This window comes from Nicotiana tomentosiformis, chromosome 4 (assembly GCF_000390325.3).
Source record: "Nicotiana tomentosiformis chromosome 4, ASM39032v3, whole genome shotgun sequence".
NCBI lineage: Eukaryota > Viridiplantae > Streptophyta > Magnoliopsida > Solanales > Solanaceae > Nicotiana > Nicotiana tomentosiformis.
In genome coordinates this window covers 125,462,494-125,515,115 of record NC_090815.1, presented here as the reverse complement: position 1 = coordinate 125,515,115, position 52,622 = coordinate 125,462,494, and the positions used below count along the sequence as shown (strand labels likewise).

The 52,622-nt window shown below is 35.5% G+C and overlaps 4 protein-coding genes and 1 non-coding gene across 11 annotated transcripts; 2 read left to right on the top strand and 3 right to left on the bottom strand.

Annotated features, from left to right (window-relative positions):
- Window positions 1-1,414: 1,414 nt before the first annotated feature.
- On the bottom strand, window positions 1,415-6,813 carry LOC104091066 (NEDD8-conjugating enzyme Ubc12). 2 transcript variants are annotated; one of them, XM_033654755.2, is made up of 7 exons: window positions 6,675-6,810; window positions 5,807-5,846; window positions 5,502-5,615; window positions 2,633-2,741; window positions 2,335-2,413; window positions 1,946-2,062; window positions 1,415-1,860 (listed from the first exon to the last, which is right to left on the bottom strand). In XM_033654755.2, exons 3-7 carry the CDS (start codon window positions 5,608-5,610, stop codon window positions 1,723-1,725), a joined length of 552 nt encoding a protein of 183 aa, XP_033510646.1. In that variant the 5' UTR covers window positions 5,611-5,615; window positions 5,807-5,846; window positions 6,675-6,810; the 3' UTR covers window positions 1,415-1,722. The 2 variants fall into 2 exon arrangements, with proteins under 2 accessions (XP_033510646.1, XP_009594615.1); XM_009596320.4 differs by lacking the exon at window positions 5,807-5,846 and having other exon boundaries at window positions 6,675-6,813.
- A 9,162-nt stretch (window positions 6,814-15,975) lies between these two features.
- LOC104091068 (geranylgeranyl pyrophosphate synthase, chloroplastic-like) lies at window positions 15,976-17,437 on the top strand. Its single transcript, XM_009596321.4, has one exon. The coding sequence runs from the start codon at window positions 16,138-16,140 to the stop codon at window positions 17,236-17,238; it is 1,101 nt and encodes a 366-aa protein (XP_009594616.1). The 5' UTR covers window positions 15,976-16,137; the 3' UTR covers window positions 17,239-17,437.
- An 800-nt stretch (window positions 17,438-18,237) lies between these two features.
- On the bottom strand, window positions 18,238-18,309 carry TRNAD-GUC (transfer RNA aspartic acid (anticodon GUC)). The gene has a single exon. It is a non-coding gene; the product is annotated as a tRNA-Asp (tRNA).
- A 547-nt stretch (window positions 18,310-18,856) lies between these two features.
- LOC104091069 (methyltransferase-like protein 2) lies at window positions 18,857-25,203 on the bottom strand. 6 transcript variants are annotated; one of them, XR_004505661.2, is made up of 11 exons: window positions 24,761-25,201; window positions 24,405-24,633; window positions 24,003-24,142; window positions 23,767-23,800; window positions 23,457-23,532; window positions 22,923-23,100; window positions 22,705-22,794; window positions 22,532-22,631; window positions 22,148-22,361; window positions 21,879-21,997; window positions 18,857-19,317 (listed from the first exon to the last, which is right to left on the bottom strand). XR_004505661.2 is itself a non-coding variant. In XM_009596326.4 (9 exons), the coding sequence occupies exons 1-9, from the start codon at window positions 25,028-25,030 to the stop codon at window positions 19,277-19,279; spliced, it is 1,158 nt and encodes a 385-aa protein (XP_009594621.1). In that variant the 5' UTR covers window positions 25,031-25,201; the 3' UTR covers window positions 18,857-19,276. The 6 variants fall into 6 exon arrangements, 2 of the variants coding, with proteins under 2 accessions (XP_009594621.1, XP_009594622.1); XR_004505662.2 differs by lacking the exon at window positions 21,879-21,997 and having other exon boundaries at window positions 22,923-23,004; window positions 24,761-25,203; XR_011415627.1 differs by lacking the exon at window positions 21,879-21,997 and having other exon boundaries at window positions 18,857-19,362.
- Window positions 25,204-41,322: 16,119 nt separating this feature from the next.
- On the top strand, window positions 41,323-46,706 carry LOC104091070 (uncharacterized). Its single transcript, XM_070200220.1, has 6 exons — window positions 41,323-41,479; window positions 42,804-42,944; window positions 43,737-43,963; window positions 44,069-44,272; window positions 44,908-45,217; window positions 46,069-46,706. Exons 3-6 carry the CDS (start codon window positions 43,907-43,909, stop codon window positions 46,332-46,334), a joined length of 837 nt encoding a protein of 278 aa, XP_070056321.1. The 5' UTR covers window positions 41,323-41,479; window positions 42,804-42,944; window positions 43,737-43,906; the 3' UTR covers window positions 46,335-46,706.
- The last annotated feature ends 5,916 nt before the right edge of the window (window positions 46,707-52,622 follow it).

Below are 52,622 nucleotides of genomic sequence, written 5' to 3'. Positions count from 1 at the left end.
ATTTTTTTTTCAAGTGAAAATAGTATTTTAAAATTAGAGTTGTGTTTGAACATGAATATAATTTTGGGTTGTTTTTGACTTTTTTTGAGTTATCTAAGTGAAAATTTTGAAAAATAACTTTTTAGAATTTTTTAAATTTTCAACAAAATTCAAAATTTATCTTCAAGTGAAAAATAAAAACTTTATAATCAAACATTGATTTAGAAAAAAAATAAAAAATAATTTATAAAAAAATTCTTATGTCCAAACGGGCTCTAATATAAGGAGCAATATTATCTCATTTGCTTTAAAAGGTTGATTTGGGAGTATTCACTGTGTTCTTTAATAATTTTTTTTAAAAAAAGGGGGCGAGGATTCAGATCAGGTGATTAGAGAGAGAAGCAATAGGTACAAAACACTCTGATTTTACTGAAATCTCTGTCTCAAGAATCAAAACCCTACTTAAGCATCATGTATTTGTGTTGTATTATGTACTAAAGTAATAGTAAAAATTTTGGACGAACATATAGTACTCCTTTGTGATTATGGGGGACAATTATTTTTCTTTTTTAACTTTTATAAAAACTTTATTGATGGTAAAAAAGCAATTTTGCAACAGAGATGTCTCCTCGGTTATTGAAGCAGTCAATAAGCCAATAAATAACTGCCACATCAGTAATTGTAGTCCCCACTCCCAGTTGCTCAGCTCAATTATTAGCTGATCAGATCAGTCAATCGTTACATCGGACTCAAAATTTATTTTTATCCCTTCTATTTCGAATTGAAAAGACTAAAAAAGGCTCATATTAAAACAGTAGGACATTACATTTGATCCATATTCTCCGTCTCTGACTCAAATATTATAAACAAATTTAACTTATTTATTCGATTAATATTTGAAGACCAATAAAACGGAAAGAAATATTTCCTAGGTAGCAAAGCTACTTTAGTGGATCGTCTCTGTAAAAAATTACATTAATATCTTAAACATTCACTAAAAACACCATCTTAGTCGAAAGGCCGAAAAAGGTATTCTTCGGGGTCTAATTTCCAGAGTTTAATAGAAGTAAAACCTAAGATTAGCCTGCCTTGGCCATGTTATGTCATTATTCTCGGATAATTTTAGCAATTACACATTTGGCCGGTCAGTCAAAAATAATTAAATTCACTAGCCAAATATATAAAAATATACACTGGTTATACATATATTACATATTAATATACAAAATATATATATTTTACCAACTATTATTTTTTGAAACATCTATATAATATAATTTGCCTATTTTGACATCAAACCCATGATAAAACAAGACTAGTAGACTACCTACAGCACAAAACACACAGCCCTAGTAATAACTCAAGAAATCTAATAAAAAAAACTGTTTTCCTTTTTTTGGGATCATGTCTACCTTGGAAAAAGCAGCTGAACTGATAAGACAATTATCATGCTTGAATCTCCCATAGAATAAAAATTTCAGATTGTACACAAGTTAATCCAAAACATAGGTCTACACCATTGGTCTTACGCAATAAACTTGTCCAAAAACAAATTGCATAAGTTTACACTTAGCATACAGAAATTTTTCTGGTCCTGAGTTACATATATTTTAAGACATTTGAACCCATTCTGTTGCAGAAAGACCACCTGAAATGATTTTGCACCCAAACTTTACAGAATCCCAGAGTTCTCAAACTTCCAGCATTCAGCTTCTTCAATCAATTGATTCAGAAGTAAAGATGTTACATGCAGCGAGGAAAGAACGTTTGCCCAACATAGCCTCCATGCATTGCCCTTCTAACGTTGGACTCGAACAACTTTGGGTTGTCTCTTAATACAGCAGCTGCATCATGATTGAGGGGATCCTCGTGATTCGGCTCCTGCAGAATATCACAAGTTCTAACTGCTAAATACTTTAAATGAGTGACAAGTGAAGTATCTTTACATCGATATTAAGAAAAATACCGTGAACAGATGATATAAGCCATAGATAATGGTGTTAATGTTCAGCACAGGTTTCCAGTCTTCTCGAAGAATGTTGAGACACACATTTCCTTCTAAGTCAATATTAGGGTGGTAAACCTGCAAAAAAAAAAAAATGTATTACGGTGCTAACGATAAACTGTCCAAGTCTCCAACACATTCTAGTAAGAAAATAAACAAGATAAGTATAGGGATCTTTACACTAATAGCCGGATATTCCATTGTTTATTTTTTCTAGACATATACATTGATTATACACAATCATACACATATAATGCATATATTATACCTCCACCGACTATTTTTAGTTTAAGTAGTTGGGTGGGCGGCCATTTGGGTTAATTCTCTTCATAAGTATAACCAATACCCACCTTTGTCTTGCACTTAACCTTTGGGGCTTCATGAGGATACATTGGAGAAATACTGAAAGAGAAGGTAAATGTGCCACCCCTGTAGACAGGCAACAAAGAACAAATAATCAATAACATCACCACATAAAGCTAATTAAATTCACCAACGTGCCCTGTTAATAAGAAAGCAGAAAGGCGTGAAGAAAGTTGAACTAGCAAGACAGTAATTACTTCTTAAAAGTAAGAAACTTGAAGAACGAATGGTCTACAAATAGTTGCACATCTTTTTGATAGGTAAGTTTGTAACAAAATTACTTACATATAATATCCTTCATCAGGCCGAATGGTGACTTCAAAGTTCATGAGGTCGTCTTTTCCATTGGGAAATGATATGCTACATGTTTTGGGTAGATTTAGCTCACTTATATCTACAAGATAAAAAGGGTTACTCATCATAATCTGAGATGAACGATAGAAGATAGCAGAAAGTACGAGCTAGAGAAAATAAATGCATAGAAGAAGTTAGGACAAAGAGATACATCATACAAGTAGTTAAAAAATTCCTTTCAGACAGCTGCTAGCAAGTGAGATTTTTCAAGAAATTCTCCAATTCCTAAGAGGATTCATTCAGAGAAACGAAATAGAAGCAAATAAATTATCGTGCTATAGTCTCACATCAAGCAACAAAATCTCTCTCTTTGTCTCTCCCCCACCCCTCTATGCTTGAGTGCACGTGTAATAGTTGTAGCACACAGAAGACAGCAGTATGATTGAGCACTCGGATATACAAAAGGTTGAAAATCATCACCTGTCTCCAAGGCTGCACCAGGAGAAACAAAGCAGTAGAAGAATGACAAAAAATGGCTTTAACAGTTTAACCTCTGCAGTAATATATGGGAAATTTCTAGATAACCATGATCGAAAGGGATCCTTGGTGTAACCGGTAAAGTTGCTGCCATGTGACCAGGAGGTTACGGGTTCAAACCATGGAAACAACCTCTTGCAGAAATGCAGGGTAAGGTTGTATACAATAGACCCTTGTAGTCCGGCCCTTCTCCCGACCCCGCGCATAGCGGGAGCTTAGTGCACCGGGCTGCCCTTTTTTTTTAATCTGGATAACCATGATCAATGTACGTGATATTAAGACGGCATCTTAAAATTTTGCAGTGTGTTTAGCTGCTAAAGAGTGAGAAGAGAGAAGAAACTATGCCTATTCACTTGACAATTTCTAAAAGAAAACTTTGAGGTGGGCAACACGATATCTTTGTAGACTTAATTCAACTTCTCAAAGATTTTATACCTACTTCAGATTTTCAAAATTTTATATTTATTTCAAATCAAAATATGGAAAAACAGGGAAAGCAATTTTTTTGCAAAAAACGAGGGATCAGCTTATGTGGAAGGTGTTACTTGTGCAAGGTAAATGGCGAGACAGTGATTTAACTTCTATTACATTGCAAATTTGTATGGTGAATTTGGTGTATGTTTCTTAACTTGTATGGGATTCAATGGGCGATGCCAGCACATGTGAAACAAATGCTAAGCAGCTGGCAAAGTCAGAGGACGAATAAAGTGAGGAAGAAGAATTGGAGGTCCTTTCCTTTATGTATAGTCTGGAATGTTTGGTTCAAAGGGAACAGAAGATGTTCTGAGGAGAAGGAAGAGAACATTGTGTAGCTGAAGAATAGAAGCATTCTAAGTTTAGAAATTTGCTGATTTTTCTAATAATGATCTTGATGTAATGCTGGAGTTTCTGGAGTCCTCCTATCTAGCTCTGTTGTACTTTGTCTCTGTACCAGCTTGGTACTGAAATTATATCAATAATACCTTTACTTATCAAAAAAAAAAAAAGGAAGAAAAAACGGCGAAGGCACAGGCACATCCACCCCCATCTTTATTACTGTCCAGTTCTTCTATTTGTACCAATCCTCCTCGACCTCCAACCTTTTGCCTGTTTGATCAGGGAGGTACCTCATGAATGTGGTAAGAGGGTGTGACACAGTGGATTTGATTCTAAAAGTTTGGCAAGTAATAGGATGGGCCTGTAATATTGTTGCCATTTTACACGGTCTTGAATTAAGATGGAGAAGAACAGCATGAGGCATAGTGGGAAGAGGATCAATGGAGAAAACACGAGGACGACAGATCCAATCCCACTTGAACAAAAAATCAAGCAAAATCAACTGAAGACGTAAGAACTCAGCGTTGTTTCCATGAAGGCATGAACTGATAGCCACCTACACTCCCTCCCTGCCTGAGAGATTTTTCAAGTACTTCAAACACATAGCTCTTCATTGTGCATATACTTCCCGCAGTTCTTGAGACAGTTATATGGGAGAAAAACGATTTAGTTTCCAAGAAAATATACATCACAAACATAAACCTTTTCAACAAGTCTTAACACTTAAGAACCTAAATCTTACTTTCTCCTTATTGGGTGCCAAAACCTTAGAATTAATTCTATCCTACCTGGATTTTTACTCTAAAACCATCACTTGGAACAAAGCAGACCCATAAAGTTTCTATTACATGGCCTGGAGGAATAATGCCATAAGAATGCGGAGATCCAAGATCGCTCATAGGTACACAGGGTTTTGGAGCTCCTCCAACAAAAAAACAATGTACTACATTTGGCAACAAGAGGAATCGGAAAGAAGAAAGGAAACTGCTTGATTTTTATTTTCTTGCCATCAGTCCAGTTATGACTTGATGTGCAAGTGAAAGTCATACTCAAAATCTTGGAGATAGATTACTTCCTCCATTCAGTCCAACTTCAGGTTGGTAAAAAGAGTTGATGTGGTCTCAACCAACCGAAAAGGAAAATGTAATCTAAGCCTTTTTTTTAAAGTAAATGTACACTAACCCGTGTCATGTAATTTACCCTCTTTCTTGCCTTCCACTTTTCAGTCCAACCAAGACAATCTAAGACTACTTCAGCGTATCTAGTTATCAAGTTGTCATGCAAGAAGCACTTAGTAAAATTATCTCACAAGATGCAAAATGGTTAAATCACTAGTTAACCTGTTCAAAACTCAGGATATCTCACCAATAGAGGGCTATATAACAAATCAGATCTAAGATGACCAATTTGTCGTACAGAAAGCACTCACTAGAAACAACTTGCAAGATGCTAAATGGCTAAAGCACTAGTACACTTAAAAGATGATGGAATTAGAAAAAGAAACCACCTTTGTGAAGACGCAACTCTCCTGCACTTTGCTTCTTGACTGGTGGCTTTCCATTTGCATTCTCAGCTTGTTCTCTCTGCTTTTCTTTTACTTTAAACAACTTAATCATGATCCCTGCAAGAGAAAAACATATAACATAACCGGAGCATGAAAGACCATTCAAAGTGCATGAAACTATTTTCCCTTTTTTTTTTTCCTTTTCTAACAACAATAACAACTTACAAACACATAAAATTTGCTGCAGTTATATCAATGAAGACTGGAATATCATTTCTTTCCGTAACTTATAAAGATTTCAGGCGCACCTTCTAGATTGTGAAAATGGGTCTTCTGAGCAATATTTACCTTGAAGCAAAAGAACAAAGAATGGTTCATTTTTTGTATTCTTAACTCACAAGGTCACCTATTTATCCCCTGGTAATTGGTAAAATCATTAATCATACTACTCCTATTCAGTAAGAATTATCCTATTGATTTTAGCGCAGGTAGGCTTGACAGAAAGACCTGTAACCAACTCTGGTCTATGAAAAAATGTCACATATACAAACAACTAGGCCTCAACCCCAAGCAAGTCGGGGTCGGCTATACGAATCCTTACTGACCACGTTGTCCCATTAAAGCTCATCTTACCAATATCATACAAAATAAAAAAATGTCAAAAATCAAAAGAAAAATTAAGTTATATCGAACATCTTCATATTTGGGTGCACATAAAGCATAATTTTTTAACAAATAGTAAAACAACAGTTGACCCATAAGAAAACTAACCAACATCTAAAGATTTTAAAACCTAGCAGAACAAACTATGACCCAAGTCAAAGACTCAAACTTTAACCTAATCAATAAGCAAATAGTCTTCGGAAAGTAAAATTGAAACAAACCCATAAAAGAATAACTATAATACAAGAAGAACAAACAGGAAAAACAATCAGCTCAGATAAAAAACACAAGCAAGAAGCAGAATTCATTGATTAAAAAAAAACTTGAAAACTCAGTTGAAATAATCAGCAAAATAAAGGGTTTCAAAAGATAAAAGCAACTGACAGTAAAACTGATCGATTACGCGATCTGGGAAACAATCAAAACCTCAGACAATCACTGAATCTACAAGAGGGTGTACAACTATAAGTACATAAAAATAAAGATTATGTAAAAAAAAAAAAAAAATGAAACCTGCTTAGGTGAGAAGGCACAAAGAAGCTGAAGAAAGAAGAGGATTTTTGTGATCTCAGGTTAGCGTGAGAGCCAGCAAATGGGTTCTGTTCTTCTCTCTTATCGAATTGATGAGAGAGAATCTGAAGAAAGAAATACCTCTGGACGCTAGTCCACCTTTTTATATTTCACTCTTTTTTTTTCTTTTTTTTTTATATTTCACTCTTGAACCACAATATAATTACCTCTTCTTCAATAGTCAATGCATTTAACTTTTTCCATTTTATTTTTGCTTTGAAAAAAGGGATATATTACTTTTTTCATAAATTTATATTTAAAATAATTTATTTCCTCTTTCTCAATTTATGTGACAATATTAGTATTTTGAGAGTCAAATGAATTATTCTTTGACCGTAATTTTTTATACGACTTCTTAAGTATTTTAATTATTAATTATTATAATTTATAATATTTTTATTTAGTTTTTTAAATATATAAATTTTATTTCGAAAAACTTAAAAAATTTATGTCCAAATAATTAATTAAAATTAAAAATTTTAAATCAAAAACGAAAATATCACATAAATTGAGAGTACTGAACGACAAAAGTTCAAATTTACTCTTGTACAAAATTACCCAATTTTGACCTATGTTGCACTTTTAATTCATTCATACCATTAGCTTGCCATTAACAGAGTTTCAATATTAGATAAGTGTACTCCATATGTCCAATTTTTTTGATAAAACGTTATAAATTTACCCCTTAACTTTTGATTGTGTTTTAAAATTACTTTCAAGTTAGAGCTTTTTAGGTGTCAAGGGCAAAAATTAACCTTTTTTCCTAATTGCAGGATAATATTAGACCTAAAATTTTAACAAATGATGAAGTTAATCAATTTCAGACAGTATAATAGTATAAATAAGGAGTGAATTGAGAGAGGACAAATATAAAGTTAGCGATAGCATAACAAAAACAACAAATTCAGTGTAATTCTACAAATAAGATCTGGGGATGGTAGTATTTACGCAAACCTGACCCCTACCTTCAAGAAGGCAAAGAGGTTATTTTCGGTAGACCATCGTCTTAGGAAAAGGTAAAAAGGAAGGGCAACAACAAGCACACCAATTAGAAAGCCAAAGCGAAAATACAAAACTAACATTAGGTACTACAACCAAAAAACCAAAACGGAAACAACAACAAGTAATAACAGAAGTCAAGGAATACGAGAATATACAAATGGCACTAAGTCATGTACTAATGAATAAAAGATCAAGTTTCACTTCGACAAGTACAATTTTTTTAGGGAACTTTGCATAACTGTCACGGTTTAAAAGAAATATAATATTTTTTTAAGCATGAAACCCAATATTACAGTCATGGCAGAAAAATATTTATATTTGTAGCACGCAGCTCCATTAAAATAGGAATATTAATTATTAATCCGTAAACATAAGCAATTTGAATGGAAAGTCAATAATTCTTTATACAAAAATCATGCCTTTTTCTCTTTATGTATTAGCTTTTCTTCTTTTTCTTCATCTTCTTAATTTTGTTTTATGCCGAATCCAATATATTTTCTAAATTTGTTCCATTCGTTTTCTTTTTAATTATCTTTCTTAAGTTTTTCTCTTCCTTCTTTCTTCCTTTCTTAACATAAAGATCTTACTTCGATAATAATATATGTTAATATATACAAAATATATATATATAAAATATATGTTGAATTAACACATATAAAATATACATAAAATACATTTTCAATTAAGATGACACTTAAACATGTGAAATATACATAAAAATATATATCTTACATTTAATTAAGATGGCATATAAATATACAAAAAAATATACATAAAAAATATATCTTGAATTAAAATGGCACTTGAAATATAAAATATATTTGAAATATATATTAAAAATACATCTTAAAATAAGATGGCACTTCACAAATAAATATATAAAAATTATATACATAAAAATACATTTTGAATTAAAGTGATACTTGTTATACAAAGTATAAAAGACATATAAATCAATACATCTTGAATTTAGGTGGCATTTACATATGCATCAGATTTTCAAAAATGGAGTGAAAAAAAATAAATGTTGGAAAGGGAGAATGGAGATAGACAAAAAAAATACTTCATGTGATTAGTGAGTCAGTTAACTTATTAAATGTTGAGTTTGATTTTTATAATATGCTAATAATGAAAAAAAGTACTGATGTTATTTTTTAAAATAATTGTTAAAAAATAATCAAACGTTTATTTAAGAGAGAATTCGATTCTAATGGATCGGTTAGATGTAATAAGAAGTACGGCGAGTATTCCTTGGTGTAACTAGAGGATGGCACGTGTAATTTCTAATTTTTAAATATTAAATAACGGCTGGGTAACTTGAATATATCAAGTGAAACGGAGGATATATGTAGTTTATTTCCGACAGTAGAGGAGTAAATTTAACCCTATTCGGTTTCCCTAATTTGTTTTTATCTTTTGTTTTGTTGCTAATCTTCAAGGTTTGTTTCAGAGGGTCAGTTATGTATTAATCGAATCTCACTGCATCAACAAAAACAACACAACATAGGCAGGTCGCATTGGTTTCCCCACTGTATACATACACTGCATCAAACAGTATGTGAATTGCAAATTTGCAATTAACTCCCTAAATTCTGGAGGTTAGCACATCTTACCCCTTAAGAATTTAGTTGATATATATACAAATTCTTTGGGGGAAAATGGAGTAATAAAAGGAGAATGATAGTTGAGTTTCAAGCTAAATATGAATTATTCTTATAATATAATTATTGAGTCAATTGCATGTTTATAATAATTCAAATGGCTCAATCATTAACCAATAGGAAAGGAAAATGACATTGTATAGCTGCTCTCAAAATAATAGCCGAAAAATATATTTTTTTTATATACATATACATTTTGCATGTTAAATATAAAAATTATACATTTTTTTGGCTACCGAATATAAATAGCTTCTCGTAGGGTTAATACTGATAATACCAAAAAAAAGAAGGTAAAAATGTAGAAAATCTATAACTTAATCTAGAGCCATGACGTCAAAGAAAGACTCAAAGCAAGTATATAAGTTATTTACTTCACTATATCCATTTTCTATAGGTTTTATGTGATCTCCAGTTTGAATGTGTCATCGCAAATGACAATATTTCTTGACGTGAGTACTACTTTTAGTAAAAGTCTAACTTTATAACCTAAGCTCCAATTATCGATTGGAACCAAAACAAGAAGAATACAGTGGTGGACTGTTCGATTACACTAAATCATATTAATTGTCATGATTAAGTCATAAACTAAGGATTGGTGCAACACCGGTGTGGTGTGAGTACGTGAATAAGTATCTCATTCTCAAGGACCCTTTTTCATTTTCTTTATAACTTATATACGTTGTTCTCATGAAGGAAAATGATAAAATATGCAAAATCATATACTGGTTGGGTTCTACCATTTTTGTCAATATTGTGTGCACTGTTTTCTTTTTATATATCTTTTCATTCTTCTATAGTTCAAAGAATAACTCAAATTTACAAAGGGAAAAGAATGGACAACCAGAGACTTTTAAAAGGTTTAACCTAAAAGCAATATAGAGTTTCGGCTGAATTCTTTTATCAAATTTGGATAAAATTGGTTACTTGAGAAGAAAAAAAAAAAAGGAGAACTATTCAAACTATCACTTCATAAACAATTTCAACCAAAACTAGCCCAAAAACAAATTATTTACCAGAAAGGACACAAATGTCATTTAATTCAAACAATTTTCAATTAATGTAAGCTTTTAAAGCATACAATAAGCTAAAGTGACTTTCAGAGCACCATAATTCGATTTACAAATCACTATTAAATATTAGTTTGTTGATTGGGGCAAAAGATTAAACTGAAAATGCCATGGGCATCCATTGAAACTTGTTTAAGCTTGAATTCAAAATTTTGAATTTTCGAAATCAGAATTTATTTCGAGTGGCTATTGTTGAAATATATTGGGTACATCTTAATGAGTGTGAAACTCTATTTTTGGATAATTTGGTGGAGATTTTAGGTGGTTCGAATTGAAATTTGAACGAAATTTGAAGTACACAAGAAGAACATAGAAGAAGATGATATGTGTATCTCACTGCGTATCTCCGTGTATCTTTTGTGTATCACTTATGTATCATATATGTATCTTTTATGTATCATATATGTATCTCTTGTGTATCTCATGTATATCCATGTATATATGTATGTGAGGTACATGTTTGATTCATATGCCGTAGATAAATTTGTAAACTCGATTTCAACTACGAATTTTGACTTAAAACTAGTCCAAATCACCTCCAATCTTCCTCAAATTTTGTATATTGACGCATCTATACATTTTCAATGAATTATAACCATTGAAAAAGGTCTCCTTTTGCTTAGAATTTTAGGATCTTGTATAATGTTTTTGTTTGTGTTTCATCTTTGCTACCTCATCCATGAAATTTTCTTTCCGTCTTGCGTCTAATGTTGATGATCACGCTTAAAAATATGGAAGGAGATCTTTGCGTGTGATTCTTGAAAAGAAATAATACTTATTTATCTAGATTTTTTAATTTTTATATACGCTTGGTTAGTTTTGATTATGTGATTAATGGCTAAGGTTTTGCAAAACTAAATTGCGTTTCATGAGGCCCAGTAGTTGGGTGTGTAATGGACTAGCTATGACTTATGAACTGACCCGAGAGGGATGGCCTGCTTAGATCAGACCTAATGTCTCTCAAGACATGAGATTCCAATTTTCAAATGTCTCAACTCTCAACTAATAAATTCCAATGTTCGTCTTTGGCAAATATGTAAAATCAGCTTATTTTGAGAAGTGTTTTGCAAAAAAGTACTTTTGGAGAAAAACAGTTTGTGTTTGGCTAATCAATTTAAAAAGTACTTTTGAACAATAATTTATGTTTGACCAAACTTTTCAAAAAGTATTTTTAAGTGTCAAATTTTAAATAAGTACATGAAGATATTTGCTTAATAGTTAATATTATATAAGTAGATAATTGATCACAAATATTTATTATTAAATATAATAATTAAGTTTTTTTATTTAATTTAAGTACAATATAAAAATAAAATTAAAAAATACTTTAGTCTTTCAAGATAATTTAAATATATAAAAAAATCATTCAATAAATATGAAAACTCATCCCAAAAGTCATTGTATATTACTTAATAGTTTAAAATTTTAAATTAAGGTTAATTTGGTATATATAATATTTTGCGAGGGTACTTTTGCTAAGATAAAAAGTCAAAACTGTTTCTGCTTCTGGGGAGAGGCTATTTTTTCTACTTCTTAAAAATTGTTTCTGCTTCTAGCCGAAAGCACCCCCCCCCCCCCCCCACCCAAAAAAAGTTTGGTCAAATACCTCAAAATGAGGGGAAAAGTACCTTTTTGGAGAAAAAAAATACTTTTAGCTTGGGTAAAGCTTGGCCAAATAGGCTTATAATCAATACCAAATTTCTCAACAACAACAACAAAAAAAAATCAGCTAAGAATGCAATGCATCAAATGAAAGTCATATTCAAATGAATGTGTATTTTGAAAGAACTCTAGAACTACAACATAGTGTTAGATAGATGTTTTAATGATGGTAAATAACTTACTTTTATTTGAAGGAAAACAACTTCAAAGAAAGAAGACTACCAATAAAGAAGAAATCAAGATTTCACCGAAGATCTAAAAGCAAGGATCAAGGAATCAATTTGTGCCATTTTCGTTCTATACATGATTTACTATGTTTTGTCAATTTTTTGTTGAAATCTTTGTCTTTAATTTTTGAGTTTTTTGATTTGCGTTTCTATCAAAGTTTAATTCTTTTTTGTAGGCATAGTAGTTGTTTGGTTGTGGTGGGGGTGGGAGGAGATTTGCTTTTTGATATTTTTGCTGAAGATTTGTTTTGTGATAGAAATTGAGTTGAAGGAAATGCAAAGAATAGGCACTGTATCAAAACTCAAAAGCAAGAAAAGTACTATTATGGTGACAAAGGTGTTGGTATATAACAACACCAAACATACTTGTATCAAAGATTTCAAATACTTAAAAGAGAACTCTCTTGCAATTCAAGGGGACTGGACATAGAATTCACATGGAATCTGAACTAGTATAAAACATCGGGTGTCATTTACTTTCTGCTATTTATTTTTCTGTACTTTGTTTATATCTCTCGCATCAAGAATCCAGCCGACTAGCTAGAAAAAAAATTAGCCAGCTACTTTATAAAAAATAAAAAAATTACAATTCACCCCCTTTTGTACTTTTACATAGTACATTTCCTCAGTAGTAATTTATGCATATACCGTCTTTAGTTTTATACCAGCTTATATAGTTCTCCCAGCCTTGCTCAGTTGGTAAAAATATCTCCACCCACGACCATTAGACCTTGGGTTCGAGTCATGCTGGAAGGAAAGTGTAGAAACACCGTAGATACTTCTAATTTTGGAAGGGTTTAAAAAAAAAAAAGAAACTATATAGTACTATTTTACTTGGTAGGTTTATCCAATGGGAATAGGACAACCGGAATTAAATTCACCTTTTATGCAATAAAATCTTACTGGTTTATTTTATAAGTTTTGGTGGCAACCTCAATGTCAATATTGACTTCATCAGAGTTGAGGAACCAAAAATTAAACAATTATCTTTAAAGGGCACGCGATTTTTCCTGGTAAGAGCAATAAGAATCACAAATTACGGTAGTGGTATCTAAAATTTTTTCGGACGATATGTATGTGTTCAATACTCGCCATCTTATTTTCCTTTTGGCAGTTTCTTAATAATAATAATAAAGCAATAGAAATTAGAAGGACTTTGCTGGACACTTCTATTGCGAATCTTTTGGCGAGCAGATTTAATCAGAATGGGTCTAATTCTCATGTCAACAATATGTAATTTGATTTTGTCTCATGGTCATTGACTCGTGGTTCTTGTTCGACCAGATTTTGTCACTCATTACCGAATTGCGTCGTCATGTATCTTGAAAAATCATTTCGAGATCATGTAGTATATACCTGACGGATTCAATCGAATTCATAACTTTCGATGTGAAGCAAAAATTTATATGCAAAATCTACTAAAATTGCAACAAATAGTAGATTTGAACCCATAGCTTTAAAATATAATGAGTTCAACGCTAAAAATCTTATAAGGTAAACCCATAAAATTTAAATCATGGATCTGCTTATGTCTATTTGCTCATATAGCAACCTGCACTCTAAAGGTATTTATATCCATGAATTATAAAATGTTTAGATATACACGACATACACCAGAAAGGCAGAAACAATTATACGTGAATCATAATAGTTCCCAAAAGTGTAGTTCTCTTAGTCAACATAAGTTATGATCCGAAGAAACCAGAAAATGAAAGAAATGACGTCTAATTAACTAAATTATAAGAATAATCTTTCAGCTGCCAAAGTATAATTTTTGGAAAAAAATACGAAAATGAGACAATATGCATATTGACTTTTTACATTGTTAGACAATTTAAACACCACTAAAAATATAAATCATTTTATTATATATATGAATTAATCAGCTACAATCGTTTTAAATTATACCTACATTTTCTAAAAGATCATTACAATAACAACAGCAAAAAATTCAGTATAATCCCACAAGTGAGGTCTGATGAGAGTAGTGTCTACGCAAACCTTACCCCACCTTAAAGGTAGAGAGGTTGTAAACGATCATTACATATAACTTAAATTATATATGTTACATTAAAGTTGATTCCATAAACTCATATTAATTCCAAGACCTACATAGAAATAAGATTGGTATACTTCTTACGATAGAAACTAAATAGATTTCAAGTATTATTGGGCATCTTAATTTTTGGTTCAAAACAAAATAAATAAATAAATCATAGTTCGTCTATTTTGCCCCCCCCCCCCCCCCCCCCCCAAAAAAAAAGAAAAAAAAACACATACTCATACTAAATGTGCTTTCTTCTCTACTTACTCCCCCTATGATTGGTCTCATGTCACCGCTGAATTACTTAAAACCCTTCTCCTGTCTCTTTGTAATTCTTAAATGTACCGTCTCTGGTCCAAATAACCGTATCTTTTGGATCGGGGTTTCCAATACCCATCATCTCCTTTTTCTGTCTGCTTTTCACATGTTTTTTGTTTTGTTTCCCATACCGTGTTCTGGTGGTAGGTATTCGTATTGAGATTTTATTAAATTCAAATTCGTATGAAAAAATCTCATATTTAGGGTAATGTTCTCTAATAAAAGTGATTTTATACTTTAAAATCTCTAATTAAGGATAAAAATTACTTATCACTTCGTCACAATCCTGATTGGTTGCTTTCCATGTTACTTTCTAAGTCGCTTAATTTTCCATTTTTGCCTAAAATTTACTCATAAAAATACATAATAGGCCTATGGGCAAGATTTTAAAGTTGAAAAAAATATTTGAAGATTCGTAAATAAAACTTATTTTTACATTTGAAATATTGCTTAAATAAGTTATTTAAAGTTCAATATTCGCAAATTCTGATAGTCAAACCACCTATTGCAAACACTAAGGTTTACATTGAAATACAATTAATATGAAGATGGAAAATATTTGGTTAAAGCCGGAAGAAAAGAATATTTGGAGTTAACCGAAGAAGACATTCAAAAATTGAAGTTGTATTTGTACATGGATTACACTAGCACGAAAACTTAAAATATTATGAGTAAAAGTCATTGTTTCATTTAAATTCTCTTTAAATGTGTTATTTTAATATTTCACTTGTATTTCAAGTACAAATGACCAAACTTACAAATTCTAATAAATGAGTTTAAATTATATACTATGAAATTTTCGTACACTATCAATACAATTTAATATGTCATAGCAAATTACTTACTCCCGCCGTTTCAATTTAAATGACATTCTTTCCTTATTAGTTTGTTCAAAAAAGAATGACATATTTTTATATTTAAAAATAATTTTAACTTTAAATTTTTTATTTTACTCATTTTACTTAATGATAAGTTTTTAGAGCCACACAAATGCATGACCCACTAAGCTTTTACCCCTTAAGCTTTTAGGACCACGTGTTTCAAAAGTATTCTTTTTTTTTCTTCTTCTTAAATTTTGTGTCAAGTCAAACTATATCATTTAAATTGAAATGGTGGTAGTACTATTTATTATAAAATATAAATTATTAATATTTATTAAATAAAATTACCAATAATTACCTTTTTAAGTTGCATGAGAAAAATTCTTTTGCATAAACCTTAAGCTCATTTTGAATAGTACTTCACGTGAAGTCTTCGGCCAACTACGTATGTCCAAATGGGCCGTCCTCTCATTCCCATTTCCATTAGAAAACAACCCCATTACAGTCCAACTTCGCCACTCCATTTAACGGTCCATTTGCGCTACTCCATTTCAGCTTCTTTTATACATCTTTCACTATTATTTTAAGCTTATTTTCTGCAAAAATGAGATCTATGAATCTTGTCGATTCATGGGCTGCTCAAGTCTGTTCAGTTTTCAATCAAACCATACCCAATAAAACCTTCACTGGATTCATGAAGATTCCTGTGAAAAACCCAAGTTTTTTGAAACAGAAAAGACCATTTTCTGCTCTAAGTGTGTCAGCTATTGCTACCAAAGAAGATGAGAAAGTTAAGGAAGTTGAAACACAAAAGGAGCAATTCAATTTCAAAACTTACGTAGCTGAAAAGGCTATTTCTGTAAATAAAGCTTTAGATGAGGCTGTTATAGTAAAAGACCCACCTGTGATCCACGAAGCAATGCGCTATTCACTTCTCGCCGGCGGCAAAAGAGTCCGACCGATGCTCTGCCTCGCCGCCTGCGAGCTCGTCGGCGGCGACCAATCCAACGCCATGCCGGCTGCTTGCGCCGTCGAGATGATCCACACTATGTCCCTCATTCACGACGATTTACCTTGTATGGATAACGACGATCTCCGCCGTGGAAAGCCGACGAACCACAAAGTCTACGGCGAGGACGTGGCGGTCCTCGCCGGAGACTCGCTCCTCGCTTTCGCCTTCGAGTACATCGCCACCGCTACCGCCGGAGTTTCACCGTCGAGGATCCTCGCCGCCATCGGCGAACTGGCGAAATCCATCGGAACTGAAGGGTTAGTAGCTGGACAAGTAGCGGATATAGCTTGTACTGGTAACCCTAATGTTGGACTCGACACACTCGAATTCATTCACATACACAAAACGGCGGCGCTTCTAGAAGCTTCCGTAGTTCTCGGAGCAATCCTCGGCGGCGGAACAGATGAAGAAGTGGAGAAATTGAGGATATTCGCGAGATGTATTGGATTATTGTTTCAAGTAGTAGATGATATACTCGATGTTACAAAGTCGTCGGAGGAGCTCGGAAAAACCGCCGGAAAAGATTTGGCAGTAGATAAAACGACGTATCCAAAACTGCTGGGATTGGAAAAGGCTAAGGAATTTGCGGCGGAGCTCAACCGAGATGCTAAACAACAGCTGGTGGAATTTGATCCACACAAAGCTGCTCCCTTGATTGCTTTGGCGGATTACATTGCTTATCGTGAAAATTAGGAAATTAAATTTTACTTATATTTTTCTTCGAGTTATACGGTGTAATGCGCGAATCAAGCGTTTCCGTTAATTAACTGTAGCTTCTTCATTTTCAGTTTTTCACCCTGTGGTTTGAATCTTGAATCTACATGTGAAAGTCAAGGTGATTTATTATTGAACTAATTTCTGTCCTTAGAGGCTGGAATGGTTCATTTTGACACCATTTTTTTTATTTTTTTTTATTTTTTTCTGTGGTAAGTACAAATTTGTGGAAATTCATTACGGTTAAATACATATTCGCATTAGTTGTTAAAAAGAAAGGTAAGAATTCAAGTAATATAACCATAAATGTGTGTGTGGAAAACATTTACATTTTGTATTTATGAAAGTTTAACCATTACATTAGTGGATACAACCATAACAAATCACGGTTGTTTGTTTTCATTGAATTAGAATTAGCTAAAATTCTATTGGGGAATGTTACGATTTTGGTTTGACCAAACACATAGTGTTGATAAGGTTTTACCAATACATTAGTGGAATGCTACGATTTTCTTGTTTATGTCAAAGTTTTGGAGTGATTCGGTACTTCTTCTGATCTTTAAAACAAGAATAACAAGATTTTTATTAAAAGAGTCCTCTGACGAACCACGTGGGGTGCTTTGAGCCACGTTTTTTCAATTTGGTTTCCTCAGAAAGTGAAACAACGGTTCGTGCTCCTTGACTGTATCTGCATGTACAAAGAAGTAAATGGTTGATATGAAGATATGAATCACTTAATAAAACAAAGACATGACTTTAGATACAAAACCGAATTTTTAAGGAGTTAAGCACATGTTAAACTTAGATAATCCAATGTTAGATAAACATAATCCTAAGAGGATTGTCAAGCTGGCACTTGAATACCCTAATTAGTCTTGAAGTAAATGACATTGCGGAAAAGAAATAAATAAGTTACGGGATCAACTGTCGGACAAGCTAAGCACAAAGAGAATATAAAATATAAAAAGAACAAAATATCGCCGTTGCCGGGGATCGAACCCGGGTCACCCGCGTGACAGGCGGGAATACTTACCACTATACTACAACGACCTTGTTGCTTACCCTTTCCTCCAAATGCAATATATTCTGTACAAATATTACATAGTTCAGTGCTAAGTAGTACGTCTAATGCACTTGGTTGAGAAATACAAAAATCGGCTTTTGAAGCCGATATACACGAATTATATGAATCTCCACAGTTTTGGTTTTCCGTATTACTATTAGATTATGCTCTTGCTACAGTAGGCATTTGAAACTAGTACATATATTCAGTACCATATTTATCTCACAACTACTCAAATTGTATATCCAGAAATGCATACTTGTGAAAATACCAGCTTCTACTTTGAATGTGAATCTCTTCTTCAGGCTTGCATACAAATTTATCTGCGCAAACACCTTAGTTACCTTGAAATTTTCATTCTACTTAATTTTGCATGTAAACAAACATTGCACCAACTCCGTGGAATTGACATGCACGACAGTCAACTTGTAAGCCATTTAAAGGTTCAAATCCCACCGGAGACAAGCCATAAAGATTTTCCTTAAATCCATAATCTTGGTGTAAATACCTGCCTTATATTGGAGCGCCGAGGAGGAAAGAAAAACAGAAATTGATGAAAAAAATGATCATATATATCCTACAAATCTTTTCCACTTAGCAAAACTGAAGAACACTAGAATGAAGGGGAGAAATAAATTCGCTACATTCCGCTAAATATCGACCACTTGTCTGAAGACGGTTGATTCATCGAAAATTACAGAGCCTAACAAGGACACTGGAACTGAGCAACTCTGGCTACTATTACAAAGGCTCAACTATGAATAACCTTCAATCTTGAAAACTTACTTTTCCAGTAGAAAATGAATACATAGAGATTTTTCCTCCTCTTGGCTATCAAGGAGTATTCAAGAACTCAGAGAAGTTTGACTTGAATATATGTACTCAATGGAGAACACGAGTTGAACTTTTATAGCAAACAACCATCGGTTTTGAGCATATAATGCAAGCTATCCATCATTCCCATTGTTTTGTCATTGGCTGTCGCAATGAGATCTCTGCATTTTGGGGTACCAAACAGTTATACTCAGAGTAACCTGCTTCTGGAGGAGAAAGTTTCAAGCGAAATTAATCTCGAACAAGATTATGAAACATTAGACGAGCAGATGAAAGTTATCTTCTACTTATTTTTTTACTCATAAGTAAACTGCCAAACTAAATTCATTAAACAACAAAGCACCCCCAACTGTAAAAACAACAACAACAACCCAGTAAAATCCCACTAATGGGGTCTGGGGAGGGTAGTGTGTACGCAGACCTTACCCCTACCCCGAAGGAGTAGAGAGACTGTTTCCGAAAGACCCTCGGCTCAAAAAAATAAAAAAAAAAAAGACAAAAAGGGGGCAATATTAGTATCACAACAACAATCATATGATAAATAGGAACACCATGAAATCCAGAAGAAAGATGCAAAGCAAAGGGAGACAATATTAGTAAATATTAGTATCACCACAACAATCATATGAAAAATAGGAACACCATGAAATCTAGAAGAAAGATGCAAAGCAAAAGCGATAGCTAGTAAATAGGGCATGCACTGAAAAGCGAAATAGTAAGCCACAACATTGCCACTAGCTATCTTAGCCCAAAAACCTACATGGCTAATCCCACAATGGTACGAAGTAAGGCACGACTCAACTGCCTCCTAGCCTACAACCTTAATACTCGACCTCCACATCTTCCTATCAAGTGTCATGTCCTCGGAAATCTGAAGCCTCGCCATATCCTGCCTGATCACCTCTCCCCAATACTTCTTAGGCCGCCCTCTACCTCTTCTCGTGCCCTCCGTAACCAGCTGCTCACACCTCCGTACCGGAGCATCTGAGCTTCTCCTCTGAACATGTCCGAACCATCTAAGTCTCGCTTCCCGCAACTTGTCATCAATAGGAGCCACATGCACCTTCTCCCAAATATCATCATTCCTAATCTTATCCATCCTAGTGTGCCCGCACATCCACCGCAACATCCTCATTTCTGCTACTTTCATCTTCTGGATATGTGAGTTTTTAACGGGCCAACACTCATCCCCATACATCATGGTCGGTCTAACCACCGCTTTATAAAACTTACCTTTGAGTATCGGTGGCACTCTCTTGTCACACAGGACTCTAGATGCTAACCTCCACTTCATCCATCTTACCCCAATACGGTGTGTGACATCCTCGTCGATCTTCCCTCCCCCCTGGATAACCGAACCAAGGTACTTGAAGCTGCCTCTACTCGGGATGACCTGCGAATCAAGCCTCACATCCACGCCCACTTCCCCTGGCTCAGCGCTGAACTTACACTCCAGGTATTGCATCTTCGTCCTGCTCAGCTTGAAACCCTTAGACTCAAGAGCCTGTCTCCAAACCTCCAGCCTCTCGTTAACACCGGCTCGCGACTCATCAATCAGAACTATGTCATCGGCGAATAGCATGCACCATGGCACATCCCTTTGAATTTGGTGTGTTAACGCGTCCATCACCAGGGAGAATAAGAACGGACTGAGCGCAGAACCTTGGTGTAACCCCATTACAACCGGAAAATGCTCAGAGTCGCCTCCTACTGTCCTAACCCGAGTCTTAGCCGCATCATACATGTCCTTAATCGCCATAATATAGGGAACCGACACACTTTTTGCCTCCAGGCATCTCCAGAGAATTTCTCTAGGGACCTTGTCATATGCTTTCTCTAGGTCAATAAACACCATGTGTAGATTCTTCTTCCTCTCTCTGTATAGTTCCACCAACCTTCTAACAAGGTGTATAGCTTCTGTAGTCGAACGACCCGGCATGAACCCGAACTGGTTGTCGGATACAGACACTGTCATCCTCACCTCGCTTCAACCACCCTCTCCCACACTTTCATGGTATGACTCAGTAATTTGATACCCCTATAATTGTTACAACTCTGGATATCATCTTTGTTCTTATACAATGGAACCACCGTACTCCGCCTCCACTCATCTGGCATCCTTTTCCCCTTAAAAATAATATTAAACAACCTAGTCAACCACTCCAAACCTGCTCTCTCCACACACTTCCAAAATTCCACCGGAATCTCGTCTGGCCCGGTCGCTCTGCCCCTGCTCATCTTACGCATAGCTCCCACGACCTCCTCAACCTCGATTCGCCTGCAGTACCCAAAGTCTAGGTGACTCTCGGAATGCTCCAATTCGCCTAGCACAATATCCCGATCCCCTTCTTCATTAAGAAATTTATGAAAGAAAGTCTGCCATCTCCTCTTAATTTGGGCATCTTCCATCAATACTCTACCATCTTCGTCCTTGATGTATCTCACTTGGTCCAAATCCCGAGCCTTCCTCTCTCTGGTGGGCACAAAGGAGACCGGTGGTGGAATGAAGTGGTCCAAGGTAAAGTGGAAGCAAAGAAGGCGACGTACCTGAAGTTAGTGGGAAGCATAGGTGAGGAGGAGAGGCGAGTGTGCATGGAGAGGTATAAGGCAGCTAGGAAGGAGGCTAAACTTAAAAACAGAAGGAAAAAATATCAAAAGCCTTCCCAGTCAAATTGAAAGAGAAAAAGAAGCAAGTAATTGGTAGGCTGAACTTAAATAATACCAATGATGTACGAACTCAAGCCACCTGGTACTTCCTGAAGTCTATAAATCTCTACTTTTAAGCAATCACCAATCATAAAACTGTCCGAATGCATCGATCTGTTGCACAGTTCATGAATCCTATATAAGCAAATAATACACGAAGAAGCATCATCGAACAAGTATTGCTCAGGGGAAAAGTGATCAGGTAATAAAAGCAAAATTTTGACGCGTCTTAAAAATTCTACAGGAAGCTACACCGGAAGGATAAAACCACATACAGAGGGATACCTTCAGGATACCATATCACTGGACTAAAACTTCCGAATAAGAGGTGTTTCAATCCAGAAGCATTATTTTTCTGTTTCCTTAGTAACAAAATATCTTGAATCCTGAAAATGAAGAGGTTCATTCCCCCAAGAAGTCCAGCCAGCTATCATTTCTCTAGCAAATAGTTCAATGCAATGAGCAGGCCTAGACCCCGGCACATAATCCAGAAGCAGCTCTAATTCATGTGGGCAATGGTAGGAGGAAAATTATCAGAAGCTATCAGACAGCAAATCCAGCAGTAAATGAGAGAAAATATCAATAACATGAAGGAAAGAAAGGCACAAAGAGAAACTACATTATTCAAAAGGAAAAAGAAAAATTCAAATGGGAACCCGAAAAGGTTACCTCCAATGGGGGGTTTCCTTGAATAATCACCAGGAACACTGACGAATACTCGATTATCTGGTATAGGATTCAGTCTTTTTATATTGTCAGAATCAGTCTCCTACAAAAACACAGGGAAGTGAAGAAAAGAGTTGCTTTAACAACGGCACCTCTAAGGCATAGGAAAAGCTAACCTTTCCCTCACAGTATCCTAGGAGAAGGCATTCATATGGCCGATGATGAAAGAGGTCCAATTCACCGGTCATCATCCCATTTGCTTTAACCTGTAACATATATCAACTTAGATACCTTAACACATATATTCAGTCAATATACACTGTTCAGGCTCCTCTCTCTCTGGGGGTAGAAGACATCTTAAGGGTCTACATAACAGCTGTGTAAGAAATGATACCTTCAACCAGTAAAAGCTAGCTGCATATTTTACTCCCCATTTCGGAAACAAATCATTCTCCACAAAACCTCGCAACTTTTCCCTGTTGGTAACCCACAATGCAACAAGAGATCCAGAGGTATGACAAAGTTGCTTGACGGGGAGAGATAAGTAGTATCGGTTAGGCAAAGTTGGGTACCTGCAACCACATGGAATTGCATATTGAATCGAAGCAATCTACAACACAGACCTTTACGCCTAATAGTTTGAGCTTCTAATATACAAAGCAGATTTAAATTGACCCATTCTAATCACTTATAGGAATTCACACTTATAATATCGGTTTTGTTCAACTACCATCCTATGTCTACCCCACCCCAAAATTTGAAGAGAATTTTCCCTGTAGGGTGTACAGGATATGCCTTGTTTCTACAACTGACATTCTTCGCGAAAAAACTTTGCAGAGAGTGGAAACCTCGAAAAATAAATGCAAGCCAAGGCTAGCAAATAATCTAGAAGCAAGAGAGACAAATCTCGGGAAGGATTAACACACACCTCAGTTTCTGGTGAGCGCTGCCATTTTCCCAAGGGGGATCTATAACTATGAGATTGAAGCCACAATCAGAATCAGCTGAAAGAAGAAAACAACACTCGGAGTTTAAGCAGCAGCTCCAGAATTCTAATTTATGCAATAACCATGAAAACTAGTATGGAGTAATATATATGGCAAGAAATGAGGAAATCTGCCTTTAAGCTGGGTACTTCCCAATACATTGTAGGTCCATACAAATGGAATTTAATAAGCATTAGCTCTGGACAGTACGTCCACCCTCAAACACAAGAAGAAAGGATCTTGGTTCATTACCTGGGATTAAGTTCTCAATCTGCCGCAAATCAGACTTCAAGGCAACAAGAACAATAAAGCCAAAAAGTCAGATTTGTAAACAATGCAGATAACTCAGATTCAAAGAAACAAAAACCAGAAGAAAAAGTATTGAAAGCCAAAGTAAACCCAAATGATTCTGGATTAGAAATTTTCATGAGAGAAAAGAAAGAGGCTTTCTCAGAAACAACTAAAGAAGCATCCGCGGTGTATCATACCATATAGAAACAACTCCTTATGGGAATAATATACTTGTGATTGAAAAGCTCCGCTTCTATATCACAGCTTCCCTCATTAGCGACTAGATTATTAAATACAGGGGTCACACTTTGCTCAATGCTCTGAGCAAGAACTGAACCTGGAAACCACGCAAGACAACTAGAACACATAAGCATGCTAGGACCGCAAGAAATATGCTAACAAATTACAAAAAATTTATATCGAATTGCATAAAGGGCCCCTTGGTGCAACAATAGAGATGCTCCATTGATGACCAGTAGGTCAGGGGATCAAGGGGCGGAAACAGCCTCTTTTGCAAAATCGCAAGGCGAAAACTGACAGTATCTGCCCACCCTTAAGCACTTTTGTATTGAAAAAAAACTCTTGTAACTAAAGCAAACCTCCATTGTGGAAAGTTTTATCATCTTGATAATAATTGAGAACAATCTCATACAATGGAGCTTGCCAAACACTTCCGAGCTCCATAAACGAAAGCTCACTACTTTCCTCTGACAACTCTTTACATTCCCCCACAGCACATCCATCGTTCCTCAAATTCCTCAAAACTTTCAAAAGATCAGTAGCTTCAATCAAGGCTTCATGCGCTTTCAACAATAACGGCTTCACCTCCTTCAACACAAATAAAAATAAACAAAATTTACTGCTCACAATCTCACACTCAATGCACAGAAAATAAGCAGCTGCATATTATACATACAAGTTAAGATTTTTGAAAATGTAAAAATGTTAATGGTACCTGATGACGACGATCGGCGATTTGTTCGCGTTCATTGAGAGATTGAGGCTTCTTCTTCTGTTTACGTTTTCGTTTTCTAGAATCTTCGGAAGCTTTTGGAACTTGTGTTGAGTTCGAGGAATCGAAGAAGCGAGAGTAGTACGTAGAAGGAGAAACCCTAAACCGGGTGTATGAACGGTTGAGAATTCGAACCGGGTCGATAAAGAAGGCATTTGAGGTTAACTGATAAATGCCGGATTCTGAAAACAATTGCAGTTGATTGTTTTTCATCTTCAGATTTTGGGAATGTTTTTTGGTTTTCGGCTTCGGAAGTGACAGTGGCTGGTTTGTTCATCGGGCATTAGGGCTGATGCCGGCGGGAAGCGGGAAAGTTTTATTTGCATTATGGTCCCCGTTTTTCCTCCTATTTCCGACTAAGTCCCCAAAAAGGTTCTCCTTTCACTTCCGGACCCCATCTTTTCCTTTTTACTTTCTTTCTTTCTAAATTTGGTTTCAAGTAATGGCACTGTACTTTTTACATTTTTTTAAATGAAGAGAAAAACTGTTTTCATTTTAACAATTCAAACCAATGTAAGCTAATATTGTTCTTTAGACTGATTCGATATCTTATCAACTAACTATCTCATTTTTTTTTTAACATTTTAAATAATTAATTTATACAATTTTCTAATGAACTCCATAAAACTATAATTCAATCATTTCACCCTTTAAATTTTTTTAAAATAAAAATAAAAATTTAAAACCATACATGTCAAATTATATCCAATGTAGTCACTCATACTCTTTCTTTGACTTTACTCTGTATTTTGCAAGGAGCTCATTTGAAAAAAATACATACTTATCCGCACATGATATTATCACTAAACCAATAACTTATCTGAATAATTATAAATTAAACAAAAAGTATTATTATTTAATTATTGATTAGTGATGACATTAATATATATATATATATATATATATATATATATATATATATATCACATATTTTACTTACTGATTTGGTGTAAACATTGAGTTATAAATAATCTTTTTACTCATTTTGCTCCAATCTTTTCTTGTCGTTTTTACCTTTCTGGTTTCATTTTACCTTTCTGGTTTCACGAGGTCAAGGTGGAAAGGACAAATTGGGTGAAGGCATAAGCTATAGTCGAAGAAGATTAGGTCTAATATAAGTATTCGGTTAGCACAATTGGTCAATGAACCTTTATTTTTTGGACCTTATTCCTTTGGAAGTTCAGAGTTCATTCCATTCATCAACAACATTGTACATAGCAAAGGTTTCACAACTTTTCATTCTTTACTACTTTTGTCTTTTGAGGTTAGTAATACTGAACTATAAATAAGGTGAATTTAGAATTTAAATTTTATAAGTTCAAATTTATAATTCTATCATATCTCATCTAATTTAATGAGTTTAAAATTTATTATTTATATATATTTTATAATTTTTGGATAAAAATACATAATATGAACGAAAGCTATAAGTTTACTTGAACTCATAGCTTCTGCAATGGATTTGCCTCTCACTATAATTATATTGTTTTTTTTGATGATTTGGAATCCGTTATGTTTCCATCAAAGTACATAAAATAATAATGGACGAACATCAATTGTAGAAGAATATAAATTTATGTAGGGACAAATAGATAATAGGAAAGGCATAAATAGCATAAAGATTATGTTATGATTTGTGACACCAACATTAAAGCAAACTTTGAACTTTGAAGTGAGCTTGAAAAGGGGATAGTTACAATACATGGTCAATTCAACACAACTGTCCTACTTAAAAAATTGAATCTTTCACTTATAATCAATCACCAACTTCTTTATTTTTCAATGATTCTTTTAGGTTAATTGGTGTCAAGAAGCAATGAATTTCCTATAATTTATTCATTGATGACATAGAGCAATTAATAGTTACTTTGGGACACAAGTGATTTCATTGGTTGTGTTGTGTCATCACTCTAATATGACTCACTTGTTCTTGATTTATGTGAAGAAGTGTTTTCCTATCCCCACTCCCACCCCACACACCACCCACCCCTTTCTACTTTGAAAAATGCAGAACTATTGACACCGTTAATTATTGTTTTAGCAGCTTATTAATTAAAGAATAAAGAAGAAGAAAAAGGTAAGTATGGTTTAAACTTTAAAGGATATATATATATAAGTTTGTAAGTATTATTTTGCCTGTTTTAGATATGTCCTTTGTTTCTTTTGAATTTGGTTGATACTTACATTTGAATAAATAAATTGTTGACGCGAATAAAAAGATTAGTCAGCCGTCTCAAAATAGGTACTAATATCAAATGAAGAGAATAAATAAATCATCATCGACCCATACAAAACTTTTTGTTTTATTTTTTCTTGAACTAAAAGTGAGACCGTAAATAATACTAGGAAAGTAAACTACTGTAGAATATATTAGAGCTTTTGATTGGATTAATTGAAAAGCAATATTTAAGTGAAATAGCATGGATTGTAGTTAGTACTCCTGAGTCCTGACACTCTTTCCCTCGAAAAAGGGCAGGAAACATTTATAATTTTGTTCCCTTTTGGGCATAAAATATTACTTCACTATTTTAAATACCGAACTTAATATTTGTAAGTATTTACTATTTGTAAATATTAGTTTGACGATTATTTAGGGTATACTGTCTCTGTCACACTCCTTAGATGCGGTTTTTTTCTGAATTTTGCATGAACGCGAGATACTTTACTCAATGAGTTGTCCTTTTTTCCTTTTACAATTTTTATTTATAAAAAGTTGAACTTTAGTATTTAAAATGTTGATAACAATGATATATTAATTTGACTTTAATTTCAAGTGATATAATGATTTGTTAACTCACAAGTCTTCAATTTTTACGGAATTATTTTTGTAAATGACATTAACATCTAAACATTAATTCAGCTAGATAGGAATGGCTCTCTAAAAGTAAATATAAAAACGTTACTACACGAGAATAGATATGATAATACGTTTAATCCATAAAATTGAAGTAAAGGCTGCTACACCAAATTGGCTGTATTGCCATCAGTTAGTAATGACAAAATAATTAAAAGAAAACAGTTATTCACTTATATCATTCACTAAAAATTGGTTGAATAATAAATTTTTTAAAATACCGACAGGAAGGAAGCGGAAAAGTTTTCTTTGCATTATGGTCCCCGTTTTTCCTCCTATTTCCGACAAAGTCCCAAAAAAGGTTCTGCTTTCACTTCCGGACCCCATCATTTCCTTTTTACTTTCTTTCTTTTCTAAATTTGGTTTCAAGTAATGGCAATGTCTCCTCCCAACAGAACATGCATTTTTTTTTTCTTTTGTCCGAAACTAATTACATTTTTTTAATGAGAAAAATGTTTTCATCTTATTAATTCAAACTAATGTAAACTTAGTCTTTAGACTAATATGATATCTTTTCAACTAGCTATCTCAAATACTTTTTTTACATTTTAAACAATTAATTTATACAATTTTCTAATAACTTCATAAAAATATAATTCAATCATTTCACCCTTTAATTAAAAAATAATTCACCTTTAAATAAAACAATACATGTCAAATTAAATCCATCGTAGTCGGTCACGTTCTTGAGAAAAATACAGGAATCCAATCAATTTTGTGTGAATTTGTAATTAGGGTTCTAGTTGGGAAAATCGAAGAGAGAAGAAATTTATTTCATAGAAAAGAAAGAATCAGAAAACTGTCTATCTAGAGAGTTCTACTCCTTTTATATACATTGGGCCAAATACCTGAAAAATAAAAGACTAGCCTAGCCCAAAATACAAAATAGCATAAATAGCTAAGTTGATCTAGTTAGGCCATCTTCCATCATTTATGTTTGGGCCTTGTGTGTATCGTCAATTATTCCACCATCCCTCTCCCCCCCCCCCCCAAGTTGGAGGATGGGAGAACCCCAAACTTGGGTAAGATAGTATGATATAGAATCCCAATAAGTGGTTGTTACGACCCGACCGATCGTTTTAAGCATTTGCGTTTCGTTCAACTATTTGAAGCTTTGAGTAGCTCCATATGATGTATTATAAACATGTGTGTATCGTCGTTTTTTGGTTTTCATGTGTTTCAGAATATGTTCGAAAGAATGAATTTCATATTGGAAGCTTTAAGTTGAAAGAGTTGACCAGTATTCGACCTCGAATCGTAGTTTTGATAATTCATTTAGGTCCATATGATGATTTTGGACCCGGACATATGCCCGAAATTTTATCTGGATATTCCTAAAAGTTTTCAACGCCAATCGGAGAAAGTTGGAAATTTGAAGATTTTGAATGTTCGTAGGTTTGATCTCGGTATTGGATTCGGCTTGTTCGAGGTAAGTAACACTTCTAAACTTGGAGATGAGGGTATGAACCCTGATTATACATGTTATGTGATTTGTTTGGAGGTGACGCACATGCTAGGTGACATACGTGTGGGCCTGCACCGTAGAATTGAGACTCAATCGATTCCGTAGAGCTGTGTAGTCAATTAACTTGTATTTTCCATGTATTTTTCATGTGTTAGAGAAACTGAGTTGTGACTCATGTTAGAAATCATACTTAGGCAATGTTGGTATTATTGGGACCCACTAAAGTCATTTCTGCTGTCAAATTATGTGTTTAATTTATAATTTCATACTCAGTCATATTCATTCATTGCATATCATATCTTAGTCTCTGTTGTTATTTACCGATACATCATATCATCATTTTGGGCTAGTTTCATGGCATTATGAGCCCGAGAGACTGGAGAGATTGATGACTGAGTGAGGCCGATGACCTGATTGTGAGTGATGGTTATGAGATAGAGCTGCACGCCGCAACATATTTTTATTTATTTATTCCTGGATCTGGCTTATTATAGCGCTTGGGCTGAAAAAGCCCCTCCGGAGTCTGCACATCCACAGTGAGTGCAGTGGATATTATATTTGGGATGGAGTTCCCTGGGCATGGAGTTGCCTTAAACATTTACATTTGGGATGGAGTTCCAAGGGCATAAAATTGCCATATATATTCACATTTGGGATGGAGTTCCTTAGGCATGGAATTGCCCTATATACATTTATATTGAGGGACGGATCTTCTCTAGGCTAGACTTTCCTCGTGTAGTACTGAGTGATTGAGTACTCTGAGAGTGTGAGTACATGAGTTCATCATTGAGATGCATTGCATTCAACATGCGTACTTGAGATACAGGCATAGAGATGTATTTCCTCATGCTACCCGGTTTTGGTGACATTCATGATTTCACCTGTATATTGACATGTAGGCATAGAGATGTATGTTCTTCATGCTATTTGAAAATGAAACATCCTATTTATTGTTGAAAAGTTTTTGGAAAAATAAACTTATACATATATTTTTGAGGTTTTCGGTGAAAGATCTGGGATCTACTGTCATACTTGAAAATCATGCCTATTTTCTGTAACATTTCTTCTACCATCTTTATTATATTGTTATGAACTGTTACTGGTTAATGGAGTTAGACTCTGACCCTTGTCCCATCTCGTCACTACTTTCAACCTAAGGTTAGGTTTGTTACTTATTGAGTACATGGGGCCGGTTGTACTCATACTATACTTATACACCTTGCGTGCAAATTTTGGGATGTTGATGTTGTTGTGTATGGCGTGAGATAGAATTGAGGATGTACCTGCGATCCGGTCACAGCTGCCTCTTGTTCTTGGTAGCTCTAGAATTATTAATTTATTCATATATATTTTAAATAGATGATGTATTTTTATTTCACATCATCTTTGTAATTTCTGGATCTTAGAAGCCCGTGATTTATAGTACCAATCCTTGGGAGTGTATTAAAGTCGGATATATTATCATTTATTTTCTAAGTAAATCACATTAAATTGGATTGTTGTTAATTGGCTTACCTAACAGGTTGGGTTAGGTGCCATCATGACTAGTTGGATTTGGGTCGCGACAGTAGCTTAGTGAATATGGCAGTCAATTGTGCAGATGTGGAAACATGGTGCAGAGAGATGAGCCCCTCAATAAGCTTAGTCCGAATGAAATGGCAATCCACCTGAATATGTTTGGTGCGCTCATAAAAAATAGGGTTCTTGGCAATGTGGATTGCAACTTGATTACCACAAAATACATGAACAATAGTAGTAGTAGGAATGCCAAAGTCAGATAGGAGCCTAACCACCCAAGAAAGTTCAGCAACAACCTTTGAAATAGCTCGATATTCAGATTCGGTGGAAGAAAGGGAGATAACAAGATGTTTCTTAGCCTTCCATCTACCAAGACAACCCCCCAAAAAGATGCAAAAACTAGTAAAAAATCTTTGAGTATTAGGGAAAGAATCCCAATCACTATCACAATAAGCAGCCAAAGAAAAGCTAGAAGAATTACTGAAGAAGACACCAAAATCAGCAGTGCCTTTAAGATACCTGAGAAGACGTAGAGCAACATGCATGTATGGAAACCGAGGAGTTTGAAGAAACAAACTTAAGTGTTGGACTACAAAGCACAAGTCATGCCTTGTGTGTGTCAAGAAGTTGAGCTTTCCAACCAAACTTCTATAAGATTCAGGTGAAGGAAGAAGGTCACCACAATCAGCCTTCAACTTAGTCGACAGATCCAAAGGGGAAATCATAGGGGATACTAGTTCACAATCATAGTCATACAACAGATCTCTAATAAACTTTTTCTGATGAAGCAGAAAACCAGAAGAAGAGTAAGAGACCTCTATTCCCAGGAAATAGTTGAAAACACCCAAATTTTTTATTTTAAACTGAAAGTCCAGAAAAGCTTTCAAGAAGATATCTCATCAAAGTCATTACCGGTGAGAATAATGTCATCTTCATACATAACAATCAATATAATAGAAGATCCATACATTTTGACAAAAAGAGAATAATCATTCAAGGAGTAGGAATATCCTCTGCAACATAAAGCATGAGATAATTTGGCATACCACTGCCTAGAGGCTTGCCTAAGTCCATATAAGGCTTTTTGCAATTTGCACACCAAAGAGGAAGAAGGCAGAGAAGCAGAACTAGTAACTAAACCGGGGGGGGGGGGGGAGGGAGTTTCTTGTATACTTCCTCATCAAGGTCACCATGCAAAAATGCATTATTGACATACAATTGAAACATGGACCAATTCTATTTGATAGCTACTGCAACAAGACATTTGACTGTAAAAAATTTGATGACAGGAGAAAAAGTCTCATTGAAATCAACCCATTCAACTTGTGTGTCACCTCTAAGAACCAACCTAGCCTTATACCTCTCCACTGAGCCATATGCCCTATATTTGATTTTGGTAAAACCATTTGTAACCAATGGGTATCTTGCCTTGAGGCAATTTAACAATAGACCAAGTGTGATTGGCCTTAAGTGTTTCCTTTCTCATGGCCTTTTGCCATGTTGCAATAGAGGCAACTTAGTTGTAAAAGGAAGGTTCAGTAATAGTAGTATCAGCTAGGGAATGAAAATAAGTAAATAAGGAAGCATTAGGGCCACATAATGATGGGGAAGTTGGCAAACATAAGGCTGAAGGCGAGCATGTGGATGGTGATCCCTAGAGGATATTCTAAGTGATGGAACATGAAGAGGAACAATTGGTGAAGAAGTGAAAGGAGAAGATGAGCGTAGATGAGGGTAAGGGTTAGTGGATAATGGGGAAGAAGACTCAAGAATAGGTGTTGGAGATGAGGGTGGAGGAAAAGATGAAAATTCTTCTGAAACAGGAAGAAAATTAGGAAGAGGAGGAGAGACAAATTTAGCACAAGTAAAAGGAAGACAGACTCATGAAAGACAACATCCCTGAAGATCAATATTAGTTTAGTGGTAAAGTTATAAAGTTTGTAGCCTTTCTTACCCAAAGAATAAGCAATGAAAACACGAGGATCAACCTTAGGCTGAAACTTGTCTCTATTACATTTGGGAACAGTGTGGTAGTAGAGGCAACCAAATGATCTGAGATGTTCATAAAGAGGCAAGCCATATAATAGTTCAAAGGGTGATTTATTGTTTAAAAGTTTGGAAGGGAATCTGTTTATCTAATATGTGGCTGTCAAAACACATCCACCCTAGAACTTTAAAGGTAATTTGGATTGAAAAAGGAAAGCCCTTGAGGTTTCCAGTAAATATATATGCTTCTTCTCCACCGCTCTATTTTGTTGTGGTATGTGGGGGCATGGAGTTTGATCTGTGATCCCATGGTCAAGGAAGAATTGAGTGGTTGTGTGGCTGGAATCCAACTCATAGGCATTATCACTTTTAAAAGCTTTAATGGAAACATTGAATTATGTCTTGACCATGGCAACAAAAACTTTGATCAAAGGAAAAACATTGCTCTTGGACCCCATAAGGTGAGTCAATTATCAATTAAAGTAAGAAAATACTTGAAACCATTGTAAGTTGGACTATGATAGGGTCCCCAAGTGTCTATATGAATAAGTTGGAAATGAGAGGAGGTTTTAATAGAGTTATTGTAATGACCCGGTCGGTCGTTTTGAGAGAATTAGCCCCGAACCCCTATTTACTGTTCCTCTATTTTATTTTTGGGTTTTGTGACTTGCCGGGATGATTTATTTTTGGTTTCGGAGTGAAATGGGACACATAGTCCCTGAAATAGAAGTTTAAGTCGTAGGAATTGACTGTAGTTCTAATTATGTGAAGAGGACTCCGAAATAGAATTTTGACAGTTTTAATAGCTCCGTAGAGTGATTTTGGTCCTAGGAGGGTGTTCGGATGTTGAATTAGAGGTCCATAGGCCATTTTAGCATCAATTGGCGAAAGTTGAAAAATTGATAAATTTTGGAATGTTTGACCGGGAGTGGACTTTTTGATATCGGGGTCGGATTCTGATTTCGGAAGTTAGAATAGGTCCGTAATTTCAATTATGACTTGTGTGCAAAATTTAAGGTCAATCAGACTTGATTTGGTAGGTTTCGGCGTCGGGTGTAGAAGTTTAAAACTTTGAAGTTTATTAGACTTGAATCGATGTGTAATTCATATTTTTAGCATTGTTTGATGTGATTCAAAGGCTCGACTAAGTCCGCATGATATTTTAGGACTTGTTGGTAGGTTTGGTTGAGGTCCCGAAATCCGCCCGAGGCCTCCTTTTGCTCACAGAAGCGCCCTTTTGCTCGTAGAAGCGAGATTTTGGACTTAAGTAAAGTCCGCACCTGCGATGGTTTTTCCCCAGGTGCGGTGGAGCCCTCACAAAAGCAAAATCACTTGGCAGAAAAGGGAAAATTCCGAGGGTTTATTTCATTCTTCATTTTTGGATATTTTGAGCTCGGGTTTGGCGATTTTTGAGAGCATTTTCGAGAAATTTCTTAAGGTAAGTCCCTTGTAATTATTTTTGGTCAATAATCTTGTTTCCCTATTATTTTTTCCACCTAGATTGTATGTGTTCAAGGTGGAATGTGGGAGCTGAGGCTAGAGATTTGGAAAGTGTAATTTGGGGATTTGAGGGGCGGCTTGGTGTCGGATTTTGGTATTTTGGTATTTTGGTATGGGTGAACTCGATATTCAATGTGTATTCGTATTTTGTAACTTTTACCCGATTCCGAGACGTGGACCCGGGTCGACTGCTTGGGCCGGATTTTTGATTCTTTGCTAAAGTCATTATTTTATTATTTAAATTAGTTTCTTGTAGTTTTATTAATGTCATGTAATTGCTTTTAGTTAGATTTGGGCCATTCGGAGTCGGAAAGTCGAGGGAAAGGCATTTTTACCCATTGATTGAGCGACATTTAATGTAGTGACTTGTCTAACCTTGTGTGGGCGAAATTCCCTTAGGATTTGGTACTTTTGTAACAATTTGTGATATGTGAGCACCGTGTACGCGAGGTGACGAGTGCGTACACAGGCTGATTATGGAAAATTTGGTTCTTGCTGATTTGTCATCTTTTAAAATACATTAACTGAGTTATCTTCTTTTAAAATACATTAACTGAGCTGCCTTAGCATATGTAGTGATCATGTTTAGTATAGCATCGCATGTCTACGTGCCTTAACTCTTACTTGCAATTTGTGCAACATGTTTAGTTGAATTACATGCTTTCCTTGATTTGAATTAAATCTTTAACTGTAAGATTCTTGCTGAAAATTTGTGTTTTCCTTTGATTACCTGCTGCATATTTATTTTGGGACTACGAGGCGGTTTCTCGGGAGATCCCCATGTACTCCATATTTACTTTGGGACTACGAGGCGGTTCCTCGGGAGATCTCCTTGTACTGCATATTTACTTTGGGACTATGAGGCGGTTCCTCGGGAGATCTCTTGTACTGCATATTTACTTTGAGACTATGAGGCGTTTACTCGGGAGATCCCCATGTACTGCATATTTACTTTGGGACTACGAGGCGGTTCCTCGGGAGATCCCCATGTACTGCATATTTACTTTGGGACTACGAGGCGGTTCCTCGGGAGATCCCCCTATACTGCATCTTTACATTTGGGACTACGAGGCAGTACCTCGGGAGTGCCCCTGCTGTGTACCTCTATTTATTGTGCTGATATTTTCTGAAACTTCTTATTGTTTAAATTCTCAGTAATTTCAAAATATTATTATATCATCTGCTTTATTTTATTTTGAACTAGTAGGGCCCTAACCTGACATCGTCATTACTCTATCGAGGTTAGACTTGGCATTTACTGGGTATCGTTGTGGCATACTCATACTACACTCTGCACATCTTTTTGTGCAAATTCAGGTTCTTCCCACCAGACTAGCTACCAGTGAGCCGGACCGTACGTAGAGACTTCTAGGTATATTTGCGAGTGTCCGCAGACCTCGGAGTCCCCCTCTATCCTTACTATGTTGTATTCCTTATCTTTATTTAGACTCTGATGTATATAGATACTTAGTATTTGCTCTTAAAAGCTTGTGACTTATTTCCACCCGGTTTTGGGAGTTGTAATTATTGAATGACATTTTTATATTCATTTAACATGTGTTGAGATGGGAGTTCAGTTTATTACTCATTGATTTTGCAAATTATTAGGCTTACCTAGTCTTAGAGACTAGGTGTCATCATGACATCCTACGGAGGGGAATATGGGGTCATGACAAGTTATCTGGGAATGCAAGTCTAGAATATCTAGCCAAGGGACAAACAGAACAAACAAAAGGCTGAGTAGCAGAAAACTTGCATGGGATAGCAGAAATATCTTTCATTCTAACAAAAGGAATATGTCCTAATATGTTATGCCATAAAATATCCATTTTATTAACAACTGAATAATTTGTACAATGAGAATCAGAAGTTGCAGAAAGCAATGGGGAATGGTATTTACAAATGATAGAAGAAGAGTTATCAGAAACAGAAGCAGACAAAGCAGGCACATGTGAAGACTCATTTGGTCCAAGCTTGTAAATCCCAAGTTTCACCTTATCAACTTCCACTGGGCTCTTCAGTGAAGGGCCCCGAAGAAGACAACAATGTTTAGTGAACAACGTGTCACATTCTAAATAAGATACAAGTTTGTAGAAAGAAATGAGATTGTAGTGAAAGCTAGGGATGTACAATATATGATGAAGGATAAAAAAGAGAAAATGTATTGAACCAGTGGAAGTTACTTTAAATTTATAGCCACTTGGAAGAGTGACTAGGTAGGGCACAACATAGGGTTTAATATCAAAGAGTAGATCTTTGTTAGAAGTCATGTGGTTAGTTGTCCCAGAATCTATAATCCAATTGTAATCATTAACCCTAGTTAACATACAAGTACCATAACTAATTCCTACAGATTCAGAAGGTGGAATTATACCAGCAAAATTTGCAGAAGCCATGAGTTTGGACTGAGGGCCTTGTTCTGATACATGACGTTGTTATAACAGAAGCATCAGTTGTGTATATTGTTCTTTTTTGAGACTAGGAATTAGAGAGGCAGACTTAGAAGAATGCTCAGATGGAGAATTGGAATCAGGAATGACAAGAGCCTATTGAACCTCAACATTAGCAACCACTTTCTTCCCCTTTAGTAAATTTGAAGTCGGAAGGGAAACCATGAAACTTATAGCATTTTTAATGGTGTGACCATGCTTCTTGCAGTATCTACACAACAGATTAGATTTATTTGGATCAAGATTAATTTTCTGAAATAACTTACGTGGAGGATTGACAGGTTTGCTGACAGGGTTATTGATATTTGCATTGAAAGAGGCTGCTTGAGCCTGAAACTAAGAGGAATGACTGATTTGCCTTTGCTTTTCATCTTGGAGGAGGATATTGTAGACACTATCAAGAGAAGGTAGAGGATGCATCATGAGCAAGTTGCTCCTCACACAAACATACACATCATTAATAGCATGTTTGGCCAAACTGGAGAAATCAACTTATATCGATAAGTGCTTTTTTCAAAAGTGCTTTTGAAAAAAGTACTTTTGGAGAGAAGCAGTTTGTGTTTGGCTAATCACTTTGAAAAGCACTTTTGAGCAATAATTTGTGTTTGGCCAAGCTTTTCAGAAAGTGCCTTTAAGTATCAAATTACGAATATGGACATGAATAAATTTACTTAATAGCTAATATTATAAGTAAATAAATAATCTTAAAAATTTATTATTACAGGCAATAATTAAATCTTTTTATTTTATTTAAGTAAAATATGAAAATAAAATTTAAAAGTACTTAATTCTTTTAATATAAGTTAAATATATTAAAAATCATTCAACAAATATAAAAACATTCACCCTTAAAGTCACTATATATTAGAAAGTTATCCTAAAAATAATAAAAAATATTTATATATTAATATCCTAAGTATTAGGTTTAACGGTTATTTTATTATATATTATATTTTGTTAAGAGTATTTTTGGTAAGAAGAAAAAACTGCTTCTGCTTTTGGGAAGAAGCTACTTTTTCTGCTTCTCCGAAACTGCTTCTGCTTCTTCCCAAAAGCACTTTTTTTACCCAAAAAAGCTTGGCCAAAAAAAAAAAGCTTGGCCAAACACTTTAAAGTATGAGAAAAAAGTACTTTTGAGAAAGAAAAAAAAATACTTTTGGCCTCTTGAGAAGCTTGGCCAAACAGGCTACAAGTCTCATAAGGAACTGATGCACCTTGTCCTCCTCTTTTCCTTTTTGAAGATCAAACTTGGCAGGACAAGAGCATATGCTTGCATGATTAGTGCACATATAGCCTAACTCATCCCACAATTTCTTCAGTTTGTTAAAATACGAGGCTATATCTAAGGACCCTTGGAAGGTTGAGGCAAGTTCCTTTTCTAACTCAAACACCTTAGTCTCATCGACTGAACCATATCTTTTATTAAGCTAAGTCCAGATACTCTCTACAGTCTCAGAATATTGGACACTTTTATCTATGTCAAGGAAAAGTGAACTGGTCAACCAAGAGATGACCATGTTGTTGCACCTATTCCATTGTTAAAGCTGAGGGGAATCCTCAGCAGGTTTAGGACAATTTCCATCGACTTCTATCCGAGAGGGATACAATCATATTCCTATGCCAGAACACTGATGCATTAGCAGGTGTAGTACTTGTTTCTACCATGATGAACAACACAGACAAATACAAAAAAATACGAGCCAAACTATTGAGCAGAAAAATTAACATGTAATCAATGAGAAATGAGATATGATGCTCTCAATCCTCAGAGATATATGAAGAGACAAAGGAAAGGTTACTAGCATTTTCACAACCGGAAAAGGTACGACCCTCAATTAAATGACAACAAAACAACAGGAAAACCCTAGATTTAGCCGTAAACTTCGTGATTCTCCAAAAATCTTCAAACAAAAGTAATTCGAGTATAATACAGTAGAAAACTCCTAAGATGCACGAGAATAGCCCGCTGGGAAGATGAAAAACATCAAAATAGCGAGAAAAAATTCATCAAAGATAAAAAAAATGCGAGAAACTCCGCGAACATTATAACTCTGGCGGAACTCGACGAAATTACTACTGATCGAACGAGAAAGAGGAACTAGCAGATACTCTACTCTGATACCATGAGAAAATTAAAGGAATCCAATCAATTTTGTGTGAATTTGTAATTAGAGTTCTAGTTGGGAAAACCGAAGAGAGAGAAGAAATTCATTTCATTGAAAAGAAAGAATCAGAAATCTGTCTATCTAGAGAGTTCTACTCCTTTTATATACATTGGGCCAAATATCCGAAAAATAAAAGACTAGCCTAGCCCAAAATACAAAATAACATAAATAGCTAAGTTGATCAAGTTGGGCCATCTTCCGTCACTTCTGTTTAGGCCTTGTGTGTATCAGCAATTATTTCAACAGTTATTTCTCTGTCTTTTGCTCTGTTTTAGAAATACAAAACTACCTATTCACACGTAATGCTTTCACTAAATCAATAATTATAAATTAAACAAAAAATATTTATCACTTAATTATTGGTTAGTGCTAATATATACAGTATACATAACACATATTTTGCTTACCGATAATGGTGTAAACACAGAGTTAATATTAATATTTTCACTCATTTTGTTCCAATATTTTCTTGTCTTTTTAACCTTGTTTCACGAGGTCAAGGTGGAAAGGACGAATTAGGTGAAGGCATAAGCTAAGGGATAAGCTATAGTCGAAGAAGATTAGGTCTAATATAAGTATTCGGTTAGCACAATTGGTCAATGAACCTTTATTTTTTTGGACCTTATTCTTTTGGAAGTTCAAAGTCTATTCCATTCATCAACAACATTGTATATAGCAAAGGGTTCACATTTCACTTAAATGACAACTTTTTCTTCTTTTACTACTTTTATCTTTGAGGTTAGTAATACCAAACTATAATTAGAGATGAATCCAAGATTTAAATTTTATGGGTTCGAATTCGTAATTCTATCACATCTTATCTAATTTAATGAGTTTAAAGTTTATTCTTTTGTATATATTTAATAATATTTTGGACAAAAATACAGGGTATTAACGAAAGCTATGAGTTCATAGCTTATATACTAGATACGCCTCTTACTATAATTATATTATAATCCGTTTTGTTTCCGTCAAAGTACATAAAATAATAATGGACCGACATCAATTATAGAAGAATACAAATTTATGTAGGGACAAATAGATAATAGGAAAGGCATAAACAGCATAGAGATTATGTTATGATTTATGGCACAAACATTAAAACAAACTTTGAAGTGAGCTTGAAAGGGTGGAATGGGGGATAGGTACAATACATGATCAGTTCAAAACATATGTCCTACTTAAAAAGTTGAATCTTTCACTTATAATCAATCACCAACCTTTTATTTTTCAATGATCCTTTTAGATTAATTGGTGCCATGAAACAATGAATTTCCTATCATTGTTTTTGGATTTCATTGGCTGTGTTAAGTCATTTTAGTATGACTTATCACACCCCCACCAACTTTTTTACTTTGAAAAAATGCAAAGCATTTGACACCGTTAATTATTGTTTTTGCAGGATGTACATAAATATTCTTGTTTCCCTTTTTCCGTTTGGCTTTATCTGGTAATGTATATTTGAATAGACATCTTCTTTTTATATTTTTCTTAGATTTTTGAAATAAGATTGGATCTACAATTAATAGTGAGAAAGTGAAAGATAGAAAATACGAGGGTCTTTGGATTGACACACTATATTTAAGTAGGATTTTAGTAACGCAGCGTGAATTGTAAGCAGTAATTTTGACATACTTCCTTAAAAAGGGCTAGCAAACATTTCTATTTTGTTCCCATTTACGCACCAAATATTATTTGAGTAGTTCCAATACTAAATTTTAATACTTGAAATTTCGGTGACTCATTGAAATATTAATTTGACTTAAGTATTTGAAATACTTAGAGAGAGAAACAATGATTTTCAATTACAAGTCATCTTTTCACAATCTTTTTTTTGTTTTCAAGTGAAGTTCATATTCAAATAATTTCAACTTTCAATTTTTTTTTCCTATTTAAACTTTAAATTCCAACTTTTTATTTTTATTTTAATCAAATATCGTCAAAACGCTTGCATTCTTAACTTCAATTTTTCCAATTTCTTGACAAATTATATAATCACAAAAAGTAGAGTTCTTGTTTAAATAGTTTATCATAGCATTGCGATGCACATATTCTTATTTTATATTTATTCGTGCATGGAACAATACATAGATTCTGCATAACCTGATTCGAGTATTATTTAATACCACAAATCAAACATTGCATTAGTTATGTGATTGTTATTTGTTTCTTATAAGGCCAATCAAATATTGTAATATCTTATACGATATTTTATATAAGCGATTAAATAGAATTGGAGTAAAGGAATGGCATCGGCAAATGCATAAGCACATTGCGCAATAAAAGTGAATAAATCCAAGCCAGTTTTCTCAATACTAAATTAAAGATGAAAGGAACCTTCTTAGAACTACCCGCCAGTTCTTATTCAGATTACTGTACTAGTAGGGTCCACACGGCCAACTCCTCTGGCCCCAGTTTAGATGATCAAACCAATGACAGTCCTCCACGTAGTGAAACCCTTTTGCACCCAAAAGGCCAAAACCAAAGTCCAAGGTTCAAAGCCAAAAGCTTTACAAACTCAGTTGTGCTGTAAGCTTTGAGAGTAGTACTGTAGTAGCAAGTGTTAAGTTAACTGTGAGGGTGGAGAATTAACTGACCATGGTTACACTAACAAATCCCACTTTAACTACCTCTATATAAACCTCACTCTTTTTTTGAGTGATAGTTATAAGCAATATCAAATAGAAAGTTTAGAGAGAGAGAGAAAAAAAGACATCAAAAAAGGTTAGAACTTTGAAAATTTTGTTTTCTTTTTAGTAGCAAATATTTTTTTGTTACTCAATTATGTAGCTTTCTCCTTTTGTTTTTCCACTTAAAACTTCCATATTGATGGATAATGTTGCTTGTTCATCGTTAAAGTATTATTTATTATTGAGTGTTCAATTCTGAATTTGCTTTCTCTTGCCTTAATTCTTCAAGGTTTTTTCTAAATTTTCTGTTTTGATCTGAATTTGCCCAAATTCGTTGGGTTGTTGATGGATTAAAAAGCCATATTGATGGATAATGTTGCTAATTGTTTTTTTGTTATTGAGTTTTCAATTCTGAATTTGCTTTAGTTTATGCTTAATTTTTTAAGATTCTTTTTAATTTTCCGTTTTGAGCTGTTTTTACCCTCTTTTTGATCATTTAATTGCATATGTTATTGGGTTTCTTTGGTTTTTGTTTCTATGATGATCGTGCTATTGTAGCATTAAGTAAGAACAATTTGTTATTTTCCTACTGATAATTTGTTATTGATAATTGTTTTGATGGTTATTCAATCATGTATATATGAAAGTTAGAGAAAAAAAGGAACTAAGTGTGTTGAATATGGTATCCAAATAGAGATTTTGTAGGTCTTTTTCAAGTCAAGACTTAGTCAATGGGCTAATCTTTGGTGCAATTTTAGTTATCATTTGAAGTTAATGAAAGTTACATCTGAAAGTGAACAGACTCATTTCTTAATTGGTGAAATTTCCATGTCTAGCAATCTTTCCATTAAGAGTTATCATCATCAGATTCCCAATTTTGTTCAAACATTTTTAGATATATCTGGTAACTTAACTGGATGGGCTGATTGAACTCTGGTTGTCGCTTGTCAATTTGAGCTTTTGGTTCATTTTCTTTTTACATGGTACCCATGAACATGTTTGGTAATCAATAATTGATCATTTTTTCAGCTCAGTGTCTTCATAATACCTTTTCGGATCTTCTATATTAACCATTACCCTTAAGTTATAATGGTAATCTATTTTAGATTATGAGACAGATTCGATATGTACCCGAGATTATCTGTAAAAAAAAAAAAAAAAAAAAAAATTCAAAATTAAAGGGTCGTTAGAAGTTGTATCTGATAAATCTATTGAATAATCTTTTGGATTTTGTTCTCTTTTATGGTTGTCGTTATATATAGAAAGAGCTCTTGGTGATGTGGTATCTGTCATTGTTTGTGCCTTTTGTCTCATTAACTCTCTGTCTCTGAGTCAACAGAGAAGGAGTTGATCAGAGCGCTAGCTTTTCCGGCTTTGATCTATTTCATTGTTTACCATGTGTCCTCTGGCTCCGGCAGCTCCACCCCCAGGTCTTATCGGTTCCTGTTGGAGTGATGACCAAATCATTTTGTCCCTGGACCAAATCAACTGTGGATCACTCATCCCTGATGATGTGATTGTCGACAATCCTTATCAGTACGATCCTTCAAATTTGCCAGGTAAACATCAAGTTTAACGACAATATTTATGTTATCAATTTACTCTCCACTTATCAATGAAATGATGTTCTTAAAATCTGTCTTAATAACCCGCTATCCTGTTTGCAAAAGAATTTGTTTTATCATCTAAGCCGTGTTCAAATGGCTGTATCCAATTAGGAAATCTGAAATCACCCTCCGCTTATCAATGAAATGATGTTCATAGAATCTATCTAAATAATCCGCTATCCTATTTGCAAAAGAAAATTGTTTTATCATCTAAACCGTTTTCAAATGGTTGTATCCAATTAGGAAATCTAAAACTTGATTTGCTTTTAATGGAAGGGGGGTTGGATCTTAACGCCCCATTTAATTTTTATTCCTTGATAGAGCTTGTTGAAAAAAGGATAAAGCGCCTTGGAGTGAAGTAGATTGTAAAATACCAGATCGTGATCTTTAATATCCTAAGCGCCCCAACTCATCATCACCCTATTAAATATTGAGCAATATGATGCATCATTATGGATATAATTTATGAATCTAAGAAAGCCACCCTTCTATTTCAAGAAGATGAGTAAATAAATTAAAGTCATAGAACGACAACCTTCTAGGTGTAAATCTAAATATCTTCCGACACATGTTTCTGTCTCTCTTCTATAGATTCTTGGTTTTTTAATTCCTCGTAGTTGACTAAATTATCTATGTTCCCCAAGAATAGAGCTGGAGTATGGTTTTGGTGATTGCATTTAATAATCAATTTACTTTGAGGCAGCTTGAATCTCTTTTCTTACTAACCATTCATGGTACACGTAGATGGAGCATGGTTTCTAGTAAGCTCAAATGAGAAAAAAGAGACGAAACATGGATTCTGGAAAGCAAAAGGTGAATCCTGTGAAATATTTGCAAATTCTGCTATCTATGGTTGGAGAACCACTTTTGAATTTGTTGAAGCCCAAGTCCCTATTGGACAGAAAACTGTCTGGATGATGCAAGAGTACAAAATAACACAGAAAGAGCAGCATGATCACATTAAGTCAAAGGTAATCTTTATTGCCATCTTTCCTCTATTCCAATACCTGATAATTTGTTGCTTCAGTCTTGTCAAACACGCAACTGAATTGCTGGTTTGGTTGGATATTTTGCAGGAGTCTGCACTTTGTAGAGTTTTCAGTTGCAGTGATGAGAACATAAATAATGAGAGAAAGCCAGAGAATATAAACAAAGTCAATAATGAGACAAAGCCAGAGCACAGAAACGATGATCTTGACACTCTCTTACTCAGCTTGATGCCATCAATTACCCCACACACTAGCAGTAACGATGGGCAACGTTCAATAGGTGAACCCCAGGTTGGTGCTGCTTCTTCCCCTTTTTCACTTGTCACTACAGTGTTGCTAATATCCAGATAGTTTTGACATAGTTTTCTTGTTAAATGTATTCTGTATGTCGGTGTAGCTTGTCTGTGGGGCAAAATAAAGCCATTAGAATGTTCTGAATGAGCTTGAGTTCAACTGTTGATGGTTCGTATTTCCTGCTTCATTCTTCTTTATGGTTAAAAAATTCTGAGATCAGTTTGAATAATCAGGATACTACACCTAGATGATTGTTGGTATGACGATGATATGTAGAGCTTAAAGAAAAAAGTGAGGTTTCATATAGCCGTCCTCAACTTGTTTGGGACTGAGGCGTAGTAGTAGTATTTGTTGTCTTGTACACCTAGATGATTGTTGCACAATAATCTGCGATAAGCATCATTTTAATTGCACATTTGGTGATAGAACGAGTTTCTGGTACGCATACCAGGTTATTGACATCGGATTTCCAACCTTATGATTAGATCACTTGAAACATTGTTCCATTTAGCATTCTTTGACATTACATTCTCTTTGTTCTAGTGGTATTTTTCCACAGTGCACTTCTCTTGCCCTGGTAATTTGTTTCTATGCTGTTAGATGTTACCAAGACCATCTAGTCACTTTTACAGGTAAAGAACCAGACAGAAGGGATTGGGCCAGATCTCTTTGATGATGATATAGTAGCTGAGTTGGATTGCATTTTTAGAGAGGATTACTTGGAACTGAACGACCTTGTTGGTGTAGCATCACATTCGTCTAGTTCAGAGAATTCAAGTCGCCAGAGCTTGGCATCTGATGAATATTTTGACTCTATGGCATTTTTACGGGATCTCGATGATGAGAAGAACCAAGATTTGCATGGAAAAGGTTCAACTAGCAATTATCGAATAATGATGTACCGAAGAGAAAATGATGTGGTTATGCAGCCTACACCTTTAGGTATGTTATCGTCTTTGCCCTCGCATGTTCCTTTTGGTTATGACTTTAGTATATTTCTGTATATCTTATCTATATTTCAACTTTTAGACCTTTAGGAAGACAACATCGCCTGTGCTTCTACTTGTCTGCTTAGTAAAAGTTGTGTCGATGGCTGTACATGGTGGTCGAAAACACTGGTCCTCTTTTGATATTTTTCCAATTCTCAAGAACTATTTCGAGAAAAAACAAATTGTTACCCAAGATATCGAGGCAATAATACTGTAGGGAGCTCGAGCTCATGTATGATGCATCCGGATGCTTCATGTTTATTACTATGAGTTAATTTTTCAGTTATTAGCTCGTGTTGATCTATAGTAGTCTAGAAACATCCACTCCTCTAAGAATCATATGATAAATTGGTTCACCATACCTTACCTCCACCTTGTTAAGGTAGAGAGGCTGTTTCCGAGAGACCTTCGACTCAGAGAAAGCATAGTCACTGCTTTGGCCTTGGAATTGCACAAACAGAAGATGGATTTGAAAATTATAGATGACTATTACAAATGTAATTTAAGAATAACCTCTACAAAATCCTGACGCCTCAGATAAAGAAGCTACATTAAGGAATATGCATGATTCAGAAAATCAAATCCTGATCTTTATATCAACATGGGATTGGATTTGATTTATTAACCATCTCAAATAAGATGACATCTATAAAAATAATGCATTAGGATGCATGTAACTATTTGCAATGTCCGTTGTGCTTGAGCTTGACATCACATCTTTCTTGTGATCACTAACTGGATGTGCCACCCTTTTGTTTGTAATAAACACATTCAGCTCTGCTGACTCTTGAAACCTACTGGCAGAATCTCTTATTAGTGGGAGCGCGGCTGTAGCCAAAGACACTCAACCAGGTCCTTCTAACAAAGCCAAATTCCCCAGTAAGTCATCCCCAGAACAGGATGTTAAGAGGCTGAAGGCAGAGTGTACAAATGATGAAGGTCCATCACACTCTTATAGAGCGACGGCATCTTCCAGCAGCAGCAGCAGCAGTAGCCATGAACCTGTAGCAACAAGGGAAGAGAAAAGAAAGAAGAAGCTCAAGAAGTTCCTCTGTTTCATGCCTTTCTAGAACAGAAAGAAGCAGCAGCCTAGAAAAAGTATCTCCTTTAGTAATTCTAAAACAACTTGGCTACAGCTTTAACTTAGGCCCTCCCCCCCCCCCTGCATAACACACACACACACACACACACACACAAAAAAAAAAGGAAAAGAAAATCAAAAAAAAAAGGAAAGAAAGGGGAAGGTTGGGGGTGGTGATGGTGGTGAGACATTTTAAGCTATTGAATATTGATATTTTGTGCAGTTAGCTAAATTTTAAACTTGATGTTGAGTTTAAGATTTAGAATAGGATTTTGATTCTGCAGAGAGTCTAGAACTGATGTTCTCTTTAGTACAGTTGTAATATTAAGAGAGAAAAAATGTACTTTTTATATTTTCGTAATTCTTCAAATGATTACTGGATCATTCGTTGCTAATAACAAAACTTTATTATGACTGGCTATTTTGGATGACTCTCATTTCTTAGAAAATAAATAAGTGCAATGGAAAAGAAAAAAAAGAATAAAAAGATATCAAGTAGCCAAAGTTTCAAACAAACTACATTTGGAGATCAGAGCTGCAATCACTGATTTGTAACTTCACTTTGGTAGTGGATTCAAGTTTTATCAAATACCTTTGCTTTTCACGTGCTATCTCTTGAGAAGGTATAACTGAAAAACAAAACAGAAGTTGACGCAACTGAACACGTACTGGGCATGTGCACAGAGTTATTTATTGGGGATTAGTCGGTATTTATTCTCTTTTGAAAATTTAAACTAAAAATCTTAACTTCATGACATTTTTGTCCTGAAAAATTGAACTGATTTAAAATACACTGACTAATTTCTAAATAACAGCTCTTTAGAATAATTAACGGGTGTCATTTTTACACACGTACGCCATAAAAATCCAGTTTAGAACCCCGGGAACTGGGAAAGTGTGGCTGTGCACTATGGGCCGGATCCAAGCACCCTGAATAAAATTGATAGGCCTATTTGGCAAGAAGTTGATTTGATTAAGGAAACATTACGCGACATATCAAATATTTATACTATATTTATCACTCGTAACTATACTTTCAGCAAATTTACCATTCATAGCTATAGTTAAATCTTATAGCAAATTTATAAAATAAGAGAATAATTGTTTTGAACTATACACCAAATCCTTGTTATACATTTTTGGGGATCAAAATCATCTTACACACTCAACCTTTCCAAAGTGTATCTAACCCACACCACTTTTTACGGCCGGCACTAGTTTTACCCCTAAAAGAGGCAAGTGAATGTAACATTTTTGCATCTGAACCATTTTTAAAATGCCACATATCCGGCCTTTTTATTTTTCAAACATTTTTTGAGTCATTTCTTGTTTTTTCTATTTTTAATTAACATATCTCTAATTAATTTGGTCCTTTTCCACACCCTACCACTCCACTGTTTTCTTTTACCCTGGACGCCCACCTTTATCTCCTCGATAGGTTAAACTCTAAAACAATTTGCTAGATTCAAATTCTAAATTAATTATTCAATCTCCTCCAAGTTTGGCCGAATCGTTTCTGGATTTGCTAATATCAGTGACTGATTTCTCCACTTGTTTTCATAATTTTTTTCTTTCTTGCCCAATTTTCTTATGTAATTTCTTTTTGGAGTGTAAATTGCACAAAGAAATCGTTTCCAGATTGTCTGCGCGAATTTCTTGTGCAATGGGGTGTAAAATTGCATAAGAAATTATTTTTCTTGTGAAGAAATCGTTTCCAGCTCTCTGATGTAGTGTAATGTCCGCACAAATTGTTTACCCGAAAAACAAATAGAGTTAAATTTGTACGTAGTTTTAAGGATATGTGGTATAGCTTAATACAAATCGTAAGGATAAATAGAAATATCAAATATGGATTGCAAAGAATGTAAAATAAACAAGGTTGGAAAGAAAATAATTTTTAGAAATAAGCAAGATGAATCAATTTATGAAGTTTAAAACAATAACTCTTGAATATAGGAAAATATGGTGCTTGAATTACAATGTAAGCAAAAAACTGTCCTTTACAGAAATGTAGTCATCCTCTTTATAGTGGAGGATCCTACTTTTAGATATAATTAAAAATACATAGTGGGAGACCCATGATAATTTATCTTTTCCATAATTCCTGTCAGGATTCTCTCCTCTAGTGGGTTTGCAACGGCTCTTGTCTGTGAGCTCGATATTGACTCAAGTTTCTGATTTTGACTCGAGCTCTCGATCTTGACTCGAGCTCGATTCTGACTCGGATCACTGTATTAATTCGGGGTCAGTGTTGGTCGGTCTCTGAATCATAAGCTCGATAACTTTACTTTGCATCACAGTTCGACTTGGATTTGAGCTTGATAATAACATCGAGCTTGACATTGATCGGTCCTTCGGGCTCGAAGCTTGGTGACCAGACTTCGGACCTCAACCTGATACTATGAAGACGCTTCTCCGATCCAATGTATTACCATTTAAACTAGTTCGTACGAAGGACTAACCGGTTTTACCGTATACAGATAGTCCCCTTATTTCTCGAGAAAGATGTAGCGAGAAACGACATGATTTCACAACGGTTCGATCAGATATAAGCTGATGTTCGCATTGGGCTCGATCATGACGCACGTGATAGTTGTCCCGTCAGTTTAGTTTTTCAAGGCATTTAATGCATGTCAGACGGTGGTCGGCCACTGCTGATATTGAACCGCCATTTCTTCAATCTATAAATAGCCATTCCTTTCACCATTTATAACTTTTACGTCTTCAATCCTCCAAATTATTTAAGTTCCTTTTCGTCTCTTCTGAGTTTGCTCATAGATCTGTGATTCTTTTCTGCAAAATTATTCTTAAAAACCACCAAATCTTTATCACCTTCCTTAAATCCAAAGATGGCGAAGTCATCAAAAATAGTCCCCCAAAAAGAAAAAGCTTTTTCTTCCCAATCCGCCGCCGACAAAACACTGGTGGATCCACGGCTTGAGGAGTGCGTTCCGGCGGCGTGTGTTCTTACCTCCGATTTCAAACTCGATAAATGTTTGCCGATTCCCGATCGATGTGAGCCCGTATCGAGATATATTTGTTCGATAATCGGGGGTATATCGAGCAGATAAAAAAAGATTGTAACTAGGGAACAAAGAAGTGGTAGTACCGTCTTCCGAAGAGGATATTACTACTCACGTGAAAGGGTTTTTAAGTGTGTATACTTATCCTTTCACGTTAGGTCCCCTCGATCTTGTTATCATAGATTTTTGTCGTAAATACCTAATAACCCAAGGCCAGATTCATCCTTCTTTTTGGCGGATTGTTATTTTGATCAGATACTTCGTGAACAAAATCGAGGGGACGCCTTTCACCCTCGATCATCTCATCTGATTATACCGTCCTCGCCTTTTTCGAGGAGAATTAATAAAATTTCAGCGTCGAGCTACCAAGTCTCTGTTCTCGAGCATATACGAGGACAGGGATTGAGGCTGGATGGGCAGATTCATCCGAGTAAGGACTTCGGGCCTAATTCTTACTAAAAATATGCCTTTTCCCGAGGAATGGAACATGAAGCGTAAGTGTAATTCTATTGTTATCTCCAACAATTTTGCCTTTCCATTCTTTTTCTCACTAATATCCCCCCTTTTGTGATGCAGCGGTTCCCTGGGTGCCCAGCGCAGTTCCCGATCTCAAGAATTAGGTACGGGATCTGGCTTCGACCTCCACATACGCCGAACTCTCATGGCGTGACTTGTCAAAGGGCCGATGGGAGGCCAAGAATCATGGTAAGCCCCTTTCTCGTATTTAGAACAAGATGATTTCTATACACTTTTAATAAATTTTCCCGTATGTAAGTGTGGGCAAAGATGCGGTCTTGAGGCCCTCGTCCGTCGAGGAAGAGGCTTCGGCCTCTGTTCCAAAGCTTGTGAAGGAAAATAAGAGGAAAAGGGCCTCCGTCCCCGAAGATCCAAAACTGAAGAAGGGGACGACTCGTAAGCCGAAGAAAAATACTATTCCTTTGACTGTAGAATGAGTTTTGCGTCTAAGGGATGAAGACGAATAAGAAGAAGAAGACGACGGGTCCGCGCTGGCGGCCTGAATGAAGAAAAGCATTGATGCCCAAAAGGCGGCTGAATCGACGGTGATTCGTAAGTCTCTGCCTCGAACCGAGGAGACATCGGAGGAAGGTTCATGCAAAGTCCCCGAGTTATTAGAGATCGAGGATGCTTCCTACCGGAATCAAATGCTGGGTACATCGAAAGGGGTCGGTCCTGAATTTCTCCTAACTGAGGAGAACGCCCCAAGCGATTCGCCTGGGGCAACAGTAATCGGGGGTTCGCCCACTCTTCCTGCCTTTTCCGGAGGGGCTATTCGGGAAGCCCAAGCTTTGGGGGCCCTCGAGATGAGTCGGTCTCATGAAGGGGAGGACCATTTCCGTGATCTGTTTACCGGGGTTGAGGATGATGTTGGCCCTAGTGATGTGTCGGGCCTTCTCTGTGAAGTGCAACTAGCTCTGAATCGGGTAAGTTCTTATCTCTCTTTGTTGCTATTATTTTTCATGTTTTGGTATTCTTTCCTAACTTCTTTTCTTTCTTCTTCGCAAGCAGTGGTGTTCCATCGTGAAGCATATTCTTGGTCTCGAGCTGAGCTGCATCGGTTCGAGACCGATCTTCAACGGGTCACGGAGGAGAGGAACTCCCTTAAACTCCTCTCAAGACAAAGGGGAGAGGAAATCAATGACCTCCGAGCTGAGTTGGCCAAGGCTCACCAAGATCAGACCGATCTGTCTGAGAAGGTAATGATACTTTTAAAAGCCTATGGGCTTGATACCGGAACGATGGCTATTTTTTCGGTCTCACAACTGCAGCAGAAAATTGAGATGATCGGAAACTCCGCGAGGAGGTTGATGTGATAAAAGCGGAGTCCTTGAGGTGGAAAGAAGGTATAGACCGCTTTGCTGTAGAGAAAGAAGAATACCTTTGAGCTCAATTGTCATCAGTCGAAACCCAGCTTCAAAGTATGAAGGAGAAAAGCTCGGTTCAAGTAAGAAGAATAGAGGAGCTTGAGTCTCAGTTGGATTCCGAACTCGCTAAGGCCGAATCCGATGTCGAAAAGATAAAGGCCGATGCGGATGCATTCGTGGCCGTTTACCGGGCCGATGCTGAAGCTACTCATGTACAAGCAAAAGAGGCAGCCGAGACCGCCAACACTCGAGCACATTGGGTTGCAGATCTTGCTAAGTGCCGATCTCGGAGGGAGACCCTCGAAGAGATCCACGCTCTAGGTTTCGACCTCACTGAAGAGATAAAAAGGGCTAAGGGCTCGAAGCCGATGCTGAAGCCTTGGTTTCTGATGATGATGATAACGATGATGGGAGTAAGAGCGAGTTAGAGAACGGGGAGGATCCCGATGGAGAAGAGACCGCCCCCCGGGGATAACCATGAAACTTAGTCCCTTAGCTTCTATTTGGGATGTTGCAAACAATTATGTAGATAATCATGTAAATATATACAAATAGCTTTTCTTTTCCCGTCTTGCCTCGATTTTATTTTCTGTCTTGCGAACATTTCATTTTATTCATACCTTATGAATGTTTTCATAAGGCTTTAGGCAATTTGATCGAATTCGAACTTTGTATCCTTTATATCTGAGTGAGCATTTTCGAACTCAAAGTGATGTAGCCCGTAGGCTTAGTGATTTCGAATTTGAAATATTGTAGCCCTTAGGCTAAGTAGTTGAGCGAGTGATTTCGAACTCGAAGTAATGTCGCTCGTAGGCCTAATAGTCGAGTGAGTCATTTCTCGAACTCAAAATAAGAGTATCCCGCAGGCTTGGTAGTCGAGTGAGTGCTTCCTCGAACTCGAAGTAACATAGCCCGTTGTCTTAATGGTTGAGTGAGTGCTTTCTCGAATGCGAAGTAATGTAGCCCGTAGGCTTAATGGTTGAGTGAGTGATTTCTTGAACTCAAAATAAGAGTAGCCCGTAGGCTTGGTAGTCGAGTGAGTGATTTCGAACTCGAAGTAATGTATCACGTAGGCTTAATATTCGAGTGAGTGATTTCTCGAACTCAAAATAAGAGTAGCCCGTAGGCTTAGTAGTCAAGTGAGTGCTAGCTCGAACTCGAAGTAACATAGCCTGTAGGCTTAATGGTTAAGTGAGTGCTTTCTCGAGCTCGAAGTAATGTAGCCCGTAGGATTAATGGTTGAGTGAGTGATTTCTCAAATTCAAAATAAGAGTAGCATGTAGGGTTGGTAGTCGAGTGAGTGCTTGCTCAAACATGAAATAACATATCCCCTAGGCTTAATGGTTGAGTGAGTGCTTGCTCAAACTTGAA

Excerpts from the sequence above, each read along its gene's own strand:
- LOC104091066 (XM_009596320.4), bottom strand. The coding sequence starts at position 5,610 with ATGATTAAGTTGTTTAAAGTAAAAGAAAAGCAGAGAGAACAAGCTGAG. Across the intron at positions 2,742-5,501 it reads AGAGTTGCGTCTTCACAAAG|ATATAAGTGAGCTAAATCTA; the intron begins GTGGTTTCTTTT and ends TTTATCTTGTAG. Across the intron at positions 2,414-2,632 it reads CCTGATGAAGGATATTATAT|GGGTGGCACATTTACCTTCT; the intron begins GTAAGTAATTTT and ends GCCTGTCTACAG.
- LOC104091068 (XM_009596321.4), top strand. The coding sequence starts at position 16,138 with ATGAGATCTATGAATCTTGTCGATTCATGGGCTGCTCAAGTCTGTTCA.
- LOC104091069 (XM_009596327.4), bottom strand. The coding sequence starts at position 25,030 with ATGAAAAACAATCAACTGCAATTGTTTTCAGAATCCGGCATTTATCAG. Across the intron at positions 24,143-24,404 it reads TAAAACTTTCCACAATGGAG|GTTCAGTTCTTGCTCAGAGC; the intron begins GTTTGCTTTAGT and ends CGTGGTTTCCAG. Across the intron at positions 23,101-23,456 it reads AGCGCTCACCAGAAACTGAG|GTACCCAACTTTGCCTAACC; the intron begins GTGTGTGTTAAT and ends ATGTGGTTGCAG.
- LOC104091070 (XM_070200220.1), top strand. The coding sequence starts at position 43,907 with ATGATGCAAGAGTACAAAATAACACAGAAAGAGCAGCATGATCACATT. Across the intron at positions 44,273-44,907 it reads GTTCAATAGGTGAACCCCAG|GTAAAGAACCAGACAGAAGG; the intron begins GTTGGTGCTGCT and ends TCACTTTTACAG. Across the intron at positions 45,218-46,068 it reads TATGCAGCCTACACCTTTAG|AATCTCTTATTAGTGGGAGC; the intron begins GTATGTTATCGT and ends ACCTACTGGCAG.